This window comes from Pavona decussata, unplaced genomic scaffold (assembly GCF_977016875.1).
Source record: "Pavona decussata unplaced genomic scaffold, jaPavDecu1.1 SCAFFOLD_95, whole genome shotgun sequence".
Lineage (NCBI taxonomy): Eukaryota > Metazoa > Cnidaria > Anthozoa > Scleractinia > Agariciidae > Pavona > Pavona decussata.
The window spans coordinates 1,663,545-1,735,050 of record NW_028145512.1 but is presented as its reverse complement, the minus strand read 5'-3'; the positions used below and the strand labels follow the sequence as shown (position 1 = coordinate 1,735,050).

Genomic DNA, 71,506 nt, shown 5'->3' with positions numbered 1-71,506 from the left:
TCGTGTAAAAGATTCCAATCCATCTTTTGAGACTGTTTCCGAAGTTAAAGAACTCTAACACCTTCTTGATATACCGGCAGCCATTCGTGTGTATCAAAGGCCTTTTTAAAATCTAAAGACAACAGAATACCAGGTAAATTTCCTGTTCTTGTATAGTCCATTATATATCAAATCAGTCTTATGTTCTCGCCAATGTAACGGCCTTTGATAAATCCCGTTTGATCAGAGTTAATAATTTCTGAAAAACTTTTTTAATTCCTTTAGCCACAGCGTTCGCTGAAATTTTATAATCGTTGTTGAGTAATGTAATGGGCCTCTAATTTTATAGGTCCAATAAATCCGAATCTTGATCTGGAATGAGTGTAATGACACCCCTTCTTTGAGAAATCTGAGAAAGAAAGTCTGTTCTCCAAATTCATGTGCATAATTTAAACTTTCTACCAAACAGAGCCAATTGAAAAAGCCAAATTAAAAAAGAATTACTTGTAAAATTCACAGTAAAACTATCCTCGCCAGGTGACGTATTATAATTTAGACTTTCTCAAGCCTTTTTGCACTCTTCGAAAGAAAGTAGACCTTCCACTATTTCCTGCTCGTCATCCGGAATTTTTAGAAGATTTAGGTCGCTAGTGACCTGATAGAATTCGTCGTGAGATGGGGTTCCCTTTGACCTATATAGGTCGTCATAAAAGTCTTCTAGTAATTTAAAAAAATTTTCTTTTCATCACACATTATTTTATCACCCTCTGTTCGAAGTTCGGTATTGGTTTTCCTTTTATAATTCTGTTTCTCTAAATTAAAAAAAAGCTAGTCGGCTGTTCTCCATCCTCCAGCCAACGACATTTCGAGCGAAACATTTCTGCCTTTCCTTTCTGTACATAAAATGATTGAATTTTGGATTTAAGAGCGTCGTACTCTTTGAGGGTATCCTCGATATTTTGCAAATCATTGCTATTACAGATTATTTGATCTAAAATTTTCTTCCTCTTATTTATATTTCTTCTTCTCGAAGGAAATTCACCTCTGGATTTTCTTTTAGCATGGGAAATAGCATTTTGTCTTATTTTCATTTTTTTTAAATTCCCACACAAGTCTCTTATCTTCCAATCGACTGTACTTTTCCCGTAACCGAGGAATCAGCTGAAGGATCTTTTCAATGTGTACTCCTTATCATTTTGTAAAAAGTTGTTAAATTTCCAGAACCCTGGTCCTCTCTTACTGTTTTGAGGTAGCAACAGATCAAGATAGATCGCTTTATTATCTGGCGCGATCGAGGGGTAACATCCAACTTTTTTAACATGTTGCGAAAATCTTTTAGCAATCAGAAAAAAGTGTAATCTTAACTTGACTTTTAAAGCTTTAGAAACGTAAGAATGAATATTCAAATTTGGTTGGCGCCTTCTTTGTATATCTATTAAGTCGAATGTTTCCATGGTAATCAAAAGCATATACTGAAATTCTGTACTTTTCCGATGGTAGTTTGCCCTTTTTATCTTTATTTGAGAGTGTGCAGTTCCAATCACCGTCTATAATTTGACAAGATGCTTCAGATTTGTCAATGAGGCAGTTGTTCAACTCTTGAGTAAATTCCAGTTGCTCTAAGTGGTTGTTAGGTACGTAAATATTGCAAAAGGAAATTTTCGATCCTTTAGGCAAAACTGTAATACTATTCTTCCTGATTTGTTTTTGCATAAATCTATCAAAATACAAACGTCTTTACTATGATGGGTTCCGTGAGAGAAAAAAAATTTCCACCCCATTCATTTTGCCAAGTTCCTTCATCATTAACCTCTGAATATGTTTCTTACAGGAAACATATTTTTGCCTCCTGGTCTTTAGATAAGCAAAGGTGCTTCCTCTTTTTGTCTCATCCCTGATACCATCTTACATTAAGTGAAATAATCTTAAACCCGTTTTGCATTTGAACAATTTCTACGAATCAAAAACTGGTAAGGTAATAAACAGTGTGTCAACAAACAAACAAACAAACAAACAGAGTGAGAACATAGAAAGTAAACAAACACACAGAATAAGGACACAAGCACGACAAAATAAGGAAAAAAAATATTTTGGAGTAAAGACCGTTTGCTTCGACTCTTGTCTCCGAGTTTGAAACCTCCCCGTCACACGGATAATTTACTGTATTCCCACCTACCAGCAGTTTACTTAGCATTAGAGGTCATTTAGGCCGGCGTCGTAGTTAATTCGGAAAGGTCTTCCATTCGGCGATGTTTTGACAAAGATTTTTCCATCAATAGTCCAATCTCCCTGTACTAAGTCTTCATTCTTTTTATCACTTTTACTAGTCACTATACAAGAATGTAATTATAATAATCTTTCTAATTAATCATGAGGAAAATAAAGGTTTTTGTTGTTGTTGTTGTTGTTGTTCGGCGAAATGCAGTTAAGTTTTCGTTGACGAAAATCGTTCTGAAGCAACTCTGGCTTTCTAGTGAATCTTGCTATAATAAGGTTCGAATTTTTCCTTTTGACTCGATAACAAATATCGATGTCTTCCTCCTTAACATTTACATTTAAAGCCCCGCAATTTTTAGCACTGCCTTTTCGTTCTCATATACGTTTTCTGGAATACCCACAATTTCGATATAATTTTCCCTTGAATATTGCTCTAGTGCATCGATGCTGTCGTATAGCTCGTCAATTTGTTGTTTTTGCTCCTTCGCGGGCTCTTTAGTCGCTTTCAATTCCATCCTGAGTTTCTTGTTGTTCTCAAGTGCGATTTTCAACGCCTCTTTTGCATTTTGTAATTAAGTTTCTTGTTTCTTGATGGAGGATTTAAGTTCTCTAAACTCCCTCGAAAGGTTGTTCTTTGAATTTTGTATTTTCTGTATATTTTGTGAATATCCGTGAGAGTGGGAGTACGATGAACCTCAGTCAATTCACTAAGTTCTTGGACTTCTTGTGACTCGGATGCGGAGGCCGCCATGTTTACGTTAGGACGTTTGGAAGCTGTTAATTCATCATCTGTGTAGCCTCTTCCTCCTCGTTTGTTCTTTTGGCTCTGTCTAACCATATTTACAATTAGAAGACAGCTTTTCTGCTGGTAACGGCTCTATACAAACGTTTATGGCTATTAGACTGGGAAGAAGTCTCGGCACCTTCAAAAAACGCGGCCGCCTTCGGCCAACCCACGCATGCTCTCTATAACATAATAATACTGAATGTAATGTAAGATAAGGTGGTTGACAGCTTTTCCAATTAATTTTTACGGCAAATTGGATCGCCGGGAATCAAAATGCAATCACACATCAGCCCTTTTTTTCTCGATTATTAAGATGTACGCTGCATATATGTGATTGTCGCAATGCCCTGAAAAAATTTGTTTTAGCTGTCTGAGTAAGTGATTGAGGTTCACAGAAGTACTGCAGTTTTACCTAATAAACCAGCTGCTGGGAGTTTCCGTGTTTCCGAGGAGTGCAAAAGAATTCTTTTGTTACTGCGGTCATTGGGAGTTTGCGTGGATGGGTTTGCTTTCGGCTGGCCAGTTGAGGACTACACTGATCTCAGCAAAACTGTTTAAACAGTATGTGATGCAGAAGTTAATATTTCGGGATCTAGTGATCTTACTAGTAGATTTTCTTTTACAGTTTTTTGGTGCGTTCAGTAAGAGGGAGGCCTTAGTTGTTGAGCCTTTGGGCGAGCACAACGCAGTTGAACGCTGGCACTTTTAAGGATGAAGGTTAGAACAACTTGCCTCGTTACCATTAACCTTAACTAGCTCTTAGCTACAAACTGCTTAGTGGAATTATTTCGGATGTAGGCTGTATAGGCTGTAAGGTTAATGAACTAAGTGGAGAAACGAAGACAGACGATGATTAGTTTACAATTCGCTTCATGAAGGTTACCGCGGAAAAGGCGCGTTCAGACGTACAGATCGATACATCAACTTTTAGAGCATACGAATTGAACGATAACTTCTTGTAGTCTTGTAAATTAAATCCTTTTAGGAAAATGTGTTCGAATATGAATAACACTTTTTAATTTAACTACTATAAATTTTAGTACGGTAGTGTAATAGCCCCTTTAAAATTTGTCCAGCCAGTCGGTCTCCATCTGATTATCGTGTAGCAATAACATTGACGCTATGAAATCTCTGATTTGAAATGCCAACTGAAAAAGGTACTGGTTCTCATCCGGATTGAATACTTGCTCGTAATTTTACGATTTTTTTTAAACGAACGCACCTTTTCAAGTTTTGGGGTATGTATTAACACATGTACCTGCAAATGCCGTTGTAAGAGTAGTCATTTCTGTTTTTTTTGTAAGGATTGTTGTAAATGTCATCGGAATAATTGTCGTGTTGTTTTTTTCTGGGTGAACTGTAGTAGCAGTCGTTGGAGTTATTACGTCTGAGTCGGCTTCTGGCGTATCTGTTGTTGTGGCAGTTGTTGAACTTACTGTAGCTGGGGCACTTGAGGTTGTTTTGCCAGATGTTGTTGAAGCAGCTGTACTTGCCGAGGTTGTTGAGGCAGAGGCAGGTGTTGTAATTGATTCATTTGCAGTTGTTTTTGGTTTTGGTTCTGAAGTAACGTTTGCCGTAGGATATGTTGTTGACGTCAATTCCGGTATAGCTGTAGATGCAATCGTAGCCGGTGAAGTTAGATCTGGATTAATGGGAGCTACAGTTGTAGAGTTGGTAAGGGGTACTGCGTTAATTGTTGTAATCATTTCCTTTTCATTTATATATAGTAGTCAGCATTGTGATTATGGCCTCTGTCGGCATAGGTGACGGTGCTGTTAGTTGTGGGTTTACAGTCATTTTTATAGTACACTGTAAAAGGGATTCTTGTTTAGGCTTATATTATCTCTCTCGCCACTTTAGATTTAGATAATAAACCACATCTCAGTTTTAAAATTATGAGGATGACAAACGCAAGAATCGTGCAAGAGAAATTGTTATCTCACCTGAACTTAACATTTCAGCCATGGCTATCCATTCGGGACATACAAAGTGTTCTCAAAGTGTTCGGTATCAGTTTGTTGTTGGTTAGTGGCTATTTCCTGTTATTGAAATTGTCTTTTAGCAATTAACATTTTGTCAGTAGCGTTTCCCAATCCTTAGTTGTTTACAATTAAAGTAACATGGAAGATTCTTTTACTTTTACGTTTTCAATTACTGTGCTTCCATCTACATATATCTTTCAAATAAACTCACTGTGAGGCGAAAAATTGTACTTTGTTACAACTAGAATTCAATTAATACGTTTTAAAGCCCTATATCTCAAATTCGACTTACTGATCTGGCTAAATAACCTTTTTGCCCTGCCAATCTATTTGTGAAGCGACTAGCCGCCTAATCAAAATCCATCCATAAAAGGGTCGATTAAGCAAACGCTCACAAAATGCTTTATATAAAAAATATGCTGTACCTTGTGTTTGTGTATTACAGCTACTTCAAAAATTAACAAGTTATACGGTCAAAGGACGTTAAATGCGAAGATTTCAGATCATTAAAACAAGTTGTTATTACTATGACAATTTTTAGTGAAACACACTCTACCTAACTGAAGTGGAAGAAACAAATATATGCTGTCAGTTCATGTTAAAACCCGGCTCTGACGTACGTTCAGCTTTCAAAATATCTGAGTTTTATTTCTTTTATTTCTATTAAATGTTAGCGTAACCTTGAACCAAGGGTGTAATGAGATCTTACAATGATCAGAAAATTCTTGTTTGTTAGTCATGCTGTTACCTGGTGTCCCTGGTGGTGCAGCTGGTCCTTTCGGAACAGGAACTGGGGGAAAAGCTACAGAATACATTTGAGTCAGTCAATATCATTAACACAACCTCGGTGAGAACTCCAGAGAGACAAGGAAGTTGGATATATAGATGTGCCTGCAGTATTTAGCCGCGCACCCTGTTACGGTACGCCTGTACTTTTTTTGTACTACTGTATTATTTACCCGCCCATGTTTATTCTAGTTTTTACTTCTATTCGCTTTATTTAAATTTATTTCTATTTTCAGGGTTGTCCCTGTGAACCGCATAAAGTAGAATTAAAAATGAATAAATAAAAATAATCGTTATGCGAATCCCCTCGCTTGAAGTGTAAACTAGTTCGTTAGCAGTAACGGCATGGAAAGTCCGACGTTCAAACTTTGAAAGTTTCGTGGCCAGGGGTATGAGGTTTAATACTCACGGCTCGATTTACTGACGGAGAAAGGTTTGTATCCAAGTCCTTTATAACTTTTTAATCCCTTGATCTGGCAAAAAAACCTTTTTGTCCCGCCAATCTATTTGTGGAATGACTAGCCGCCTAATCAAAACCCATCCATGAAAGGGTTGAGTAAGCAAGCGGTCAAAGGACGTTAAAAGCGAAGATTTCAGATAATTAAAATACGTTGTTATTACGGTGTCAACTTTTGGAAAAACACACTCTACCTAACTGAAGTGGAAGAAACAAATAAATGCTGTCAGTTCGTGTTAAAACCCGTCTCTGATCTACGTTCAGCTTTCAAAATGTTCGAGTTTTATTTCCTTTAAATGTTAGAGTAACATTGAACCAAGGGTGTAATGAGATCTTACAATGATCAGAAAATTCTTGTTTGTTAGTCATGCTGTTACCTGGTGTCCCTGATGGTGCAGCAGGTCCTTTCGGAATAGGAACTGGGGGAAAAGCTACAGAATACATTTGAGTCAGTCCATATTATTAACACAACCTCGCTGTATGTCATTTATATCTCCAACAGCAATTTTTTTGGAGCAGTTTAGGAATAGACAGATTCAAGAAACACTTTAAGGATATTTTAGCTTCTGGTGGGATATCTATGCAATTTCTCTGTCTGTTATGGATCTTATTATTTGCAAACCTGAGCAAAGTTTTGAAACCATAGTATGATGCTTATCACATACAATGGCTTCAACTGCATTTAAATTTTGATTTATTTTTTTCTGTTAGGTCTCGAATTTTAACACTGGCAGACTCAGGCTATCAGTAGCGGCATGCGGGACTAACAAAATTATTGTCATACTGAAAGGAAAATTTTCAATCTAAATGACTTTTCTTACGTAAAAAGTTATTCGCTTCTAGTCGTTTTTTATTATTTTTATTTCCCTTTAGGTTGCTTCAATTGTTTATTTTAAATCCTGGCTTAAAACTCTTGCTTAAAGTTAATGTTATTGAGATCAGCATACCGTTACCTGGGAAATTCGGCGGTTTTACGATCGTCGTTACCTTCCCTGAAAATAAAACAAAACATCAAAAAAGGAATAATAAAAAGTTATAAGCTTTTTGTTGTTCTTTCTTTAGTTTTATCTTTTCTTTCACTAGCTTCATTGGTATTGTAAGGCTTCAATATCCTGGATAAAGTATTAAATGATTCTTATACTTATTATTATTGATATTAGCATACCGCCGCTGACCTGGCAAACTTGGTTTTCCAGTCGTCGTTGTATATCGTGTTGAAATGTAGCATTACGCCTGAATCATTTGCATGTAATAAACAGTCTTATTTTTTATTTCCAAACTATAAACTCGTGTCTTCAGGTCTAAAAGTTAATGAATGAATGCTTACCCTTGGTACATTACATATCCTTACCTTGTGGAATGAAAGTGACGTTAGGTTTTCCAGCGCATTCTGAAAGACAAAAGGTTTTCATTTCAGCTATTCCGATAACTTCCCGCCATGGAGTTGTTATTGGCTAGCAATATTTAAAGTAGTCGTGTCCGATTGGCGCTTTCCACTGAAATATTGGGGAAAGAATCATTCGCGGTACCACTGTTTCGAAGACTTGAATGAGTTAGAGAGAACTGTAAGAAATTCAGCAAGTTTGCCCGTTTTTATGAAGTGACTTTTTTCTGCTTTTTATATATAAACAATAGCCTCCATTTGGCGCGAAAATATGCTCAGATATTTGTCCGCGGACATTATCTGTTCCGAGTAGCGAACAGTTTTCCGAGAGCGAAGCTCGAGGAAAACTGTGAGCTTCGAGGAGCAGATAATGTCCAAGGACAAATATCTGAGCATATTTTTAAAGTCAAATGGAGGCTATTGTGTTTATTATCCTTCAAATATTTTTCGCAACATGCGGGAATCTCGCGGGAATCGGCAGTATCTGCCATTCTGTCATATGTCAATCACGTCAAAGTTTGTCAGTTGGCTTCAAAATCTCCACTTCAGATTTCGCTTCAGGTCGAAAGCGTTTGTTTGGGGAAAAGGTAAAACGTTTGAAAGGAAAGTAAACTTGTTTAATTCCGTGAAAGACAAAAGCAAGATACAAGTGGCGGATAAGGTTACAGGGAATCTAACTACATCTCGAGAACAAGCTAAAGATCACTGAAAGCGAAAAACTGTAAAGTATCGCATTCCGTAAAAAGTGTAAACTGCCGTCAACGAACCAGCCGGCGCTTTGTCGTTCTCTTCCTTTATCTCGCGTTCAATTGGAGCAGCACTTTATATCGAAAATACAATTGTGGAATTTGCTAGCCGAAAACGACCTGTGAAGAAATCGAAGCTGAACCTGCAGTCGAATACGACGCCACCGGTTGTTTTTGCTGGATTCCATCAAAGCGCTTTCTTTGCTAACTTGACATTGAATGGAGCCAGCAACGAAGTCGTTCACAATCACTGAGGATTAAACTTGTTGCTCGAGAGTAGGACAAGCTGCTTCTCTTCGTAAAGAATTTCGACATCTCGGGGTATCATGGCTGTTTTTGTTTCGTGAACGAGATTTTATGTTCGCGAGCGATCTCGACCAGGTGAGCATTAATAGCATCATTTACCGGCTGGAACTCTGTCAGTAATGGTAGTGAAATTTTTGTTTTCGTTATTTAAATTCCTTATATCCAGGCCAGCACGAATTGCTCTCATTGAATTATAACTGTAATATTTGCCGTCGTGTGAGCGAGCTTCGAGCTTATTAATTAAACTCGTTTACTAGCTCAGTGTTGATGGCTTTTTCATTTCGCCAGACTGAAAGAAAACCATAAATACTCTTAAATGAGAAGGGCTAAAACTTTTCGCCTTTCATATTTTTCAGTTTTACCACATTTTGAATTCAAGGACTGTTAAACAGAGTGCAAACCAAGAGAAAATGTCGCAAATACGAGCTTGAGTATTTCAACATTTCGTTTACGAACAGCTTACCGTCAAAAACGTTTAGAGCGTATGTTGTTTTCTGGTACTGGTTTATCGACCAGCAGGTTTATCTCTTCTTCTGTCACAAAAGCAAACCGTTCCCCCATCTTGACATTCATTTTAATTGCAAACTTGACGCTCCTTGAAGTTTTTGAAATTGGGGAATATCACTTGGGGAATATCCTCGGATATTCCCCAGTTTTAGCTGGGGTATATTTGGTCACGTGAGGCGTTTAGACCAATCGCGCGCGAGCGAAAATATTTGATGGATTATAATTATGTTTATATATACTTCGATTTTATTATTTCTAGTTGTATCATTATACAATATATATCTAGTTTTAGGACCTCCATGTAAACCACTTTTAGTGATGGAGCTTCCTAATAAAAGATTATTATTATTATTATTATTATTATTAAATATTGCACTAATACAATTTGTTTGACAGTACGCTGATTCGTTGAAATGCTGACATTAAGAAGAACAAAAATTTTACTGAATTCTGCTTGCTTTCATATTTTGTATTATATTTCATATTTTATATAAAGGATCTAAATTTCAACATTGAAAAGCGAAATGTCGATGGCTCTAACTCATATACTTCTTACTTTCTTACTTACTTTAGTGCTTACTTGTTTTTGTATTTTTAATTTCTCCACTCCAGTTTACAGTTTACAAATAGGTTAATCTAACTTACTTGCTTTTAAATAGACATGCTAATAATCATTCAGAGGAATTTGAGCCATCAAATTAGAGGGAGCTGAGTTAGTAAGACTGGCGGGCGGGCGGAGAGATGCAGTCATAATCAAGTGTTACAAGGTAGTAAAGGGGTTACTTTTGCTCAAATAATGCTGACACATAAGCTTGTAACACGTGAAAACAGACCAAATTTCCCTGTGATCCGTTAATAGGTGAATAGGTCGCGTAACGTGATGAAAAAAAAAATAACAACAAAAACAAAGCAAAAACAAACAAACAAACACAAAACAAACTAGCATTAAAAAGCCATGAAGGTTAAATAAGAAATAAGAACTGAAATTTGTAAACATCAATTAATTCGTACAACCCAAGGGTAAGATGATAGGCACTTATCGACTTACCTATCACAAATATGGCGTTTTACGAACAATAATCTTTACCAGCTCTTACTAGCAGATCATCAGGAGATATTCCCGTGACCAATCAGTATCGCTGCAGCTTCTAATCTCAATGGCTAACTTTTTAGGGGTTTAAACCTTTTCTGTACCAATTAATCAATGTAAAGTTCCTTACTTTGAATGATGGTGTAGTTAGAAGTCGTACTGTAGACCACAAAGTAATGACACTTTGACTTGTCACTTTTTGAAGGACCTGTAGGTTAGAAAAAGTGGTTGTTAACTACTTACCGTAATGATTCGACAGGGCGTTTATTTCTTTTTTACCTCGGGTTGTCAAAACAACCCTGAGGTTTTTCTACGGCTTTTATGGTGCAACGTCAACACATTCCTGTGGTTTGTTCCATTATCTTTCCCGAGCTTTCGTTGGTCTTCAACAGATCTTCGACATTCTCACGGGAGAAAAGTCGGTATGATCTCGGATCTTTGGTGGGATGGGGTGGGTAATTCTTCAAATTTTAATGTTGAGAACTTCTGGCTTTCTTATTGCAACCAGTGAGCGATTTGTGTGTTTTACAGCATTCAGAGAACTTTTCATTCGTTAATGATTTCACCACCGGCAATGTTGTATACTTTATAGCGAAAGTAAAGGGAAATAGTGTTTGATTAGGCCTAAGTGAATTATAGTGTAGTACTGAAACAAGTTTCATTGTTGTAGTATGTTACCTTTTTTGTTCAAGCTAGCTGTTTTGTAATCGAACTAACTTGCTGACATGCTGCTTTTTTGTATTAAGGAAGAATGTTGTTGTTATGTTATAGAACAATTAACACCAGTTGACAGAATTTACTTGGAGAGGTCAAACTTGATAGGATATAATTTTGGCATTGTTGTAACGCTGCAGATTGCAATATTTTGAGTTCGGTTTTGCTGTTGCCTGTTTCGTGTAGGAAGTGTGCGGCATTTCGCATTTCCAGGACCTGTAACAGTATGGGCGTCACTTAGCCGGTATCTTTTTTTTTAGGGGGGTCGCGTGAAACTTGTACTAAAATTAAGCCATGAAAAAGAAAACAAAACACTGTAAAACCACGAGGTGTAACGCGTAGCACGGGTAGTTGGCATAAACATACCAGAACCACTATTAACAACAGTAAAGATACGATGCACGAAGGACAGAATAACATTTGCTGGTCCATTCCAAGCCAACATCCCACATCCTGGATATCACCTTTAGTTCATGCTGTGCTGGATGGAGCGCTTATTATTGGAACAGGGGCACTTATGCGATATGGCGCTTATTTAAAGGGGACGCTTATTAATAACATCGCAGTCATGATGGGGAATGTATTGGAAGGAGGGTGGTAAATCGAATCATATTTAGTATCACAGGTCTCTCAGGCTGTATTATTTCTCAAGCATAAATAAACCTATTCACCTTTAACGATTTGTAGCGCTAGCTATAGTATTGATACTTCCTTTTCTTTCTTTGGAATTCAGTTCTCTTTCATTCTTTATCTAAAGAGCAATACGCTGAATGCCATATTCAGTCAAACCCACAACAGTTTGAGTCTGCGTAGTAGCAGCCTCAGAAGCCCAATCAAATGTGTGTGTTAGTGCTCGATAACGCAAGTGGTAGAAGTACTCCTCATACGGGCGGTCGATTGCCTGTCGCACTTAGTTGTCAATTACTTCTTGAGCTCATTTATTCTTGCCTATGCAACGCAGAGTTACGGAATGTAGGTAAATTATATTTAATTTAAGTTAGTAGATTTTTATTTGTCTTTTTGTGAATGGCCGATGGTATCAGAAGTTATGCTTGTGCAAAATATTGGAGCACGTTGAAAGGGGCACTGTCACGACAATTTTGCTGTATTTTGGTCAAATCTTCTCAAATATTTGACAAAACCTTTTTGCTAACATGAAATTGCTCTTATAACACTGGAATAAAACATTAAGAGATTTCCGCAAGGAAGAACTGAACTACACTGAACTACACAATCAGTTTTTATATGGCTCTAAAATACACATGACGGTATTTAAAAAAAAAAAAATGGCCAATTTTTTCAAGTCGCAGTCCATTTCCATCTTAGCCATCCGCAGCCAGACATAATTAATACTAGTTTCTTGTGCTAGTAGGGTTTTTGTTAACAAACCTGAACCATTCATCCACCGATTCAAACGTTTTTTAGCCATTCAAAGTGACACTAAGGGCGCGTTTTTTTATTCACAATTTTGGAATGAGAATGGACAGAATGTAAAATGCGCGCGTTTTTCTATTCTGCATTCCTATTCTGGAATGGACAGAATGCATCCCATCCATTCTGCTTCCAGGGGCAGAATAAACAGAATGTTGCGAATGAAAATCCAAGATGGCTGACGGCGAGATGAGCGCTGCGGATTCAAATACGTCTCTACCAGAAAAAATCAGGTTACACTTTTGGACAAAATGAAACATTGTTTCTAATTTCATTGTACCAAAAGTACAAGGAAAATTGCTGCGATAACGGCTTTAATGGCAGCCTCTTCGTCGGCCGCCATATTTGTGACGCAATGTTTACACGGCCAGGACAGATGGGGGTTTTTTATGCAGACAATCCGAATTATTCCTAGCATTCCGTACCAACCATTCGTATTCCAGAATTGTGGATAAAAAAACGAACCCTAAGTAGGTGACACTGCCCCCTTTAAAATTTGCATATTCCTCGCGAAAGAAGAGTAAAACACGAAAAATACGCATGCTAATTAGATCACCCCATAATTCCATCAGGTCCATCATTCACACTTTGCAAGGAACAACGTTTTTAAAATCGAGTGGACATACGTGTAACCTACGTACGCTAATGAAATTCTTGTCTTAAAGAAGTGATCTGTCTGTTTGGAACCTTTGACACATTCACTTATCTCTATGAACGGTAATTGACGTATTCGATTAAAAACCAACTGTTGTACCTGCAAAAGGAGGTACCACCACCCTAGTTGGTGCTGAGGTGGGCCCAGTGACGTTGTTCACTGTAATATCTATTGAAATGTTTTTAGTCGCTGGAAAACCGGACGTGGTGGGTGTTGGAGGTCCACTTGTGGGAGGTGCAGTAGATGAAGCGTTAGAGGGTGTTGGAGGTCCACTTGTGGGGGGTACAGTAGATGAAGCGTTAGAGAGTGTTGGAGGTCCACTTGTGGGGGGTACAGTAGATGAAGCGTTAGAGAGTGTTGGAGGTCCACTTGTGGGGGATACAGCAGATGAAGCGGTAGATGGTGTGGGGTCAGACATGGTCCCTAATAACAAATTCAGTATATTGTTAGAAGTGAGTCAATATACGTCATCCGACCGGTGATAGTAGACGACCACTCTGGTTTGATTTTAAACTCAATATATTATCTTGTACTTACTGTAGTACTATTTATTTCTTGTACTATTTATGTCATTATAATTAATTATGTGACAATGTTACATCAACAATAACTGGAACATAGATATTATAAATATAAATGTAACAATGAAAAAGCATTCATGAATGAATAGCGTCATTTACTTCATTAGTCGTTCATTGCCTAACGATAAAATCGGAGTGTTTACTTAAGATATCGACTTGTCCTTCTGAGTTACGTTTGCAGACAAATATTCAGTACTTTCAAGCATTGCTTTGGTGATTGTTGTCGTTTTGCTCTCAGCTGTCGTCGCAGTTTCAGCTCTTCAAGTTTGGTTTTAAGTCAACAGAACAATTTGCTAATGCTAACATTTGCCATGAAATAGCCCAATTTTGATGAATTAAAATTCAGCCTCCGGGGATTAAACCCATTTATTATATGGCTGGCTCCGTGAGCGGGCAAGTTGAGTCAAATCCTGCGCTGTGATTGGCTACCCGAGCGGGCAAGATGGAGCTATCTTGCCCGCTCGGGATTACCCGTTGCCCGTCCGCTTGGCATCGAAAGTTTAATCCCGACCAACAATGCAATCATTTCTTCGATTTTCTCGTTGTTCTGAGGCTCGCTAAAATGTTCGGTAAACTCTCAACATTGACCTAAAGGAAAGGAAAGAAAATGGAATCATCCTGGTGTAGTGAGAATTTTGTTTCAGCTATAATGAATGAGTTGAATCGTTGAGTAATAATTGCTCTGCGTGTAGATAGATTGATTTTGTAAAACTTATTGTCTCAAGTCAAGCACTAAATTGATTAGTCCTTTATGTTTGCAATGACTGTTTTTAAATTATAGCGTAGTGAAAGTTGCGTTAAGTGTTTAGAGCAGTTCAGAAAAGTGTTTTTCTCAAGTTCGCCGAAGAAGCTCACGTTTTTGATTTAGCCGCATCTTGCTTGTTGTAAACAACAAAATCTCATCAAAATTTTACCCAGTTTTCTGATTTACCCGCTCTATTTTTCGGCTTATCTCTACATATAATTTCAAAATGTATTGTTTCATTCAAGAATTATTGATTGGAGGCCGAAAACTGTGTTAAAATGTTTATTATTTACGCCACCGCGCGATCGGCTGAAAATGGCGAGTTTGCCGGATTCTATTATAATCTTCCCGCACTTGCGAAAATCTAGTACTCAATAATTGTATACTCCCTTTAAGCCATTATAAAGTTAGAGCCTTAAAATAATTTAGGATTCCTTGTTTTCCATGATTACATGCTATAAATCCAAAAATGCGCTGAAAATAAATCTTATACCGACCAGCTATGAAGAATTTTTTTACGAGCAGAACAATTTCATGTTGTGTTTTGTTTTGTTGTTGTAGTTTTAACTTGAAGATAAAGCCATATAATAAATCCTTTTGATGACCAAGCTTGTTCGATCAATATGGCTTGATATTGGCCTCGTTCTTGGATAAAACTTGGCCAATATCCAGCCATCTTGACCTCAAGCTTGGTCAATAACGCATATATAAACTCTACAATTTGTTGCTCGGAGCCTAGATGTGATGTTATTGTTTCAGGGTGAATTTTAATATATCGAAAATTGGGCTATTCTCCTGCACAAACTTACTCAGTTTTAATTATCCAGATTACAGATACAGACATTTTAACATTTTTGCCTGATCTGATATTTGAAAGCCACCAACTGATGCCTTTTCAGCACAACAACCGTGCTCTTACGTAGCAACGTACCAGGTGGAAACACATTATCTTTGAAGATCGCAGGCCCGCCTCTATTTCCTCGGGGACTGTATCGTGCCACTAATATGAAGCCGTATTTCGGGCTTCTTGCTGTCCCGATTCCAAACTGACGAGAATTCCTCCACACTTCCTGTTTTAGATGAATGCATTTTCGGCAAAAATAATATGTATTATAGACACGTATATTAATGCTTCATAATTGGATGATGAGGAATAAAATTAATTACCGAAATATCTAAGTCGTCGAGACCGGCCAGATTGTGGCTGTTCGCAGCGTTCAATCAAAAATGTATTTCTTATTAATATCTGTCTAAAATTCCAGGGTACATCTGAATTCCATCAATAAACTATTTCTAAGAACTGGCCGAATGTTGGAGGTAATATAGATGAATCAATAAAGATGGAAATCAAAACTTTTTATTCAGTTAAAAGTGTCAACAAAACTTTATAACGACTTTTCAGGCTTAGCCCTTCATGAGATCGGTTCTAATAACCTGCGATAAGAACAGACTTCCTTTCGTAAAGCGTAAAAATTGTGTTAGCAGTATTGTTGTATAGATGAGCTGCTTAAATTCAGTTCATTTTTTTTGTGATTGGGAGCATCTGTAATTTACAAAGGAATTCTAATAATCTACTCTATTAATCTATGTCAAAGTGGCACGTAAATCTGGCCATTTTGACATGGAGACACGAGCGAGTCATAAAAAAAATGCACGACTTCGGACTAAAACGAAACGACCGCAACAACAGGGTGGCTTCGTTAAAAGAGTGTTCATAGGGTGTGGTTACTATTTCTTTCAAACAGGTACCTGTGTAAAGTGCATGACTACACCACCAGGTGTTTTGGGTTTGCCCATTCCAAAGTCATAATTCTTGACTTCACCGTACCAATCATCGATAATCTCTCTACACTGAACACAATCTTCTCTCTTCATTCCCTGACATTTATCCTTGTAAGGTTTGAAGTAGGCCAGGTTTTCTCCTTGATTCTTTCCTTGCATGCTGCTGTAGTCATGTTCAAACGTGTTTGTCGTAGATAGTGAATTCGCCCAAGTTCGAGCATCAGCCGCGAGAGACTCGGACCAAGTGAGGTCTGGAACGCCGTGTCTTCTTCTTAACTGGTTGGTTGCTTGTAAACAGTTTTTCTCAAAGCCGTCCAATGACAGTCCTATAAAAATAATGTTGTATTTTGGGGAGTATTTCATTAAAATATAAGAACAAGGAAAGGTTTAATATCGTAGACATCGCACGTTTAGTTAACTGATAACTTTGATATATAAAATTAAATCACTACCGTTGTTTCATATTTTTGTTAATTTAAAAAGCAAGGTTTTTATGAAAAGTTGGAAAACAAATTTGATTTTAAGACTTTTACAAGTATCTGGACTTAAACTAAGGACTGAGCATAGTGAAGGATTAAAATGTGACTTTAATGATTAAATTGTATTTATAACAGATACTTTAGTACAACTAAATAGAGTTTGTTTTGGTTACGAATAACAAATTTTTTAAGCCAAGTATTGTGTAAGGCTCTTTTGTTCATCTCACTAAATTCAAATTGAGATTTACACTGCAAGCGACTAATCTAAAGGCCAAATTTGTTGAGTCGTTTAAAGAATGATCCACTTTCACGCAAAGGTGAAGAAAACGAGTTAACCAAGTTTCCAGTTTAAGCAATACAATAAACAACTTACAGATAAAAATAACAATAAATAAAAGGTGTTTGCATACGATACCTAATGAAAACAAGACTTGAAAACAAAGAACAAATCCAAGCATGGCGTCTGGTAGGGATCCACTTCACGTTTTGTGATTAGTTCAAGGAGAGCGTAAAATAAACTAAACTGATACAGAATGGACAATTTAAAATAAACTTTCTCAAGTTATAATTCCTTAATTGATATATTAGTTATAATTCCTTAATTGATATAATTATATTGCACACTGTTTATTACACTATTAATAACGTTTCACAATGACACGCAGTTAATTCCTTTAAAATAACAGAAAGGAAGAGTGACCGAATCAAGGTGGTAAAGTTCAATACAACGTTCATCCGCATTAAAAACCAGCAATTAACATCTGTGAAAGCCTGAATTTCATGGTGGAACATATACAAGATGTAACTTCTTTTAAAAGAATGGTATATTTATATTGTTTCATTCGGTTAAATCAAAAATAAAATTTTTGTTTTTCACCCGTCTTGTACGTTGTGAGAGCTGTATACAGTTGGTATTAGAAATGAACTACGTACTTTAAAGGTGTGAATGAGTAAAGAACGTACATTATAAATCAACAAATAGCACACATGAATAACAGCACAATATCGCCGATCGAGCAAGTGTCATGGAGTATGCTTCGAGAAATAGTGCAACTGAACATAACGAAATAAAATATCTGTTGCGTTAGTCTAACGATTGAACTTAAATCAACACTTCAGAGGAGATAGTCGCTTACCAGGAAATTGCAGATTCGGTTTTTTTACCAATTAACGCTAGCAAAACATTCCATTAAGCGGCTTTCTTATATATCAGATTACACGTTCACTTCAACAAATTTAAGAGATTGTTTTAGATCTGGGGTTATTTATTATTGAAAATACGAGTTTCGTCTGGTGCCACAAGCTGAATACAGTGTCACAGGTGGGGACATCAGTCTCTTCACACGCTTGTTGAACGTTTCCTGTTAAGACTTCAGTTAGCGGATAAAAGAGGCGTGATATAATCTGCCAATTTGTTTTTACGAATCTCCACATGTAAAATTTAGCGGTTATCCTGCTACCTTTTTTTTTTCTACACGGTCTTCTCCATGCACGGAAATAACACCATACATAAAGATGCTGTAACCTTGCTGATTAGAGATTACAAATGACACTAGACGTTGACAGTGGCGTGACGGGTGTGTTCGTGTACCATAACAAAAGATCAAACACTCTGTCAGCGATCTCGTGAATTGAACAGGTGAACGAAATGATATTTTTATATCCAAAGTCATTTGGTTCTTTGATTTTCATACCTAGAGTATAATCAGCAGTTGTTCGCTAATGTAGCAAAGAAACACCGCTGTGGCCGTTCTAAACAGCGGTTCAACAGATCCGCGTCGTCAATTTACCGCGTTTGCCGTTATAAAAAAAAAAGAATTAACTGTAATGTATCCTTCGCCATTACAGTATTTTAAAAATATCCATGTGACGGTCCGCACTTTGGCGTAATCGTTCGAGAGCTTGTACTTTTCATCTAATTAGGGATCCTGCATCCTCGTTCCCAGAGCCTACGATCTTCTGGTCAGCGGTTGGATTGTAGGTCCTGGTAACAGCCGTTACCGGATGTCGTGAATTTCACGACATCCGGTAGCGCACGCTCAGTGTGATAAATTACCATTGCGCTTGCTCAGTATTATTATTGCTCAGTACTGCTCAGTATTAGGAAGAAAAGACAAATGAGCAGAAGCGTAGCATTTTTACCTTATAGCGCATCAGGTTTTCGACAGCCAATGAAAAAAGAGATATTTTTGGATGGACCCAGAGCCACTCGTTCAACAATTTAAAAAAAAAAACGTTGGGGCTCTGGGGACGAGAATGGGGCTCCTGATCTAATTGAAATTCCTCATTTTCGGCGGTCGAGTATTCTTTAGATCATTTCTTTTAATTTCGAACTCTAAAATTCGTGTATAGAAATTTAAGCGAGACGTGGGAGTACATTGTTAAAAGTTTACAGCACATCGAGCGACCAATGGAGCGATGGAAGGTCCGAGCGAGTGATATTTTTGTTCTGGATTTACAATAACTCGCTCATTGCTCATGCGCAATTCACGAGCTCAAAATAAGGAGAAACCTTTTGTTAATGGTACAGGAAAATGGCGGCGATGATGTTACGCGGATACTGTCTATACTAAAGGGCGACAACAGTGCGATGGCAGTGTGATTGGCCCATTCTCAGACAAACCAGTAGATGCAAATCGAAAGTCGGAGGCCAATCAAAAAAATGAATAATAATACAATTAATTTATTGATATTAATAGCGGATAACGTTCAAAAATTGAAACTCACAACTAGAGAGCCTTTCCATGTCTTTGATTGTGTTGAGGGATATCATCTTTTTATCACTTAAATAACTTGCTTTAAACATGCGTACAATGACTAGCCACTGTTAAATCGGTAATTCTTTACAGGTAGTCTCTACCCTATGTAAAATGGGGTATTTGGTCCTTTTTACTCTGCTAGAGATGCAGGCACTCAGAAGACGACAGAGCATTGCCGATATATTCCATCCCAATTGTATTTAATTTCTGCAGCATTTGCCACCGCTGTCGTATTATTTTGAATTTTTAAAAACAATTTTGATTGTGTTGGTTTAGCTGTTGTTATCAAACCCCTTTTCTCCTTTTGCCACGACCCAGAAATATGGGCACCTTGGAGTGAACGTCGGGCGCAGAACCGCCGGCCACGCGGGCTGGAGAGTTGGTCTGATATCCATCAAGTAACGTTCAACGACGTTCAAAATAAAGAACAACAGCAATAATCGCTATTGAACATGATTTTACTGACTTCCTGTGTATGTAGCACTGCCAGTCTTAAACTATGTGTTTTAGTTCTTTTAGCACACACAGGTCTACTGGACTTTATTTCAAAACTCGAATGCAAGTTCCCTCTATCTGTCAGCGGAGTACCTTGTTCTCAAGGTTCTCCGCTGAGAGTACTCCGCACTCCTCTGGATGTGCGCTTGCTTTGATGACTGAGAAGTTTTTTTCAAGTTTTTCCAACAAAAGGCCAAACTGATTCAGGAACGACAAAAGAGGTAAAGAGCTATCGAATGAGTGCAAATATTAAGGTTTTGATGGCGCTGAGTATTTTAAAGCGGTCATCGCGAAACCAGCATCACGGCCTCAAAATGGTCATATTTTGTCGTTGTCGGTACAATAGCAATCCAAGTCCGTGAACAGTGAGTAAACTAAGTTTTTTAGACCATTCCAACTATGTTTTAATGTTTAGTATTAGAGGTAGAAGTAGAAGAACATCTATTCTTTTTATAGTCCGAGATCGAGCGGAACACTCTTACTGATATGGCTTCTTTATCAGCAGCTGCTAAAACTGTTAGTTAGTACAAACTACTCATTCCCTTTATTCAGACTGTTGAGCTGTCTTATTGAGACGCGAGTATAGCTCCATTCATTTTCATTCACACTATTTTCCACCCACTGAACCTTAGTGCACACACCATACGCATTAGGCTGCGCGTACCCAACTCTCCCAACTCACAATTCCCGCCAGGTTCCAGCGCCCCTCATACAAACACTTCAGCGGTCCACTACTGTCTCCTTGGCACGCGTCGATCCCTCCTTTGGGGAAACCTCACAGATCATACGCTCTGTTAACTTGCTCCCGTAAGCCTTCTTCGAGATTGTGTTTTCGTTAGTACGCAGTCACTGTTTATCACCATACCACAGAACGCAGGTTATTAATGTGGGCATCTAAGTCCGGTCTTGACTAACAGTTTTAATAAGGCCGGACTCCTGCGTCATGCTTCATGCGATTACCTGACAGGTTAAAGTAATGGAAAAATATGGATTATACGCTGATACGAATTCGGCAAGGCTGTTATTTTTAGCTTTTAAATCGACTATGAAAGTGTCAAACATATCTAGATAGTTGACGCAACCCCTTTGATGCTTTCTCTTTCTCTTTCACCGAAACTTTCGTTACTTGCCCTCGATAATGCCTTGAGATATTTACGGGAGAAGTTAGCTTTTGATCAAGCATAGGTTCAATTTACTCGGTACAGGCGATTGCAGTTACGGGTGGCCATACTTTGTTTGTTGAAAGTACCACCATGGACACGGTCTATGAGACCAGCTGTGAATGCGGTCAAATATGGCGGCACGTATGTTACGGAATCAGTGATATAAACAAAGAAAATTTACCGTTCTTCAGGTAAAAGTACGCGATAAGACTGTATTTATAGGACGTTTTCTTTCAATAAGTAGCTGTGGTTTAGGCCCATTTATGTCATACCTGTTTTTCCATATAACTTCCGTAAAGATGATGTGTTAAAAGTCAACTAACTAAAATTAGTCACGTTGATATAAAAGTTATTGTTGTATTTTGTTGAGTTTTGGTAAAAAATAATGTGATGGAAACTACCAAACATCCTCCAACGCAACTGAGGCATTTGAAAAATTGAAAAAGGTATTGACACTCAAAAAGTGTAATCAGACTTGTCATTCGTAATCTTGAGAAAATTATCTCAAGATATTTTCCTCAAATGTAACAGATGGTGGAGTTCATAAGTAATGTAAGTTTAAAACATTTTAGATTTTAAAACAGAACCAGACAGGATGGCTCACAGTAACGATTCTTTTTATTTAGTTGAAGATGTGAATGGCAGGGAAACAAATCAATGGAACTTGACTTTCTCCAGCTACTTTTTGTCTGCTGCCTGGTATTATCGACAGGTGATTGCAATTTCGTTAAATAATATAAGTAGTATTAACACACAAGCAAGGACAATCCTAACTTGTTATAAAACCAAGGTTTCCCGCTACACATGTGAAGTCGTTCTCAATTTTTGTGTCAAAACAAACTGTCTCCCCTGGAGTTTAAGTTTTACAGTATTGTTGTTTTCAGTCCTAAAGCTTTGATTGGAATCCTTGCTCATCTTTTTTCGCATAAGTTATCATATAACGTATTTAAAATCTTAGTTTTTGTTCCTGTTACTCATTATTTCTGCGTTTCTTCGATTGGTTTGTTTACACCAAATAGCTTGTCAGAGATGGCCGTCCCCTAAACCTGAACACGAATCCGTACTACGATTCGGTCTGCTGAACCCAGAAGATTCTATTCAGAACTTTAGCAGCTTGATTAATATTCGCTAATTTTCAAGGTATCATTACTGAATTGCTTGTATATCGCGTTGAACACTTACGTTTAATACTCTTCTCTCGTTTTTGGAAAGTATTTTTCTCCAAGTTGTGATGCATTAATTTTCCTCTACTTAGGCCGCACTTACGACTTGTTCGATCGTAACTGTGTGACTGAACACAACAAGTTGAGAAAGCTCCATGGCGCGCAGCCACTCATCTGGTCCGAAGCACTTGCCGAGGATGCACAGAAATGGGCAGAGTATCTTGCAATAAACGATAAGATCGAACACGATGGAGAAACAATGGCTGAGAGGGACGAAGGGGAGAACATAGCTTGGTTTGTTCCACCTCAACCTAAATGCCAGGGAGCTTGGTCATCTAACTGCGTGACATGTGGTGAAGTGGTACAAAACTGGTATGATGAAGCACAGAATTATAACTACCAACAAGGAACTGCCAAACAGCCTGGTCTACCGGTCAAGCATTTTGCACAGGTCGGCAGTTTCGCATCACATTTCCCCAACTAGCACGGCGCAGCTTAGATCAATTGGAAGTTTTAACTTAAAAGCTCTTTTTTATCCACCGTAGGTTGTATGGAATGGATCAATGGAGATAGGTGTTGGTAGTGCGATCTCAAAGACTTATGGATTCATTTCAGTGGCTCGGTATTCACCTAAAGGATCCGTTGGTGGGCCACAAGCTTTCAAGAAAAACGTTTTCTCTAAAGGTAATTTACACTTAATGTTACTATGTACAGGATTTATGTTACTGTGAACCTGCATTCACTGTAAAGTTGTGTTTTGAAACGACTGGAGAACATTTTAGAATAAAAATTAGGCTGAATGTATTTCAATAATTAATTCGAACTTTTAGTTCTGGTTCTTATGTGCCGCAGACATATCTATCCCAGGTAGTATTGCAGTCTTTGTCGAACTGTTCGACGTATGAGAACATCAGCCTTCGGCATCAGAAGACCTCCCAGGTCTTTATCGCCGACATGCCTGCAAAGTTGGCTCGAGTTCAACTTCGCAGGTACGTTGGCGATTCTTCCGGCATGCTTGTCATAAATGCATCTAATGAAAACGTATTGGCCGATACCGAAAATATTAAGATCTATCCCAGAATTCATTAAATTTCAAAATGATGGAGGTCAGCGAGCACTCATACGAAGTTGTGAAGAAATGCTTTCTAATTCATTGGCGGTATGTTGCAGACATACCTGTGGCTTCACTAGAACTCCCAGCAAATATTTCTGGCAGTTATGTAGCAGGTACTTCAGTGGCATATGAAAACCAGGCTTTAGTTCGCCTGAATCAAAAGTAGTTTACAAAGCTTCATTCCAATGAAACCTCACATCAACGATCTAAATTGTCATAGTATAATGATTGCCTAAGATAATATACAATCAAATAATAGCAAAATCAAGTAGAAAACTTTGTAACGGAATAAATTCGAAAACAAGTTTTTCAGTTTCTTTTACCTGTTCTCATTATGTTCTCGAAAGAATGTAACGAATTTTGGAATATACCAAAACGGTGTAAAGTGTTTTAATAGAGCTCCACCAGATGGTGTTTGCTATTCATCCGGATTGCGAGCGCTAGTTGTTCGAAATGGTCTTAAATAAAGGGCTTCACGGGGCTGGCTTAATTCACCGGTTTGATATATACTAAAAGGATTATTCACCTCAGTGTTGGTAGATATCTCGGTAAGTAGCCACCACTATCCCCACCCATATCAGTTAATAACCATTAATTTACTTAGGCTATGTCTACACTATACTGGATAGCATTGTATGCCGTTGTGAAAAATACTCCGGCCTGGTGAGAACCCTGGTGAAGTGGCCCCAAACCGCCGTCATCTTTCAACTAGAATCCAATCCTCGTTGTTGACTTCCGTTTCGGTTCGATTCTCTGTTCACACTACTCAAGAAAGTGTCACGAAAACCTACCCGGTATGTGACGATTCACTTTCAAGAACGAAACAGCACAGCATCGCTCCGGTACAAAAATCGAAATCGGCGTTTTGTGTGCGAACGATTGCCCTATCCGATATGTTTTTGGTGCCGATACAAGAGCTCTCCGGTATAGTGTAGACAGCCTTAATTAGTGCCCAAATGGCTACTACTACTACTAAGCACTACTACTTTTTTATATTGCTTTTCGCAGGTGCACTGCAGTTACCATTTGTTGTACTAAATGCATCGTCCCCGAACACATCAGGTGTACTTTGAAATCTGCTTCCATTTATTTATTCCTAACTTATATATCGAATTTGGATCGAATTTTAGTTGTCCAGTTCAATTCAAAGTATAAACAAGAATCTAATCTACAATCTGTTCGACATAAATGCTATTTAGTAATAGTAACAGTAGCAGAATTGTAGCTGTGATAGAAACAACAGTAGCAACAGCAGCACTCATTACTACTATTAGTATCAGTGTGACCATAACTATGATTATGATTATCATTATGATTGACCATGAGGATGGCCAGAGGCATTATCTTTCGCGTCCAGTCTTATTTACCGTGGGCAAATTAAATTCTTCCTGTTTTAACTACAATATTAACACCATTTCTATAGTCTTCAAATCCAAACTCTCTAGTTTTTTTCATTACTAAACTGCCCTCTTACGAGCCACCCTGACTAACGTTTTTGTCTTCTTCTTCTTCTTCTTCTTCTTCTTCTTCTTCTTCTTCCTCTTCTTCTTCTTCTTCCTCTTCTTCTTCTTCTTCTTCTTCTTCTTCTTCTTCTTCTTCTTCTTCTTCTTCTTCTTCTTCTTCTTCTTCCTATTGTTATTCATGTTCTCTACGACTTCTTCAGTTCTGTTTCTCTTCCTTATAGTTAAAGGTGAAGTTGTCAATTGGGCTCTGCTCTATTACTGCCCCCCCGTCACGCCCTTCCCCTTCCTTTGTACTTACCTTGCATCTGTTGTTTTTTGTTACATTCTGTGACGACTCAATAAATAAATAAAATATATAAATAGATAAATACTAAATAAATAAATAAATAAAATCATCACTGAGAAATATGAAAAACGTGCCTTTCCGTAAGATGCCCGGCTTAAATCACACACATGTTCACATTTTGTCCCAAACATGGCACTACAGCCTTCCATGAAAGCTTGCACTGGTTATCCGAAAATAGTCTTTTCAACCCACCACTCAGGCACGAATTTTTCCTCCGGTTAAGATTTATTAGCATTGTAATCAATTGCCTGCGAATCGTTTACAAAAGCGTTGACTGTTACTGGCCATGGGTTAATGTTTTGAGCCGCGGCATTTACACCAAATAAATCAACATGTTTCAGATTTTTTTCAAAACAATGTTAGCCCGCTAATCTGGTGTTCGTCACTTTTATTTTCACATGGTTAAAGAAGACGCGAAAAGCTCATCATCTATTACTGTAGGTTCACCTATGAATACGGTAACCGATGAAGGTAAGAAAAAATTGCTGCACCATCTTCTGGAACTGGAATTTCTATTTTTTTTTTTTTCAATTTCACATGTAAACACTTTATTGCTTCTTTCACTTTTGGCAGGAAATGATTCAAGATCATTTTTCAACAAGCTTCGTTCAAAGTTAGTCAGTAAAATCATGCCGTATCTACAGTTTTTCGCGTAGTACCGCTAGTTGAAAATTCAAGTAGACTTTTTGCTATTTTTTGCAAAAGCGTTACTTGGATTGGCCAGGTAACGCTTTAACCCTGTGCAACACCTAGGCAACATGATTACTGTTGTAGCTAGCATCCGCATTTCATGAAGTTGTAAGTGGAAACAGACAGTACGTTAATTATCCAAAAAGGAAGTTCTGATGGTATATTAACACGAAATATGTTGGGTTTAAACGTTTACGATAAACACTTGCAGAAATGACAAATCAAGAGCTGGAACAACAGCCCATGGAAGACATCACCTGCGGAATAGTCAAAAGAGGAGGACCAACTGGTACTGAACCGGTGAAACCTGGCGAATTTCCTTGGGAAGTGGGTTTCAGATATCAAAACCAGTTGGGAAAGTCAAACTTATTTTGTCGTGGATCCTTACTGGACCGGGAATGGATATTAACAGCTGCCCACTGTTTTGTGGTTCGAGTGAATCCTAAGTTTAAACTTAAAGTAATCTTGGGTGAATTCGATGATCAAAACGAAGATGGCCAAGAGGTGGTAGCCGAGGCAGTCAAAGTGATAAGACATCCTCTACATAGAAAAAATACCAAAGACTACAACATCGCTCTAGTGAAGCTTAAGACACCGCTGAAGGAGTACAACGACTACATGAGACCAATTTGCCTACCTGATCAATCGGTCTCGTTTTCAGGTGGAGAAATTTGCACAGTAACCGGCTTTGGAGTTGATTACTTAGCAGGAAAACAAGGGAAGATACTACGCAGTATCGATGTTCCCATACTTCCCCCCGGGGAATGTCGTAGAAACGTCCGTTGGTTGACTGACAGTATGTTATGTTCTGGATATACTGAGAGAATCCTTGACACTTGCAAAGGTGATAGCGGAGGACCCCTAGCATGCTACAATAAAGGGAAGTTTTATTTGGGGGGAATTGTAAGCCACGGAAAGAGATGTTCAAGAGTTCGATCACCTAATATTTACACAAATGTAAAATATTTGAAACCTTGGATTATTCATGTTATTAAAAACAACTAATAAGAATATTAAAACTTTAACTTTTGATTTATTCAGGACCATCGCAAAGGGGTTGAGACATTAAAACTGATCAGTGTATTGAAACGTGGTGTTACAGTCGCGTTTGGTTCAGTATATGACAGGTGTTGATTGTAACAAGCTTGCAAGGTTTGATCAAACATGGAAACTCAAACTGTCGACTTGTTTTTTATCCATCTTCTCTGATTGCTTGCCTAAGTTTGATTGTCGACACAACGTCTCAGACGTTAAAACGCTACCTTTGTTAGGCTTATTTGAACAATAAAGTACGTAATACAAGTGGAAGGTTAACCCATCGTTTCCAGGGCTATCGTCATTTTTTTTTCTTGCTGTCCCAAGAGCAAAGATCATGTTTACAAGGAACAAGGCAGCCCCTACTGCCCCCACGCCTCTCTCCTCCGTAGAGGCTCCTTCACAATAAAGAAGCGAAAGGAATGGGAAGAAAAAGGAAAATTGGGTACTAAGGGGGCGCGGGGTGACAGGGAGAGCATCCTTTCTCTTTTCTTTGTTCTCATCGGCTGACCTCTGCAATTGAGGAGGAGTTAAGTTCACTTTTACGCTGAGTTGATCGATCATGTTGGCCTTGAGGGCGTTCCAATCAGCTACAGTTTTCTTTATTAAGCTGACCTTGTAGGTGTTGCTTCTAGGTTTGCACAATATTGCTCAAAAAGTCTTTCATTTCGACTTATTTGCCTCCCTTTAAAGGTTCCAATTTAATCGGTGTAATTAAAATTTGGTCAATATTTTTCCATTCTTCGCGCATGTTTTCAAGAAAACTTAATTCGACAAAGTGGTGGTGGCATTAATTCCAATGCCGAAAAGCATTTGAATTTGACATTAGTCCTTATGAGGTTCAGCGCATTGATAGGATAGGAGTGCATGAGCGCCATTTTAGCACTCGATTACGACAAACGGAAATTGTGTGGACCGTCCTCATTTGGTGAGGGTTCTACAACGAGGGTTGCAACGGGCTATTAATCGAGTACTTGACACAGGCATGACTGACGAGGACCGATTTTTTTTTCTATCGGTTCCGATCGACTATTCCACCAATACAAAGGATTGGGATTGTAACGCTTGACTGATGCATTGAACAACATCGAAATGGATGATAGCAGTTTTCAACTCTATCACGGAAGTGTGTCAAGTTTCACGTGGAAGTGATAATTAACGAAATGTGAAACCAGGACACTAACATCCCCAAGCGTTCAAACTTATTAATACAAAGTATCATTCGCATGCAGAACGACAACGAACTGTGTTGTGCTGGGGCCCTGGTAACTGCCAAATGGGAGTCTTTCAAACATGGAAGAAAGATTAGAAAAGAACTAGCCCTCCTGCTACACCACGAAGCCACTGCGCCTTTCAATCCCTGCAGCTTTTACGGTTACGAGTTGACCCATTTTGACTTAGCTCCCTCTCTTTTTACCAGATCGTATTGGCGGATGCCGACAGAGTCTATCTCATTCAAGCCTTCAGGCCTCCCGGGGACAAATAACTGGTCCTTCTCCACAAGAAAGGTCATTACGATGTGATCACCAGTTACGTGCAGTTACGTCACCATGATTATTACTTTCACCTATTTCAAAATCCTGAGCTTTCAGTTTGAAACCAGTTGTGATAAAGTACCTCAAACACCCAAACAAGTAGTTTGGGAGAAAATAGAGTCCTTTCGGTTTTGTGCTTTAATAATACGTACTCTTCTATTCTATTCTGGTCAGATATATTACACAATGAGTTATTTTCATATTATAGTTGACCATTTGTATTTGTTTTTTCCTATGATGTCGCACAGGCAGTGTTTTGGTTAGTTAACAATTTAAATTTGCTTTAATATATGTTACTTCGCATTTGACGACAATGAAATCATTCAGTGGTCAGCACACATGGCGAATGTGATAAGGCCTGCGAGAAAGTTCACAACAAGTTGAGAAATCTTCATGGTTCCCAGCCTCTTGTCTGGTCGGAAGAGTTGGGAGACGAAGCTCAAAAATGGTGCGATTATCTGGCTTTAAGTGACGAACTCGAACACGACAACAAAACCATGGACAAGAACAACCAGGGGCAAAATTTTGGTGCTGTTTCTGGGGTTGGTAAGCAAACAAAGGTCCTTCTCCAGACCTGTGCGTCAAGGTTGTTGAGCAATGGTACAGCGAGGAAAAGAACTACGACTACCAGACAGGGTTACCCAAAGCTTTCGGACTGCCAATCAATCACTTTGCACAGGTCAGTTTTGTTAGTTTATGTATGTTATGTGTGCAACTGAAATGGACAGGCACATCCATGGTGGAATATATTATCCTTTACCGGCTACGGAGCTTATTAGAGCAATTTGCCGTGCTGCTGAACTCAGTTTGTGGAGCAGACAATCAGTACTACTGAGTAAACTTGATATAGTGATAAATTTTCTTTTATTATAAAGGAAATACAGGGAGATGTATTTGGCCTTTATACTATGCCGATAAAGGTGGGAGTCTTAAAGAAACCTGAATAAATAGAGGTGAAGGAAACAAGCGGTACGTACAGGAAGGAAGAGGGTCTGCCCAGAAATTTACACCCTGATCGAAGGCGTTACAACCACACAGAAAAATGAACCAAACATTGCGGTTAGTTTACTAAAGACCTATCAATAATAAGAAGGCGCCCCCGCGACTGACGGATAACGCTAAAATGCACTCAATTAAAATTGATGATAAACAAGGAATCACAGGGCCCTGGCTTCTGCTCAATTCCACTCGAAGTGAAGTTAACGAGATTACAAGTAATACGTTCAAACTTAACAGAATTATGGACGGTTATGCCAGAGGATGCCCTTATTGCTTTCCATGCGCCAATACAACAAGAATACTCAACTGGGTAAGAAAATCTAGCAAGTACGCGTATACCGTATAGTGTTCCTAATGCTGTCTGAAAAACGGGCAAAACCATATTTGTATTTGGCCGGTCTTAAAAGCCATAGTGCTGAATGGCAGTCGATAGTTTTTAATAAAGAATGCAAATTGGAAGACGATAATAGTAGCCTAAGGGTATGTGTGAGAAGAGGTGAAAGAGGAATATTGTTTGCACAGCATCCATTCCATCAGGCATGTAGATTTTGAAGGTGGTTGCAGACACAATATATCGCACCAGTAAGGATATTAAATCTGACGACAGCCCGGTTGGAGATGCCTGATATCTGGACCCTTTAAGCATGACAAAGAGTCGGCCGGTTAATTGCTTACTTCTTGGAAATGTTTAGCACGAAAGTTAATATCGTATTTTGGACAGGTAAAAACAAGTTGGCCTACAAAGGAATGGCGGCTTTGTTAATACAACGAACCAGTGCTTTACAGTCAGGAATAAGAAAAGAGAATCCGTACATTATGCACCCGCGCAGCCTACAGCAGACTTCTTAAGGACGGTGCCTCCTAATACAGAAGTATTTTTGCACAGTTTATGACCATGTTGGAAAAGCAGACCTTAGTATCGGCCGACTGGAAACCAGAAAGAAAATTTGGGGGTAGCGGGGCATTTTTTAGAGACAATTAAGCAACAATTATTCTAAAAGATAGTAAAATACAAAGCAACGAATCGCGTTTTTTTTTTTGAAATTGAAGCTTTATTAGGGGTATCAAATGGTCTCATTCAATTTAAAAGTGCTCGCAAAATTTGGCCTCTGCTCAAATAGCTCGCAAAAATTACACGAGTGCTCGCTTGCTCGTGCTCGCAAAATTTTTTCAACTGCTCGCATGCTCGCATTCTCGTTAACATGTGCTCGATTGCTCGAAATTTCGTTAATCTTCCTTTGTAGTTATTTTTTATACATATATAAACGAAAAATCAGTTATGATATGGTTAAAACAAAAAGATTGAAACATCCTTACCTCTGGCTTCAGTCTTTCTTCAACTGAGTTCAGCCTGTAACTACCATTCTGTTTTTCAGGTGTCGGCCAAATTATTAGCTATTACTTGGCGCAAAACAACGTATCCTATTTTAAATAAAAGATAGATTCCGGCTACCGGAAAATTTACTAACTGTACTCGAAGTGTTCGCTGCTCGCCATCTGTATTTTTCTAAAGACGCTCGCAAGAAAAATTTGTCAACTGCTCGTGCTCGCAAAAATAAACACACTGCTCGCATGCTCGCAAATGCTCGCAAAGACCATTCGATACCCCTTTTATTATTACTCCCAATTTTTCTTTTGGATACCAAGAGCACTTGATAACTCTTTCTATCCCTGTATTAGAAGGGACCACCCATAGGAAACCCGAGTATCTCGAGATGCACAGAAAGTATGCACAGTAACAAAAATAGGCAAACTCCAGAATTTTGGAAATCCTAAAATGGATTTTAGATCTGAGAAATCCGTCTTTGGAAAGGATATTGTTCATTAATCCAAATTCTGATTACTTGATATCTGTTTTTTTTTTCTGTAGAGGGGGGGGGGGGGGGGGGAGACCCCAAAATTAATCAGGAAAATAGCTCTAATAAACAGATGTTTGAATCGAAACTTTTAGCATTCGCATCTGTTTAGTGTCTGTGTTTCCTGGAGACCCCATTTTCCGCGCAGTTGTTCGAGTGCAGTAAGTAAAACACTCACTACTCTTTTAACTTTGATCAAAGTTAACAAGGATTAAAACATAATGAGTCGAAATTTGCTAACTAGTCTGGTTATCTACGATAACCAGATCTATTCAAGTAAAACGCTCGGTATAAATGGTTGATTTCTTTTTGGTTTGTGTTCGGCAACTTTCCTTGCCCGTGCTCCCAGGTCAGTCGTTCAAAAATTTAAACCACCCTTCTGTAGCCAATCACATTGGCAATGCGAGTTTCCCTAATACTTTGTCACTGACTAAAGGTTGCGCTAATATGTAATGTCTGATCTCAAGATCTTAAGAAAGGTAAATCATACAACAACTATAAGAAATTAATTAAACCAAGATTCGAGAAGTGATTGATGTAGGTTAGACAACTATAAAGAGAAAAAAAAAACAACAAAAAGGGAGTGTACTCCTTTTGCCGAGCTGTTCGAAGCACGATTAGCACTGATCTAGGTTTACTACGTGGTACCATGGCAACTCAGGTCATTTTTCCAGTAATCTCAGGATTTGTGCTAATCGGACTTCCAACCACCCGGCCCTATTTTTCTAGTTTAGTTGATCTGCTAGGAAATGTCTAAGTTTCATTTCATTATGTTAACTTTACTACATGGTTTTATAATATAAGTTTTACATGATGTGGGGATCTTCTCGAAAAGCTTATAGGCTTACTAAGCTCTACTGCCATTAGTTACAATAAGTTGATTTTGTGAAAGCGGATGGTTTAATTTTCAATGTTTTAATGATAGCAATTATTAATTGAAGTATTGAAATGACGCAAAGCCGACGAAATGGATGAGGCCTGAATAGACAAGAACTTTTCGCGTGCCGAAGCTAACACAAACTTATGAAATAAAATAGCCTTCGTTCACTGACATTTGGTTCGGTACATGTAAGGTTCGACTTTTGAAGCGGGCCTAATTAGGGACAAATTTACTCCGAGGAAAATGTTTGAACGGATTCACAACTCCCAATGAGGCTTAAGCCAAGGCAAACTTGCTGTCAAATAACGTAAATTGGTAGCAAAATGCCACCGTGAAATAAGGTTTTCTATATGTGAGAAGAGGGTATTTGATGCTATGACTGATATTTTACTTGTTTTTATGTTCTTCGTGTCTAGGTTGTCTGGAACAGCTCATCTGGGATTGGAGTTGGTCTAGCTCATTCCAAATTCCGCGGTGATATCATCCGTGCTCGCTATAGTCCACGAAGAGCTGAAGGCGACCCATCAACATTTTTAGAAAACGTATTTCCCAAACCAGGTGCAAACCTTTAGCAAGTTTAAACGTCAAAGCATTTATCAAAGTGGTTGAATCATATCATTTTCTACCGCAAATAAGAACACTTAAGCTTTCTAATATTCCATTTCAGTTTCAGGCCTTGTTTCAAGCCCCAACGTTAGCCAACCAAATTCTAACATTTCTGCCGGCAAAGGTAAATAGAGCCAACATACTGCGTAAATAATGCAAAGCTTCCCTAGTAAAATGAGACTTTTTACTTCACAAAAGAGGCCCTATACCTAGAGACTTACAAATTAAAAGCAGCAAGGGTAATGATTGTGGCACTGAGGTAAGGGAGAGAACTACAGTGAATCAGGCTTGCTGCGTGTGTCCACCGCTTTGTCTCTGTTTAAAGGCTAATTTACACGGCCGATATTAGTAGGTTACACGTTACAGTTTGTCGGCCGATTTGTCTTCAGTTTTCTGTTAGCGTAGCGTGGATGAAAATCTGCCTGATTAAAAAATCTGTAACACTACCACAGGTTATACAGTACATCGGGACGATTTTCGTCTTCCTGCTCATTTTCTTTGTCAAATTTGGCAAATTCGACTCGTCTCGGTACGTGCAAATTAACTTTTTAATGATTGATCCAGTTACCGAACTCTCCTTCGATGTCCCACTGAAATTGTAAAGCTTGACTTTATATTCTGTTCTTAGCTTTAACCAAAAACTATAATATTTCTATTTCCAAAATAAACGTTGAATATAATCAAAAATCTTCGAAAAACAGTCGCAAATAGCCCCTAATGTTTTAAGATAATATTTTAAACGAGAGTGATGATCGTAAGCATTCAAACATATCAGGGAAAGTAGTTAGAAAATATTCGGTCAAACGTTTTTCGCGGAGTAGAAGCAGTCAATAGGCTCAATAAAATGGATAAATAAATACAAAATAAATAAATTAACACCAATTCTTTCCAATTAAGTAGTTGTCTCACAATCTGAATGTAAAGCCGATACAAGATATAATTATATTACCATGCATGCCATGTTCACCATTGGCACCGTCTGGTTTATAGGCCGATCTTTCAGTGTACATTGACAGTCTGTGCTGTCAGATTGACAAGCAAAAGAAATAAAAAAAAAGCTGAAAGAGGTCTGGATAGCATACGACATGTTAAAAGCTTAGAAAAGGAACAACAGTTTTGATTTTTTAAACTGAAAATGATAGAAGAGCTGTCTGTTTGTGTTTAAAATCAAAACTGTTGTCGTTTTTCTTAAACTGCTATAAAAATTTAAAGAGACAGACACATTTAGCACGTATAGCAAATGATGTATCCAATTATTGCAACTGTGAAATACATTGTATGAAACCAGTTTTCATCTTTATATGTTATGGCACAATGCTGAACGCAGCAAACAGGAGGGAATGTCAAAGTGAAAATTGTCCTATTTACCATTTTCTTTTATACAGTGCAGTCCGCGGCTAGCAGCGACACGGAAGAACTTGGAAAAGGAATCTATCTTCCAAAGACAAACTTACTGGGGGATTTCCCGGATGGCGAGGCAAGCTTCTTTGAGCCTTTGCCTCCAACATGCTTTAGAAGAACACGGTTACATTATTCAGGCAGTAACTTTGAATACTATCCTAGCACCAAAGCCTTTTACAAAACAATGGCTGTCGGTGCAACTTTACAGCCTTCGTTACAGTCGGCCTTTACTCTGGGTGTTACTCTCAGTAGTCTTACACAGAAGGTAGATTCAAAAGAAACCAACTTTAGTGGAATATCTTTAATTGTCCGAGCGTTTACTGAAAAGGTTTTACTGGTAAATGATTGTTTAATAGACGAAACGATATCCACATTAAAGTTAGCCCTTGTCAATGACTTTGAAAAATTACCTTTGATAATCAACATGCCCTGCCTAAAGAACTCCTGGAAAGCTTACGACATCTTCTTGAAAAAATACGGATCCCACGTTATCACTTCCGTAAAGCGTGGATCGAGCATCAGCCAGACGACATTTGCGGAAAGTTCTACATCGCACAGTCAGAGAGATTTTCAGGTGAAAAGCTGTATTACTGTGACAGACCCTAATGATATTGGTAACCTCGGTGTTTCGTCGTGCGCAAATGTCAGCAAAAGTGAAATATCTAGTGTAACTAACAAGGAAACGGAAAATAAACTCATCATCAGAGGAGGGACTAAGGAAACTCGCAATCTTCTGATGAAGAATAGAACACATGAACTGATTAAGAAACTTTTGAATACAGCTGGTGAGCGAGACGCATCTGTCGAACACACCTTCAGCTCGTCGTGGTACATTTTGCAAAGTCGTTTTGATTTCGGCTCAGACAGACAGACAGACAGACAGACAGACAGATTTCGTCAGAGCTGTAAATCTGGAGAACTACTAGCTCGGGTATTTAAATTACGGTTGTTACTTCGAAGAAAGCGGAGGAGTTGAAATACAGAAATTTGACTACGCCAGAGGTTCCTCTAAGCATTCTCCAACGTTCGAGTGCTGTCTGGCCGTAGAAGGCTGTCATAGCAACGACGACTGCCATTACAAGTTTGGAGTTAAGTGTTCCTACTACGGGAAATCGTGCATTCGCTACCAACTTGTGCAGCAAGACACAGGTGTCCATAAAGTTACTGCATACCCAAACACTGAGGATGATTTTGTATGGAAAGGCTGCGACTGGAAAATCACTGGCTCCTGGTGCAATTGCGACAACGACAAAATTGGCTTGCGGGAACGGGTGTGGATTATGCCTGGTGTGGATGCCATACAAAAAGAAGCAATAAATTAATAAGCAATAAATAAATTCTTGGTGATAAGGGGGCGCTCAGTTAAATCGAGGGGGTTCAGTAGTATTATCAGAATAGCAAACGTTACAGTTTACTATTCAGTTACCAGTTACCAGTTCTTGCGAGCATATTGGTTCGTGTTCTTCCTTCTTCAAAATGAAGGAATGAACTTTGATGAGGAGGATGTTGACGTAACAAACGTGACTCTTGCCCAGCAGCACGTGGAGGTGTTGTACACAGTAGTTGGAACTTTAAAGTTAGTATGGGACGCAGCAGATCTCTTTTGTAAGAAGCTATCTCAATAAATTACCTTGTTGCGTGGTTGTATTCTAAACTTCTTAGATAGACGCTAATTAAACTCAGAAATAGACGGTTTTACAGTAATGTTAGCTTAGTGACACTACCTTCATGTGGCAGTGGTGGTGGAGTTAACTTTACTTTGCTGAAAATCGTACTGCTTACCATGTGTAAATGATGTTGTTCTTATGCATTTAAATATGAAGAGCTCTTAGTTTTGTATCGAAACAAGGTCTTCCACTCAAAGGCCAGTTGACTAAACATAATGTAACATGGTAAATGCTTTGACTAGGCATCATGTATGTATTTTTCTCTTCTGGTCTCCCAGATTAAGCTTGCACGTATGCTTATCCTTTCATTATTACTTGTAAAGACTGCTTCACACTTGTAAGTGCTATAAGCACAAGAATATGCTTAAGAAAAATTTGGTGCAAATCGGTGTGAGATATGCACGAGTACAAGCATGAGAAGAAGAACTTGTTTTCTTCTGCAATCCCAAATGAAAAGCTTCACAATGAAGAGAAGATGAGCTTAAGATGGTTAAGCAAGGGGTAAGAACCTGTCAAAACACCAAACAGAACACACATCTTGAAGAGTTTGAGATGGAGACATGGATTCTCTCCTTTGTAAATAAAAAAGGCATAGAAGTTCAAAGCTATCCAGAAAGGTTGAGGGCAATTGAGCAATAAATGATACAATGTTTCTCTGGCAGATTTGCAAACGGTAATTATAAAAGTAATATATAATTGTAGCTTAATTGTAATAAGAACCTTTCCAGAATCCTTTGCACCTGAAAAATCTCGAATGCAAATAATTTCGTCAATTTGAAGCCGAGGAGGATGCCACACCACATGGAAATATACCAAATTTAGTGTGATTACGTCATTAGTGACGTAACCATTTGAACTCATTGCGCGATAACGAGATACCGTGTAGCATGAAAATTTTGCGGGAGTTTTATTTTGCGGATTAGCGATATTTTGTGGTTTACGGGAACAAATTTTTGCGGTTCGAGATGACTGAAATTTCTGATGGCAACTATCTTTTGCGATTCATTGTTTAAGTAGCAGAAAAACACTGCAATTATCGAGAATGGATGTAAAAAATCTGGCGTCGCAAACGTCCTAGCAAATGGTGTTCCTTCAGATGACCCCATTCGTGCCAATCTAATTGCTGTACACTTAACATTTTCTGTTCTTTACACATTGTTTTGTTTGCAATACAGACTACCGTATGTGTCTAAGCTCTGGTTACCTTTTCCAATGGAAAATCATGTTCGTGTTCTTGTTTAAGTCCAATTTATAACGCCCCAGTGGCACAAGTCTATTACAAGCGAACTTTTCAATTTGACTGAAGGGAGTTATTTTTTGCGGCGTTTTGTTTTTTGTTTTCTTTGCTGCGGGAACGAATTTTTTGGGATCGAGGTCAATCCGCAGACTCTGCAAAAATTAGGACCACAAAATTTTCATGCTACAGGTAAGCCAGCACCGAAATGGTCAGCGCCTAAAAAAACACATAGTGGACATGGACTTGTCTTGATACATGAAAGCTTTAATGAAACTCTGCCAGCGTTTTAATTACAATCAAATTGGTAAGAAATGTTTAATCTTGCTTCGTGAAGAAATTTCAAAGCGATAGTTATCCCATTTCTTGGTTTGTTGCTAACATTTGATGATGACATGTTCGACGGAAATATGGCCACGTTGGTCAATTTCACAACTTTCACCTCTCACTTGCCGAGCAGACACTGGTTGCGACCAAATGTTTTCACAGATTTTCATAGACAATGGATGGAACTTTCCACTGCTATGTAGAAAAGCCTGTAAGTAGGCGCCACTTTGCAATTTTTTCCTTTGAACTTGGGCTAAATCGCATGCGCGATAAGTGTTCAAAGTAGATAAACTTTGTGCCCTCAGATTTATTACAGTAATTAAAGCTTATGATTGCAGTTCATCACATTATAACTAGCGAACTAGGAGGTTTTTAATGATCTGTATTCTCCTGAACTAACAGCTGCAAGTCTTGCAAACAGTGGGTTTCGAGCACAGGCCGGGTTGCGAAAAGTTCGAATCACAAAAGTTTAACAAAATTAAAATTATCCGTTCGTATTTCATATTTGTTACCTACTTGCCAGGTGACGTTGATGAAAGAGTTATCAGCGAAATATATTTTTTAGATAAAAATTGAATATGAGTTTCTTGGGGATAGTTGCCTTGTCACTCTCCCTTTTTTGGTTTTCCGTTCTAAATTTAGTCTTCTCTCCAATACAAATTTCATTATGCCACCCACCCTTGGTTGTAAAATTGTGTTTGGACGATAGCGAAAACACCATGGTAACTGTTCAATGAATGTTGACTTGTGATTTCTCCGAGCTGTTAAGAGGGGCAGCTCAGATCATTGGAGCCATGCAGCTTCTAAATTGGCTCGCTCCCAAACCATTTGGATGCAACACGGTAGTTTGAGCGAAAAAAAAAAAAAAAGATGCACGAGCTAATTTTTTTGCATGCCTTGCCTATACAGACAATTAAATCTAGAAAAATACCACATTTTGTACGTTTTAGCTCAATAACAGGCAGAGGCAAAAGTAAAAAAATGTTCATTTTTTGCCACTCTGTAGTTGTTTTATAAGAGGAAGAATAGAAAAAAACATAACAGGAGCGGTGGTCAAATAATAAGCATAATCATCATGATAGACACTTTTGAACGCCACAAACTTGAAAGCAACTTAGTGATGTTCAGTTCAAAGACTAGAAACCTGTCTACAGTACGATATGGTCCCACTATGTTTTGTTAAGTGTCGTTCAGTTTTTTTTTTTTTGGTTGGAAAAAGTATGGAGAATTAAGGTTAGATTATTCATTTGTTTACAGTATAAATTGTAAGCGGGGTGAGACGAGCTCATACTTTTCACTCTCCCGTGTTAGCGGCTGCCTCAACTAACAGCTTCAGGTCCAAGCTTTATCTTCCTGTTTTTGCGTTTTAAAGTTATCATGCTAAGTGAAATTTTTGCCGCGCTCTTTCAACTACAATTTGTCGTTTTTAAAGCCATTCACGATGTTACAGAGATCTTCATTTTCTTGTGTCTCACCTAATATATAGAAATCATTGATAGGCGCTATTGGCTTACTGTCTATATCTATTGAGTGAAATGTGAACGTTAAATAAGACCGTTAATTAAGTTTACAGCAATTAAATATTTTTCCGTTAATCTTCTTCTTTCTTAATTGGCAGCTTAAAATAAAATAAAAATGTAAGGTGGGAATTTTTCATAATTTATAATTTGTAAGCACAACAACAAAATGAAAAGGACCGAGCCGCTAAGGTTAATTGTAACATTTTTTTCTAATTCTCGACAATTGCGTTGTATAAAACAACTAAGTTTACAGAGATTATAGATTTCTTAAACCAATTTTCTCTTTTCCTATTTGTCAGTACAACAAAATGAAAAGGTTCTTGGTTTGATTAATGGACATGTTTTTTGTTTCTCTGTTAATTCTAACTCGCCTTAATTATGAACATTACCGATAAGTGAAGAATTGCCAACAAATTTACTTCCGTGTGTACAGTTTAGGTAAGCCTAAAACTATTCCTTTTTTACCCGAGGTATTAGATAGAAAGCAGCTGTAAAAACATAAATATTGTCACAAATTAACCTTAGATGTACCAAAAGTGCATAACTAATTTGTTTTGTTGACACCTTTCTGTAGTCTCGCGTAACAAAACCGGAAAAATATTCAAGAACTCATTCAGTCCACCCAGGCAACCGACCACACTGTAGGGGAATATTCTGCTTAAAGCAAGGTACAGTATCGGACGGCGTATTTTGCTAATTTATGCTCGATGTTCGTTACTTTAGTTCAAAACTGCCAACTGTTGGTAAAAAGGCATTGCTTTGTTAATTCAGAAGAGGTCAGCAACATACTCGATCGGAGGAACTTATTTTGATAATTTTAGTTTTTGTTTAGGGAACCGCTAGAAGCGAAACGCGTAAAATAGAAAAGAAGAATTGTCCGTATTTTTCTCTTAAGATGCGTCTGTAGCATTTAAAGTCTGGCTATTAAGTGAGACTATTGTAAACACCACGACAAACTTGGACGATGGAAAATCAAATGCGCTGCTTTGTTGTGCCGCGGGTAGTGGCTTCGTTGAGTCGCATATTGAAAAAGTCGCGTGAACCTTTATGCATTTGCTGAGCATACGCTGAGTGGGTTCAGTAGATATTTTTAATGCCAGAAAGGTTTCGTGGATACGTTGACCACTTTGGCAAAGAATTAGTTCTATTACGAGGAAATTCGACTCCATTTAATGAGGGAACCTTTAACAAGACGAATTTCGCAGCTCTGTTTTCAGCTTTGCGGTCTTTCGCTTTTCGTGTGTCCGAAAGCGGAGAGAAATTCGACTTCTAAGTCGTATTGAGTAGCAACGTAAGTGATTAAAACTGAATTGTGAGCCTTAGTTTTAAGCTTTGTTTTCATGGTTTTGCTGCTTTTTGTCAGGCTGATGATAAGCACTAAATAAATTATAGTTTCAGGTAAAATCCAAGTTTGATATGTTTTATCACAGACAATTCTCAGTTGTCAAATACATGTGAAATGATCGTGGCTTAAGTCTGACGCGGCGTTTTGTCTAGGCCAAGAGACTCTTCTTCTGAAGAGTCTCTTGGCCGAGACGAAATGCCGCGTCAGACTAGCCACGAACATTTCACAAGTATTTGACAATTTTTCAATTCTTTAATGTATAAATTTCAGTTGGTTCAGTTTATACACAATCATATGCATTGAATTAAAGGGAGAGTTTCACGGTTCGGCGCATGTGCGAGCGATAACCTAAGCGCTGTCAAGCTAATTGTTTTTGAACCAATTAGAAGCGAGTACACAACACAGGCGGGATACGGCGGGCAAGTCTTATAACTTGCTGGCATAAAAATAAACTGACCGGCCAGTGAAACAAAAAGGCTGTCCATGTAAAACACATGGGCTTTTTGCAGCGCTTCGTGCAAATGTCCCACGACATTCAAGAAATGCCAGAACTTATGAACTTATGCGAACGTATACGGTTTTATTTTAGTACAATGTAAATATCTCGCGGCATCGACCTTTTTTATTATGCGCGGTTCGAAAAGCCGGGAAGCTCCCTCAGACTTACGTACTTAAATCCAGTATTTCATCAACATTCAGTGATAAACTTACGATAGTGTGTTGGTTTGATAGCCTGATTTTATTAGACCAGCGAGAAGGCGAAGAACGAGAAATCCGCAAGCTTCAAGAAGCGATGCGACCGTTTAGTAACAACAACACTGAGCGTCCTTCCGAGATGCTGGAATGCATTTGAGAAACCTCTGCCATGGTGTCAAATCAAAACAGCGTTTGCCATTCGCAATTACCATAATTCTAAAGATAAACGAATACCTTACAATAGATTCTGTAGTTTGCCGCAAAACTTTTGGGTTTTTTTTCTACAGGCCGCTATTCCAGCCCGCTAATAAACGACTACAACAAACTCGCACATTTGATCACATATTTATTCGTTTCGCGTCTCGGTGTTGTACATTTTTTTTCCATTCAAAGCAAAACACTGATGTTTGATGCTGTTAGTCCGTCGAATTCTCCGTTTTGGACAGTTGACTTCCATATGAACAAACAGTACGATTGAAATCTAGTTCGAGTTCATCCAAAGCCAGGTGGTGACCTTTGCCATTTCCAGCAGATGTGCCGCGAAATCGTTGTCTATTTTAAACTGACTTATCCCTTTACCAATTTTTCCACTGTTGGTGGACTTATCTTGTTAACCACACAGGAATTCTACATCCATTCCACTCTGTCCGCTTTAACTTCTGTGCTTCCAGCAAGTCCACAGAACGTCCCGTCGCCGGTCGGCCGCGACGTCTCCTTTGACGATCCATCGACAAAAATGTCGTTTTCAGATGCTAAAACACTTTTAACCTTACAAAAATCGAACTTATATTTACAACAGGAAACAAAGATAATAAAAAGTGAAGAACGAAGAGCGGATGATCCAAATTCGGGCGCGATTTCAACAGATTGTTCCACGACAAGCTCGCATCGAATTTAGTGTCGACCCGTACAATTTATTCTTGCGCCGGTCTGCTCGCGCATGCGCCGAACCGTGAAACTCTCCCTTTAAAGTACAGTATCACTTTATAAAAAACCGGTTTATTAACATATAGCTGAACTCCTGAAAAGTGAGAACCATGAAATGCTGCCCGCGTATTGAAACTTAAAAATTAACATCTTTGAATTGATCTAGCCTCGTGGTCGTATGATTACAATTGCGAATTGTTACTAGGTCTTACTAACTGCAAGAAAGTTTAAAACATCTTTGTCAAAGATATATTTTTATTTACTTTGCACGCTTTTTCCCCTCTAAGGTTAGAACTGATGAGGGTCCATTTAAAATTCCTACTTAATTTGTCAAGCTGACGCTGTTGTCCTAAACGACCCAGTATTTATGTTTTTTGACACAGTCAAAACTCAGCAGAAATGTTAATCAACCAAATTGGATCTTTCGTGATTTTTGGCCCCATTTGATTCTAAGAAAGTTTGTCAAAGATCTGAGCCCAAAAACGAAAACCAGTCCAATCTTTAGTTTATGGAAAAAATGATCTCTGTTTGGGGGGTTTTGGCTTCAAATATATTTCCCAGGTCCAACGTGTAACGGTCTTTTCAGTGTAATAGAGGAAAACGTCGACAAAAAGAGCAAAGTAAACACTTGTATATGGCATTTGCCTCCATTCGGAACCAAAGAAAAGAAAAAAATAATAATTAATTTTACTTCAACAGTTTTCCCTTTCCCAAGATTGCTGGATGGATAGAATGGCGTGGTTGGTCAATGTGGCTCTTTTATTGGTTGGACAGCGCTTGAATATAGCAGCCTCCAAGTGCGACAGAGAAAACGACGATTATTGCCGCACGGACCAATCGATTCCAACTAAAGCACTGCTTGGATTCACACACAGGACTCTTCAAAATAAGAAACCTCACGAGTGTTATCAGGCGTGCAATGCAGACTTGATTTGCCAAAGCTTTAACTACGTTATGTCCAACGAAACGTGTGAACTGAATAACAGGACAATAGACGCCAGGCCTGGGAATTTCATCACAAATCTAAACAGGTTTTATGTGACAGTGAACCTTAACAGAGGTAATGGAAAAATCAACAACTTATCTTGCCATATACTCTGTCGCGTTGCGAACGTTGCTGCGTAGTTATTAATGTGTATTCTAGGATTAAGCATATTAGGTGGATTCACATATACGGCACCTCAAGTTCACTCGAAGTCTACTTGAGTATAAACAGCTACTGTTCCACTTGGCAGGCCGTACTTAGAGGGCCCTGAAGGGTTAAGACGGGAACTGGGATTTGCCTTCTTTTTTTACTGGGAAAATGGTAGTAGACGCAGGGGAAATCGGATTGGATCGGTCATTAAATCTGAGAATGGGATCTGAAGCAATACTTGGGTTGAAGGCGAGAACTTTGCTTAAAAGCAACATAGGGATGGAAAAAGGGATTTGTAGAAACGTCGAAAATTTAAAGGGCCAAAATGCGGCCTCAAGTAAGGGTGAAACCTTCCTTACTAGCGTATTTGTCTAATCAAATAGGTGTAAGCTGATAGGCCATTTACATTTCATTACAACTATTAGAATGCGTTTCATTTTCTCTTCTTATTTAAACTGTATAGTCTTAATGAGGTTCCATCTATATGTCGAGTCTTCTAAAATCCTAGATTATCCGACAGCCGAGGTCAGCTTGCTTTAAAAGCGTATGCGCGAGAAAGGAAATTTCATGCACCAAACTGAGTCGAATAGTCTATAAGGTCAGACGATCCGAGCCACTGCAAGTAAGGTCGTGTGTAAGTGCGCAAGAGGGCCATAAAATTTTGAGGCACCCGATCGTTGATCCGACACAGCCAAAGTCAGGTCGCATGAGACTAAAATATATGAAAATAAACCTTCCTCAGTCGAATCATCTTTAAGCGCAGATCTGATCGAGTAGACTCGATCCGTCTTCCCACTTACTGGAAATCAGGTCGCGTGACAGTTGGGTGGCGTCGTTTTCAAGAAAATTTATAACCATGTGACTTCTGGTGAGTCGGATTATCAACTACCTTAGAAGACTCAACTCAGAATGGATATAACTGGACAGCCCTCATGACGCCATCGTGAAAATAGCCTATTAGTTTAGTGTCCGTCATGAAATGGATGAGTTGTTGCCGCGGTTGAAATACTGTTTCGTGATTTTAGCGTTCATAACTGTCCGTCATTTCGTGGCTATAGTGGTTGTTTATTCGGCTGTTTTTATGACTGATACCTCATTCAATCGAAATTTCAAAGTATACTTATGGAATAAAAACAAACCCGTATAGTGTACGCTTCTCATCGGACAAAGTACCAGCATTCTCCGATAGGACGAATTGAACATGGATGGATTCCCGCCTGAACTTTATAATTTAGAGAAGACAGCAGTCTGTTTTTTTTTTTTCGGTACCCGTTTGGGAGTTAACCAGCAACCACTGAAATCTGCTTCACTCAACTTACTTGAGCAAACCTCTCATCTAACAAAAATACTACAATCGGCAGGGTCAGTTATCGAAGGATCTAGAGTGCGCACAACAGGCAAGCCTCTACAGGCTTAACTATAAACCATGGGGAATTGAAATCCCAAATACATCTTACAAGAGCTGGCGAAAAAGTAGCTCATTTGTGAACGAGAATTTCCCTTCAATTTTAAAGTGTTCTTGAGTGCTTAGGATGAACCCACCTATTGGTGGAGTGTTTCAACCTATGTGAGCAGTGGGTTTTATTGAAGATAATCAAAATATCGGCGTGTTGGAAAGAGTCGACTAACATGCACTAAACGCTTCAGTAACGGTACTGAAAATTTGGTGCAATTGAAACCAATGCAACTCATAGCTTGAATCACACAAATATCATTATATCGGTGAACAATTCTTTCCATTTTTCAGTAAAACTGGGATCTGTTCCAGAGTTGCCGGCAGTCTCGTGCCATGAAATCAAAGCGAGTGAAGGCGATGAAGCTGTTAGCGGTTACTACTGGCTGAATCCTTCTCACCCTGTGTCTTCCCCATCTTCTCTAACCTACTGTGGCATGACAGGTGGTAAGTTGCAAGGCATTCACAAGTTTTGTTTAAAGTTGGATTTCACTTTCCAATAAATAGCCGACTGTTTGTTTTCCTTTGTTTGCATGCTTACTTAGATATAGATAACTACAAACGAGGCAACAACATTTGCGCTAACAAAAATAACATATTTGCTGAGCCAAAAACGTTAACTTTAGTAATAATTACTTACGCTGCTAACAAATTTCAAATCAGAAAACATAATGTTATTTTTAAGTTAAAGCCCTACCATTTTCCGATAGCGAGTTTCAAGCTGTAGAGGCCGAGTAGGACACTGACCTGAGGCCGTACGTTATAGTGTTAACCCTATGAATAGTACGTTTATTTATTCTTCTTAAATTCTTTGTGTTAACCCTAAGAGTGTATAATTACTTCAGGCGCATGATCATTCAAAGATTTGAATATGGTCATGATGACAAGAATATCCTGAATTGTCTGATCCGTTACATGATAGCCTCCATTATCTGGGGGGCTATATGAGACTTCCTGAGTCATTAATTATAAAAACATCTAACTACTCTCTCATGAAGCCTGTCCGATTTTCCTACTATCGGACTTAAGACCGTAATGATATATCGATGAGCAACAGTGAATTACATTAGGGTATTATAAAAAATCACAAAAACTTGAATTTTTTCTTCACTTAGGAGTAATTATCAACGCTTTTCTTGATCAAATGGCTAGACGTAAGAGTAGCATTTACCCCACTACAGTACGTTGAGTTACAAAAATAGCAACCTTGTCTCCTCAAGTTTCTTTCTCTGAACCTTCCGTTTTTGCAGGGAGCAAAGGAAGACTCGGAAATATACAAGATTTTATAGTTCCAAATACTTCTCAGTATCTTATCACGGCGTATGGCGCACGAGGCGGAACACACAGCTACAATTATGGTTATAAACCTGGGACATACTATGGAGGTAAAGGTGCAGAGATGCAAGGATTGTTTTACCTTACCAACGGAACAGTGTTGAAAATAGTAGTGGGGCAAAAAGGAGGAGATTCAGTTGAAATCAAAGGTGGGGCCATGACAACAAAAACAGCTGCAGAATTAGGAACCTCTGTTGAAGACAACGCTGGTACAGGGGGAGGAGGAGGGAGCTTTGTTTACACTTCGGATAATAATCTCCTGATAGCAGCCGGAGGGGGAGGTGGCGCATCAGGTGGTTACCATGGAAGACACGGTGAAGCGAGTACCGCTGGTTCGAGTAGCTGGGGATATTCTTCATCTTCCTCTAGAAGTGGTGGTACTGCTGGTCAACCCGGACAGTGCAATACGGATGGTTCCTATCATGGGGGAGTGGGAGCGGGTTGGTTAGATCAAGGGTGTGAACGGAAAGGAACATCCCATGGTGAACGTGGGGGATCACGCGATCAAGACTGGCTTGGGGGGTTGGCAGGGAGAATGAATAGTGGGCATAACGGAGGCCCCATCCCAGGAGCAGTTGGAGGGTTTGGTGGAGGGGGAGGGGGTGCGGAAGATAACGGAGCTTCCGGTGGAGGAGGCGGATTTTCTGGGGGTGGTAGTGGTAGATACAGCAAACAAGCTGGAGGTGGTGGGGGATCATATTGTGGAGGTCAAGATTGTGTTGGTGTAAAAGGAAACAATCCAGCTGATGATGGCATTGTAATCATCGAAGAAAAACACTAACTTAAGCACAATGTTCTCACCCAAAGTACTGCATCCTCATGTTCCAAGCCAGCGCCTTTCAGTTCGTCAGACCTTGATCGTTATTGAGCGAGATATGTGTTTGGCTTGTACTACTGGTAAACAATAGCCGAAACAAGAGGAATTCCTATGTTACGTAGCCCAAAGGAAAAAAAACATAAAACGACAATAACACGAGATAAAGTAAAAAAAAAAAGAGAACAAGTTCATAGGATTTGTTTTGTAAGTATTCTCTGATTTTGTAATTAAAATCACGGCTCATCACGACCTACAGCCTTTCCGACGACTACTTATGGGTTAGAGACTGTTGTGAGTGTTTTGTTTACAAATACACGCACGCGCTGACCATACAATGAACGAGAAATTTTCAATACTGCACGAGGCCTTCTTAGGCCGAGTGCAGTATTAAAAATTTCGTGTTTATTGTACAGTCAGCAAGTGCATGTATTTGTAAACAAAACACGAACTAACAGTCTCTAACCCTTTTAATATACGATCTGAGTTCACTGCACGCGATACACGTTAAAGGGAAAACATAAAACGATAACAATGACGTAAATGAAAATCACGTGATCGATTTTAACCAATGGGCGCGCGCGTATTTTGATAGAGAACTCAGATTGTATATTAATTATGGGTTAGAGACTGTTGTGAGTGTTTTGTTTACAAATACACGCACGCGCTGACCGTACAATGAACGAGAAATTTTCAATACTGCACGAGGCCTTCTTAGGCCGAGCGCAAGATTAAAAATTTCGTGTTTATTGTACAGTCAGCAAGTACATGTATTTGTAAACAAAACACGAACTAACAGTCTCTAACCCTTTTAATATACGATCTGAGTTCACTGCACGCGATACACGTTAAAGGGAAAACATAAAACGATAACAATTATTATGACAAGACATTTTCAATAAATAAAAAATCCGTAAATAAGTACAGGTGTATTTCAATAATAAGCAAATTACAATTCACAAATACCGGTACCCTTTACATAAGTCACTGATGATTTGAGGGATTTCCTCTTCTCCAACCCGTGCAAACCTCGAAGCCATTTGCAATAACGCACGATTTTCATGAGTTATCACCAACACTGCACTTTCTGAATGTGGTGTCGTGACGTAAATGAAAATCACGTGATCGATTTTAACCAATGGGCAAATGGGCAAATGTCCCACCGCCGGGACAAAATAGTTGTTCAAATGCCCCGGTGTGGTGGCTCAAACATGTCAAAAATGTTTTATTTTCTTCATTTCTCGTCTTACTTTCAGTAAAATCTGAGCTAATTAGGCCAAATTAAGTCTTAGCTGGTCTTGTTTCCCGTAGTAAGTGCAAAAATAGGTCATTCTACAGCTCTAGCGTCCCATTTAATGTCTTATCTAGACATATTCAATAAGAAACTTACTGTATTTGGCGATAAATTTGTCATTAAGGAAGCGACAATGCTGTAGGGTAAAAAAAGTGAGATGGTCAAATGCCCCGGGGTTATTGGGTGGAAGACTAATGCCCGACCCCCGTGATGGACAGTGCGGGAAAATGCCCCACTATTTCCCGGGGGGGATAGGCACAGCTGGAATTGACTGACGCATTATGATTAGCCGTTGTAAAAAGACACGTAACGCGCGACGTAACATTATCGGCGAGAAAATCGATACCTTCTAAGAATAACTTCAGACGGTTTACCATGGGGATAGGGCCTATAAGGGGGATTACCTCTCTTACCTTCATCCTCTCTTGGTGTAAAACATTAAGTACCCGGAATGCTATGTAATAAAGTTGTTGTTCAGAACCGCAAAAGAAACGCCATGCTGCCTGGTGTGTTTTAGACAAGATATTACATTTTAGCGAGGGGAATTGGGATTTTCTCCACATAATTCAATAGTGTTTGGTTTTTAGACAACACTGGGCGTGTTGTGGCGTACAGGATGACCAGCACTAGTGGCGAGTGGACTATTTGGGCGTGTAGGCGAGTTCAACGCCCAGCGCGATACATTCTTTGCTTATGAAGAAAGGATGGAAATGCTCCTTACCGCTAATAACATCCTGGAGACAAAGGGAGAGGAAAGTGCTCAAGCCAATCGAGTGCTAGCAGATAGGAAACTTGCGATCTTCGTCACCGAAGTTGGACCGGAGGTATATTCGACCCTAAATAACTTGTTGGCGCCCGCCAAACCTAAAGACACGCCATTCACTGACATTGTACGAGTCTTGGAAAAACATTACAATCCGAAACCGCTCGCCTGACACACTTTGTTAGCCTATTATCTCCTGATTGATATTGTAGTCGTGTCGGATGTTAACACGTCACGGGAAAAATATTTTGAATTTCGTAAAAGCCTGACAGACTTTGATGCATTAATATCTGATGACCATTTTGGCCAAATTTCGTTGAAATCAGGCAAATCTACATACCCTATTAATTCATTTGAAGATGGGGAATTCGTGCAAAAACAAAAGCCGTGTTTTCGGCCTTGAAACATTTTCAGAGTTTTCGCACCTCATTCAATCATTATGTCCTAGGTATGGGGGTAATTCAGTTAAGTACACGTCGCTAGTATTGAGTTTGCAGGCCTCTGAGCGCTTATATATCCAACAAAATAAAAAAAAATCAATATTTTCGCAAACTTCAATTTATCAGCTTTACAGTGATATATAGTTTTCAATGGTTTTATCGAAAGCAGTGCGCGTACGCTAGATTTCCCTGAAGGCACTCGCGAAACGTGGCAGTAACCTTAAAGTTGATGATACTGTTAGAATTTGTGGAGACTACAAGTCGACTATCAATCAGTCCGTTGAAGATGAGCAATATGTCCTGCCCACCACTCAGGATTTATACACTGCCCTGGTTGGTTCTAAAGTATTTAGTAAGCTGGATTTGTCGCATGCCTATGCTCAGTTGAAAATTGACAAAGAGAGTCAAGAACACTTGACTATTAATAGTCAAAAAGGTCTGTATTCTTATCTTAAATTACCCTACGGTGTCAAGTCATCCCCAAACATATTTCAAGCAAAATGGATCAAATTCTCCAAGGAACTGAAAAATGTGTATGTAAACATGAAGACATTCTAGTAGGGGGAAATGATTGGCAAAAGAATCTTAAAATACTTACAGAAGTATTGGACAGGCTGCACAAATTCAATTTGCATTTGAAATTATCTAGGTGTGAATTTTTGAAACCTGAAGTGGTTTACCTAGGACTGAGAATAAGTGCCGAAGGATTGCAACCAGTGGAAGAGAAGATTAATGCAGTGAAGAGAGTCCCTGCGCCATGAAATGTGAGTGAACTCAGATCTTTCTTAGGGATGGTCCAGTATTATCATTCCTTTTTTCCAGGGCTAGCTACAACATTAGCACCCTTACACTGGCTTTTGCAGAAAAATGTTCAATGGGAATGGACGAAAGAGTGTAAGAAAGCTTTCGAAGCCTGTAAGGAGGCCTTACTAGTGATTCACTGTTGGTCCATTATGACCTGAATCGTGAACTCAGATTAGCTTGTGACGCGTCAAGTTATGGGTTGGGAGCAGTACTTAGTCATGTCATGGACGATGGTCAGGAAAGACCAATAGCTTATGCCTCTCGCACACTAAGCTCAAGGGAGAGAAATTACGCCCAGATTGAACACGAAGCTTTGTCTATTGTATATGGGGTTAAGACATTTCACCAATTCCTATATGGACGAAAGTTCACATAATCCAGCTTACTAAATACTTTAGAACCAACCAGGGCAGTGTATAAATCCTGAGTGGTGGGCAGGACATATTGCTCATCTTCAACGGACTGATTGATACTCGACTTGTAGTCTCCACAAATTCTAACAGTATCATCAGCTTTAAGGTTACTGCCACGTTTCGCGAGTGCCTTCAGGGAAATCTAGCGTACGCGCACCAGCCATTGTTAGCTATTTTAGGTCCAAAAGCCGAAATTCCCACGCTGGCAGCTGCCCGTATGCAGCGTCGGGCCCTCATCCTTTCAGCATATGACTATCAGATTTAATACTGTAAATCTGATGAACATAGTAACTGCGATGCGCGTTCCAGGTTGCCTCATGAAGATTCAAATATAGGTAGCGAAATTGAAATTTACTGTGTGAGCGCCATTGATAAGAATTTCCCTATAACAACAAAGGATATTGGGAAGGCTACATTACTGGACCCTGTACGTAGCAAAGTATTTGATTTAGTCATGAGTGGGTGGCTTGAAAAATGTGATGAGGAACATTTAAAACCCTCTTGAACTCGTAGACATGAGCTCTCTTGCGAGCAAAATTGTGTTCTGTGGGGTTCCAGGGTAATCATTCCCCAAGTTTTTAGAGAAAAAATGCTACAGTAAATACATTGGAAGCATCCTGGCATGTGTGCAATGAAAGCAATAGCTCGCACCTGTGTGTGGTGGCCGAAAATGGATGATGAGATTGAGAGAGAAACAAAATTATACTCAGTTTGTCAGAATGTGAGGAGCTCCCTACCTAGTGCTCCCCTGATACGGTGGAAATGGGCTACGCGACCTTTTCAGTGTATTCACATTGATATTTGTCAAAAGGGCAATGACTGTTTACTGGTGGCGATTGATAGTCGTTCAAAATGGATTGAGGTACAGCACATGACCTCAATCACTGCAGGGCATACCATAAACGAGCTGCGTCTGACATTTTCCCAACATGGCTTGCCAGAGGAAGTAGTATCAGATAATGGACCACAATTCAGTTGAAATGAATTTTCTGAGTTCATGAACTCAAATGGCATTAACACACCCTAGTCCCTCCTTACCACCCACAATCGAATGGGGCAGCTGAAAGGTCAGTCAGGATTGTAAAGGAAGCACTAGTCAAACAGGTTTTAGAGGGTAACAAGGGTAGCTCTTATGAAACACAGACTTGCAGACTTTCTGTTAAGATATCACACTACCCCACACAGTACCACAGGTGCTACTCCTGCTGAGTTGTTGATGAGACGTCTCTTGCGCACGCGCCAAAGTCTAGTGAAACCGGATCTAGTCCAAGTAGTAGAGAGTAAACAGAGTACGCAGAAGGAATATAAGGATTTGAAGTGTCATAAAGACTGACAGTTTTCAGAGAATGACACAGTTCGGGTGAGTAATATACAAGCTAGCAGCAACACCGAGAGGTGGATCCTGGGAAGGGTAGTTAAGGTTTGCGGACCTAAGAACAGGAAATTGCTTGTTAGTCCTGGGCAACAAACTCCAAAAGATTCGCCGACCGTACGATCACCGACTGATGAATCATCGTCAGCGAAGACTTCTTTATCTCCAGCGCCGATTTTAAACGCTTTGAGGCCTAAATTAGATAGCTCTTTAACCTTGTCCTTCATTATTAACACCAACGGCGTGACAATTACAACCGAACATTCAAAGTTCCACCGTACATTTCTTTTAACGCCCAAGGAAGCAACTGGAAGATCAAACTCTCGTCGAAGCCAGTCGGTAAAAATTTCAAAAGCATCTTGCTTCTTATATACACAAAGTAGAAAAATCTTCAGTTCTTTTATAAGCCCAACGATCTGAGGATCTGATTGATTTCGGCTTCTCTAAACTGCAGACCAAAGAAGCTTCACAATTTATGCAAATTTACATGTACACCGTGCGTCATACAAACGATTCAATGTGTCAACATTTTTTTGCAAAGCTGTCAACAATCACCTATCTAACCAATCAGAGAGTAATAAGTAGTATGTCCCGAATGACTAGACCAATTTTATTCATGTATTCAAACAGATTCAGAGGTCACCTAAACCGGTTTTAGCGTTGAATGAGTTGACATGACATAAGGTAGATGTAAGGAAGGGTTTAAAGACATGCAAGCCATCTAGGTGGAAGAGGGGTTTAATGAGATGCAAGTGTGGGTAGAAAATGGAGATTGTTGTTTATTAGTCAAGTGTACTGTGCTCTGGTGGTACGTTTCCGCCCAACTAGCCGGGTGGTATAGCAAATATATAGGGAAAGAAAGAATGAATAAGTTGAGAACCAATGAGAAAGCACTGACGTCATGGTCAAACAAGTTGAATCTAGAAAAACCACACTAAACCAGTTTTGAACACAATTATGTATTCAAATGATCTCCTTAATATCTCAGACTAGACAAACCCGTCAAACCGGTCCCTATAAGTTGACTTTACTGGTTTAAAGTTTTCCTATAAAAGTGAACTCTTTACGTAAAAATTAAAGCGATGGAAAACTTTATGAAACAACAACTGTTTGCATTGGATATGGAAGCGCTCACTTCTCAAATAAGACGTTTACAGTTACAGGACAGAGTTGTGACTTTATTGAATGAACTGTGGGACAATGTTTGTCATAAAATCATCCCTCGGAAAACAATTGAAGCAGCATGGGAGGAAAATGGAATGGAATTTACTATTGGAGAACTGAAAGTGCCTTCATTTTATTTTCTCGACGACAAGAAATTTACGCGTCAACTTAACAAGATTCTGAAATTGAAGGTACGCGATGAGATTTGGATCAAGGCTGTTATTCAACAAACATTTTTACATGACTGGTGTATGGAACCATTTACCCCGTGGTGTATCAAGAAACTTTTTTAACTCTTGATGGAGACAGTGAAGGAGACAACTGATTATGAGAGAAGAATAAACTTTAATATAAAAATGAATATTACAAAATCTGTATACCCATACCTACGATAATTACTTATGAAAAAACTTTACTTGACGTGACTTTGGAAAATGTAATAATAGGAAAAAGGCAATTTTAAATCTATTTACAATGAAAATAAGAAATAAAAATTAGAAAAATTGAAAAATTTGAATTTGAAAACTTTTAACATTTAAAAGGTAATAAGAAAATTAAAACACAATAATTAAACTAGTCTCCTCCCGACGGTAATAAATAATATTTAGTTAGCTTTTTTAATGATTTTACACATTGATTACAGTGGTATTCTTCACAATGACAGTCAACCAATTTTTTAAACAAACTGTATATTTCAACTTTATAAAGCTCCGTTCGCGTTTTGTAAAAATATGTACATAGGGCACAGTTCCATCTAATTTCGTTTTCTGGGTGTAGGGTACCACAAACCTGTAAAGGAAAAATAATTAAAAATAATTTTACTTAGTTTTCAATTGAGTCTCGAAAGTAGAACCCTCATCAATAACTACAATCATCATTCACACGTACACCTCTGAGTACGTATGGATATTTGAGCTCATGTGTTTCAAGATCAGATCAATTCATTGTATCTTCGGCTTAAATACTTTGGAATTACTTTTACCGCGCATAACTAGAAACAAGCTTACATAAGGTATAGCACATAATGTTTTAAAATACTTACCATTCTTCTACACTCCACCATAAACTGGTCCACTTGTTCAATATAGTCATTAGTCCAGGCTGTGGGCGAATTTGTTTGAACTTGCGACCAGCGTCCTGCGCCACCGCCTCTCACACTTTTCGTGGCGACGCTGCCTGCAACAGCCAGATTCTGGTCGGTTCCACCCTTGCAAGTGCTTAATACCTGCAACGTAATTAAGAAATTACTTTGAGTTTCGTAAAATCTCTAGCAATCCAATCGAAGCTATTTAATACATAAAGTTCGAAACAAAGCACGCCATTTTGAATGCCATTAACGAAAAGATTTGAACGTACGCAAACCTATGAGAAACTTTTAACGCGCTTCGAGATATATGATTTAAAGACAAACGCTTTGAAAATAACAAATGCAGAACTCAACGGTGAATCTAAACGAAGAATAAGCACATGGACTTTACAACGCACGCTGCTCGAAACCTCAATGAGAAACAAAGCACACCAATTTGCGCGCGTTCTTTGAAATCGCAACTTAAACGCTGCTCTTTGAAACTGCACAATCCGCTCGAAAGCTCATTGAGAAACAAAGCACAACATTTCACTTGTAAAATCTATAGCAAGCTAATCAAAGCTTTTGAAGGCACAAATTTCTTCGTGAATTTGTAAAGAATTTAACTTATACTAAAGCACAACAGTTCACTCGTAAACCGTAAGAAATAAAACAATCTTACGCGTATTTGAAACTGTCTTTGAAAGCGTGGGAACTACTGTAATTCGAAAAGCATCAAATATACAACGCGAATTTTGTATACTTACCAGTCGAAGCACAATCATTGTTATTTCAATATCTTTCTTTTCCATCTTCGTATTCTCTATCTCTTTCTTCTTCTACTTTCTCCTTCGTGTTCTCTCTTGTTGTTTCTTGTTCTCGACTTTGTGTGAATACACGCTTACTTTCGCTTGGGTAGCAATTTTTTAAGAATTAAACGCTAACGTGATTGGTTATTTTATTTTGCTTCCCATTTGTCGAAATAACCAAAAACCGATTAACCATAATCGCCAATCAAAGACGAGTATCTGTTCTTGCATACAAATGTGATCCGATTTCTACTTAAGGTCAAACGTCTTTACCGGACCGCCGAGGGAACAACTTTTTACACTGGCACGGTAAGTGAAATGGTGAGCACCAATCAGACGCAAGTATCTGTTCTTGCATACAAATGTGATCCGATTTCTAACAAAGCTCGTACGTTTTGCTGACTCGCCATGTTTTTCTCGAAAGAAAACGCTGAAGGCGCAATAAAAAGAATCCAGTGTTACAAGCTAAATAAGAATAAAACAGCTGATAGTGCAAAATATGATTGGTGGATTTTGATCCTACTTCTTTTCTCTCACACGTCCGCAACCTGTTAATAAAAGGAGAGACTCATGCACTGTGTCTTAAAGTGAAACCTGAGAGCCGAGACAAGATGTCAAAGCAAGTACGATTCAAGGATAACGTTTCCCCGTAATGCTGTGTTTAACCCGACGAAAGGGACTAAGCGTTGTATTGAAGAGGTGGAACCATGTCCGTGAACTGAAAAGAGCGAAGTCACCAGACGCGCTTCGGAATTTCAAATAATCCAACGACAACAAAAGCAAGCCTTGCATGAATATCATATCAATAAAAGAAAGAGAAGTAAACTTTTCATGCGTGATGACATTCTTGAACTCTTCTGGTCTACGTATGAAGACGAAGCGTGGACGAGACTGATTGACATCGCTGACAATCCTGTTACCACTGAAGATGTCGATACATATGCAGTGCAAGCCATCACCTCAGTGAACAAGAATTAAATAACTGAGAGATGGCGGGAACAATTGATGACTTTATTTCCCATTGTGGCACAGCATCACATGTTACCATTTCACGACCGATTTTTAAACTTACTGTTTAAGGAGGAAGAAAATATTCAAAAAATGAAAGAACGATTGATTGCACGACCTTGCGTTTCCAATCATTGGTTCAACGAGCTTGTATAGGAATGAACAAGCTAATACTGAACTCTTAGACGATTTACAACTATCCCCTGATCATACTACCACACCGCAACTTCAGTTTGATGTGGTTTCAGAGGCCTTGGTAGAACTGTAATCCGCACATCCCGAACTTTTTGAAAATTTGCCGTTACCTGAAAATGTAGCGCAAGATGGCATCTCAACCCTGGACAATGAATTGACGGATGACGAAATGGTAGAATCTATGGAACAGTGCGAGCAAGAAATGAATGACGCTTTCAATTCCTACGACTATTTACTGGAAAATGAAGTAAGCACATTTCCTTAACGTTAACACAGGTACTTGCTGCTTTATTTTTATGCAAGTAACACTGCTGATTATTATGCCATAAAGTTACTACTCTATTTTTTCTGCAAGTAACACTTTCAATTAGTATGCCATGACGTTACCGCTCTATTTTTCTGCAAGTAACACTTTTGATTAGTATGCCATGACGTTACTGCTCTATTTTTCTGCAAGTGATATTTCTCATAACAATGCCATAACGTTAATGCACTATTTTTCTGCAAGTAACACTTTTGATTAGTATGCCATGCCGTTTCTGCTCTATTTTTCTGCAAGTAATATTTCTCATAATTATGCCATAACGTTACTGCACTATTTTCCTGCAAGTAACACTTTTAATTAGTATGCAATTTGAGTTTTCTGATATAACTTATGGTTAAATTTCTTTCGTTGACAGTTGGAGGATGCAGAATGTTTGTTGGCTGAGGAACAGCTCGGAGCTGGCAGCAATCTGTGGACCTCTGAACAATACTATACCCTGCGTGAAGTCGCCTCCCGAAACGTACGGAAATTTAATACCACTGCTACTGACTATCTCCTTACCTTGAATCCTCAATCCGTAAAACATCCGTTACTTGACCAGCTTGGCAACATTTTTGATTCCCTTCTAGACGAGATGACGTCAGGTATGGCCGACATTGACCTTGTACGTTTTGTACTCCAAAGTCGTTCTCTTCAGTATCCCATTTCATTACCGTTTATGCCACGTCATGAATTGACTGCAGAAAAGATTTGGGGCGAAGTACAGCGCCTCTTACAATCCAATGAACAGGTCAACCTTTAGGATGGTATGCAAGTACATGTGGTTCATGTGGGTATGCCACAAGGCGGAGTGGCCTCGCGCAAGAGGAAACACTACGGATTCAAATTGTCCAAGTCCCTAGACAGCAAACAATGTGTCCTGCGCATCAAGAACAAAGATTTTCTGTGCCTCGCCCGTGCTATAGTGACTGATATCGCTCGACAAAAGAAACATCCCGAGTGGAATTCAATTCGTCAAGGACGTAAACAGCAACAACTCCTTGCTTAACGATTACATCAAAAGGCTGGTGTGCGCGAAGGTCTCTGTGGGTTACCAGAAGTGGCCAAATTTCAAAACGTGATTGAAGATTACCAAATCATTGTCCTGTCTGCTAAACATTTCAATGCGATTGTCTACAAAGGACCGCGACGAGAAAAACAAATTTACCTGTATCATCACGAAAATCACTTTGACATCATCACTTCTGTCTCTAGCTTTTTGGGAAGGGGCCACTGATGTTTGGAATACAAGAAAGGTTACGGCAAAAAAGTGGAACACCGTTGCAACAAAGTATGTAAATGTTGCTTCACAGATGGGTGCACGGGTTGATGCAGAAAGTACCTTGGCGAGAGTGTCGGAGGTGAATGTTATGCCAACCACTGCCGACCGAATAGAGAGGGCCAATCTGTCTGTCAAAAATTCTACAAATGTAAAAAATGTAACAAAGTCTTGTCGCATCAAAAAAGGAAGCCAGAAGATCACATATGTGGAGGAAGGATGTGCTGGAATTGAGAAGAGTTTGTTGACCCAAATACGCACCGACGTTATATGAAACCGATCATCAATCAAGAAGAAGAGTCAAGCGAAACACGAGAAGCACACTCAAAATCGAAGAAAAAGAAAAAAGGGCAAACAAAGAGAAGACGGATTTCGGAAGAGATGATAAGCGATGAAGTTGAAGACGAAGACAGAGAAGAAGAGGAAAGGCAAGAGTATTTATTCTTTGACATAGAATCACGCCCAGACGAGGGGAGACATATCGCCAATTGGCTCATCGTGCAAGATGAAACAGGGTTTGAGATGGTCTTTAAAGGGGATGATTGTGTTGACCAATTCGGTAAGTGGTTGTTGGATGGAACCCACCAAGGTGCTATCGTCATTGCACATAATCTAAGGGGGTACGATGGATTTCTACTGTGTGAAAATTTCTACGAACAATGCCTGCTTCCAAGTCTGATCCTGAATGGTGCAAAAATCATGTCTATGGAACTAACAGAAGCTGAAATCAAGTTCAGGGACTCTCTCAATTTCCTGCCCATGCCACTTAAAGCGTTACCAAAAACCTTTGGCCTGACAGAGCTTAAGAAAGGCTACTTTCCTCACTTTTTTAATCGCAAGGAAAATCAGCAGTATGTTGGTCCTCTTCCGCCTATTGAAAACTACGACCGAGATGGCATGAGTACGAAAGAGCGTCAAGAATTCCTGAGGTGGTATGAAGAACGGAGAAACGCAGAATATGTCTTTGATTTTGAAAAAGAAATCGAGGAATATTGTCGTAGTGGTGTGGACATTCTGAGACGGTGTTGTTTACAGCTTAAACAGTTAATGGAGGAAGCGTGCAACCTCGATCCATTCAAGTACTGTGTTACCATTGCAAGTGCCTGTAACCGTGTGTTCAGGCAAGAGTTCCTAGAAAAAGACACCATTGGTCTCATTATTGCACAAGGGTACCAACCCGCCCGAAAATATTGTCATGGCCCTCCAGTGGTTGGCATGGATCCACCATCAGTCAGGTGACCAAATTTTGCATGCTATGAATGGAGGTGAACAAAGGATCGATAACAGCTATGTTGACGGTTATGATCCCACCAAGAAGATCATTTATGAATTCATGGGGTGCCTGTGGCATGGTTGTCGTAAGTGTTACCTACCCGACACAGTGAACCCAGTGAATGACACAAGTATGGAAGATCTCCTGGAAGGTACCATTCGCAACGTTGAGCGTTTCAAGAAGCTTGGATTCCGAGTAGAAGTAAAATGGGAATGTGATTTCAAGCAAGAACTTGGGATGAAATCTTTTGTTGAAAGCCTCAAATTTGATACGCCCTTAGAACCCCGGCATGCGTTTTTCGGTGGACGGACAAATGCTATCTGTCTCCACAAGAAAGTAAATGAGAACGAGAAGATTCATTACGTGGACTTGACATCATTGTACACTTGAACAAATAAGTATTGCGAAATTCCGATCCAGCATCCTGAAATTTTAACAAGTGAAGCCCCTTAATCAACCGTTCACCCCGTGAGTTCTTGGGCTGATCAAGTGTGACATCCTTCCACCCACCTTTCTGTTCCACCCTGTGTTCCCTACCGTGCCAATGGAAAACTGATGTTCCCTCTCTGCAGAACATGTGCTGAGAGCCTACAACAGACACCCTGCGAACATGCAGATGAAAAACGTATGCTGTCTGGAACCTGGTGTTCCATTGATATTGATAAAGCGTTGGAGCTGGGATACCGCGTGGTTCGAATGATAGAGGTGTGGCATTTCCCTCAGAAATCGTCCGAGCTTTTCACAGGGTACATCGATACCTTCCTTAAAATCAAGCAAGAGGCGAGTGGGTGGCCCTCTTGGTGTGAGACAGAGAACAACAGCACATCAAAGACTATGAAAGGAAAGAAGGTATCAAGTTGGACTATGGAAAGGTTAAGAAGAACCCTGGATTACGTTCATTGGCCAAGCTGATGTTGAATTCGTTTTGTAAGTATCATCTCTTACAGTTCGAAAATGATAATAATGATTACTTTACTTTGCTTCAATAAACTAATTATGGTTATTTTTCTTCTTTCAAGGGGGAAAATTTGGTGAACCTGATAACATGCCTCAAGTGGAGCTCGTCAAGGATCCAGAACGGTACTTTCGACTCCTCACATGCCGGTCAACTCAAGTGAACAACATTCAGTTTGTAAATGATGAGTGCGTAGAAGTTTACTACACGCATGGGGAAGGGTTCGTATCAGGATCACACAAGACGAATATTGTCATTGCTGCTTTCACGACAGCCCATGCAAAACTCAAACTATATTCTGTCCTTGAACGTCTACAAACAAGGGTCCTTTACTTTGACACAGATTCTGTTATCTTTACTAGCCAACCAGATGATTGGATGCCAGCCCTTGGAGATTATCTCGGAGAGCTAACGAATGAACTGGACGATGATGACTACATCACAACCTTTGTGTCCGGGGGTCCAAAGAATTATGCCTACCAAACCAAGAATGGTAAAACCACACGCAAAGTGAGAGGATTCACGCTAAACCTCAGAGGATCACAGAAATTGAATTTTTTAACCATGTGTGCATATGTCTGCAACCCTAATGAACAGCCTACCTTCCTGGAGAACCCACACTTCATCAAACGAGATGCAAAAACAAAAACAATACATACAGTTAACTTAAAGAAGAGGTACAAACTTGTGTATGACAAACGAGTTATTCACGGTTTCACAACATTGCCATATGGTTATCGCTGACTTTACCGTTCCATACTGGAGCCTACAATCTGAAATGGTGACGCTGTGGCGGATAGGTATGGCTATAAGGGGAGGTTTGGAGGCCATCTACAGCTCATTACACATTGGACAGTGAACATGAACAGACTGTATTTTTTCCTGGTGCGTGACTGCGCTCAAACACTTGTACAACGTACCTCTTTGCCAATCATTTCCTCTCACCATTGGCTGGATGTTTTGAAAGAAATAGGCACAATGCATTGGGGTAGACTGCTGAGCTTTTATGCTTATATGGCTCGAAGCAACGCACCTCTAAAAGAACAATATGTATTTCACCTAATGTTATGTGATACGTATCCATCGTATTATCCTACTCCCTGGTGGATGATTCGAGAAATAATAAAGGCTCCTTGGCTTATGTTAAGGAAAGGATAAAAGGCGGACTTAACAAGTTGTATTGGTCATTCGTAAGACAACCATGGGCAGTGCTACAAGTCGTCTTTGTGCAAGTGCAACTCCTACCCTGGCTTTAAATGATATTTGTCAGAGGATGCGCTGTTTAGTTGCATGTTGCGGTGGTCAAGTACACGTCGATTTAAGAGATGCGACAGAAGAACATGAAGAGGGGAACGAAGAAGAAGAATACTATCCGTCACACGAATCGTTTACTAGAGAAACTGTATTATGAATTTGATCGCCCTTCCGCATTAGGTGGAGTACAAAAGTTGTATCGAGCCGTACGTCAGTATGGACTAACCCGCTTACAAGTTGTTCAGTGGTTGCAGCAACAACCTGGCTACACTCTCTACAAACCAGCACGAAAACGATTTCGTCGCAATAGAGTATTTGTCAACGGTTTGGATGAACAGTGGCAAGCGGAGCTGGCAGATCTTCAGAATTTGAGTCGGTGGAATCATGGTCACAAATACTTGTTAACTTGCATTGATGTCCTATCCAAGTATGCATGGGTGGTTCCATTGAAATCTAAGTCTGCTTCGGCTTTGGTAGCAGCCTTTACAAGCATATTTAAGCAAGGACGTAAGCCGGAAAGGTTGCAGACAGATGCAGGGCACGGAATTCATGAGCCGTAGCTTTCAAACATTTCTCAAGAATCATTATGTTCGTCATTTTGTCACATACAACGAGACGAAGGCGCTATTGTATACGCATTGCGTGCCTATAGTGTTGTGTGCATGACTGAGAAAAGCATGTGCTCGCCCACCTTGGAGGACAGTTGAAATACATAGCTGTGTTCTGCCACTTGTTTTTGTTTATTGCTTTGTGTTACAATAGGCGCAAATAGTTGAACGATTCAACAGGACCTTGAAACATCTTCTATGACGGTTATTTACTATGAGCAGCTCGTATCATTACCTGGACAAGTTAGACAATTTGGTGAATGAGAACAACAATCAGAGCAAACATCGTAGTATAAAAATGAAACTCACAGATGTGACAGTTTTTAATGCTCAAGACGTGTGGAGAACCTTGTATGGTAAACAGGCCTCGATCATAAAATAAAAATTAAAGGTGGGAGACCAAGTCAAGATCAGTAAGTACAAACGTGTCTTTCAGAAAGGATATCTTCCGTCTTGGACAGAGGAATCATTTACGGTCGCACAGAGACTGCCACGAAACCCACCCGTGTATCATTTGAAGGAGGAAGACGGTGAGCGGATAAGAGGAACATTTTACGAGGCTGAGTTACAGAAAGTGACCGAAATTTCAGATCATCTGTTTCGCATTGAGAGAATTTTGAAACGTCGAGGAAAAGGCGCCAACAAAGAAGTGTTGGTGCATTGGAAAGGTTGGCCAAAGAAATACGACAGTTGGATTCCATATAAACAGTTGGTTTCTCTGCAGCAAAAATGATTCCAGATGATGATTTTTAGGTGATGCTTCCTAGCAATGCCAATACGAATTTGTTCCCAACCAACTCAACGTCATACTGTCGTGTAGCATTACCTCGACAAATCCGTTTAAAAGATGAAGAGGATTGGGAAGTTGGACTTCATAATGTAATCTACCCATTCTCGTGGTTTGAAGTTCCCCACGAATGCAATCATCCACATTTCATGCTCCGACGATCTGGTACCCAAGAAGTAAAGAGAATAACTCTACCTGTTGGAAGATATCGTTCAGCACTGGACGTGATAGAAGGTATACTGCAATGTGTGCAAAGACAAACCCTTCACATTGCCGTGGATAATGAATGGAACATTACCTTCACAACTCAAGAGGAATGGATGTTTGTGGCCAAGCCTGTGGCGCAAGCTCTTGGCTGGATGACCCAAGAAAACAAAGTCCGAGAAAGCACCATGTTTGCATTGAAGATTCATTCTACCCTTGGACAGATTCCTACTTATGGTTATGAATGGTGTGCGTTACCGCTTCGTTACTCATTCACATTTCCCCGGACATTCTTAATTCCTTTAACCGTTTCTTAATGTCAATGCACACACAGAGTAGTGCAAGTGCAAACCAATCTCATAGAGCCACATCAAGCGGGTGAAAAACAGTTGCATTTGCTATATGAAATGGTACCACACGGTAGATTTGGCGACACGTTAATGGAAGAAGCGACGCACATCAGTTATTTTCCTTTACGAACCAAAACATTTCAGACCGTTGAAATCTACTTAACAAGTAGTTGTGGAAAGCTGCTTTCATTCCAAGGTGGTATCGTATAAACGTAAACGTGACACTTCATTTTAGACGGCGTACAAGATGAGTAACAGTTTTTACATCGTTGTAACCACTGACGCAAGCACAGCTCAGTACCCTGAAAACAAACCTGCCAAGTTTAAGATGCAACTTCTAAATCAACAGCACTTAAGTGAAGACTGGGAAGTGGCAATGACACACATCACTTACCCACATACTTGGCAAAATGGGCAAAGTCAGCAACTGTCTTACCTGTTAAGCTGTAACAGCGATTCACCATGGACCCTACCCATCTATCAACCAAGTGGCATTTATCGAACAGTTGATGACTTGGTCAATGGTATGGTGACAGGACTCCAGAGTGCATTTCCAGATATTTATCTGAAAAGTGGAAAAAGGATCAAGCGCATCGGTGGAAGTGACTGCTTCTACATTTACTCCAAAGCTCAACATTACTACGAATTCAAGTTACCTCCAACATTTCAAGTAACGTTGCCCAAGAATTTAGCTCAGGCATTAGGATACTTGAACCATCATGGTCGGGTACCGGCTCTATATCAGATCAGTCTTCCCACTATTGTCCAACTGAATAAGAATCAGAGTGTGACAGTTACCGCTACTACGACCACTGTGCGGCGAGACGATGAATTGGTCTGGAGTATGTTAAGCAGTTCAGACGATGTACATCTACTCTGACCTAATAGAGTCCCTTGTAGTGGGGGATGTACAAGCGAATATACTTCGAACCATAGTACCTCGTGGTCAACCTGGGGAGGTGGTAGCAAAGGAAATAAAGACTCCTACTTACCATCGACTTCGTACATATGTATTTTCTTCCGTGGAGATCAATATAAGAAGTGACACTGGCCATCTGGTACCATTTGCGTTTGGCACTGTACGAGTAACACTTCATTTTCGGCGTCGTGCAATTCTCTAAGATGTTTCTACCTATGAATCATCAATTTTACCCTTACCAACAACAAGTAATCCCCTTTTTCCAACGAGGGAAAGGAGACATAAGTATTTTTGGAGGGACACATCCTTACGGCCAAAGAGGTAATGAATTAGGAGGAATGTTTCGTTCCCTATTCCGTACAGCCACACCCTTTCTCAAGACAGCTGCCAAGAAAGTAGGAAAACGTTTACTCAATACAGGAGTGGATACAGGAATGCAAATTGCAAAAGATGTCATCAATGGTCAGTCTTTGAAGAAAGCAGCGAAAGCGAGGGCAAAGACTGCCAGTAAACAGTTTCTGACGGGTGCTTTCAAGGACCTTACGCAACAAGGTCGTGGGGGGAGACTACTTAAGCGCAGACGGAAAGCAACTCCTGCCAGTTCAAGACAGATGAAGAAATGGAGAACATCACCTTCAAAGTTCAAGAACATTTTCGACTAAAGATGGCCTCAGCTCACTTTCTCTCGGCCCCCGGTGAAAATTCGAGCTTACAGCTATTTCAAGTACCGGTCACGGATGTTTACATTCTCAAACGTAAATGGGTGGATTATGAACCAGTTCAAAGTGGAACCAACCCTATCGAGTTTGTCATCAAGCCTCTATCTGATTACATTGACATCAACAAAACAGAACTGCGATTGGTGGTGAAGATTACCAAAAGGAATGGCGGGGATACAGGAGGTGGAAAGAAATATACTTTGATCAACAACGCGCTTCATTCGCTCATCAAACAGTTTACCATCAAGTTGAACGAAACACTTGCCACAGAACAGTCCGACACACAGGCGTACAATGCCTACATCAAGACCTTGCTTAATTTTACTGAACAGGTAAAGAAATCTTACCTAACCAAAGCATTGTACTACAAAGACACAGCAGGATATATGGATGTGGCAGAGAACACTTCTGACAATAACTGGGGACTCAAGAAGAGGAGTGTATTTACCAATGCTGGTGCTGAAGTAGGGTTGGTTGGCGTCCCCCTGTGTGATCTGTTCAACACCAGTAAGCTGCTGCTGGACAATATAGAAATCAAAATCAAGATTGATCTGAACAGCGATGAATTTGTTCTCATGGGCGGAGAAGAGGCCAACGATTGCAAGATAAGCATAATTTCAAGCACTCTCGGAGTCCGCACAGTACGCGTAGCTGACGGTACCAAACTAGAGCATGTTAGTATCATGCAAGGACGGTCAGGACAAAAGGCCCTACCTGCTATCTACACGCTGACAAGGACCCCAACACACGCTAGAATTATCCCCTGGGGTGTGCTGAATCATACCGAGACGGATCTCTTCAACGGACTTATTCCTTAAAGCATCATATTTGGAATGGTACGAAATGATGCCTACAATGGTAGCTTGGCAAGAAATCCTTTCAATTTTCAGCTGTTTGATGTGAATGCAGTACGACTGACAGTCAATGGTGAAGAAATCCCTTATTCAGTGATAGATTTGACAGGTGGAAAGAGAATCGATGGGTACAATACACTCTTCTCAGGCAGTGGTGATATGAACTGTGGCAATGGTATTGATATTGACAGAGAGGATTGGGAAGGTGGATACGGCTTATTCCGCTTGGATACCACTCCTGCGGGTAGTGGCCATTCAGACCACTCGATTCCCCATCGCAGCGGTAACGTCAATTTGTATCTGAAATTTGGAGTACCGACACCAGAAGTTTTAAATTTAATCGTATACGCAGAATTCCAAAATCATTTGGAGGTTGACCGCAATAGATGCGTGGTATACGATCTTTCTCAACGTGCTTGAAGATGCATACAACTCAAGAATTACGGCAAGCGTCAATGCACGATCCTGTCCTAGCACCTATCATGAAAGAAGTATTTCCAAGTGACAAGTCACCAATCGTCGATACGCATCCTACAGCAATGATTGCAAATACAGATCCTCATAATCAACCTGGAACGTATTGGATTGCGATGTACTTTGTATGCCTCAAGAGAGCGAATTCTTTGACAGCTATGGATTTCCTCCTGAGAGCTATGGTATGGGTGGATACGTACTGAGGGGAACAACATTTTACAATGACAAACCGACGCAAGGCTTAACCTCAGATGTGTGTGGAGACTATTGCCTGTTTTACTTACTTCATCCTGCACGAAATGTGGATTTAAACACTATTCAAAACAAATTTCTGCGATATGATTCCAATGGAACGATCCACAAGTAGCACAATTTGTACACACCTAAATACAGTTGTTAACGAATGTTAGGAATGAAAACGTCTCACAATTTGAGGAGCAAGCTTGTAAATCCTTCAAATGTTGGCGTAATCAATAAAATTTTGTTGATGCTAAAATGAATGATGTGTGCGCGTCTTTGATACATCACTTTAAAAAGGAACATCGATCAACAAGTTATCATAACGTTGCTGCTTTTCATTGCGATAAGATGTCCCAATTTAAATGTCCAAGCAGTATTATGATAGTAGGGCCAAGTCAGTGTGGAAAGACGACGTTTACGAAACAGTTACTTGAACAAGCGGATTCTTTATTTGAACGGCCTATTCGTAAAATTGTATATTGCTGTGGACAATGGCAAGAATGTTTTAGGAACATGACAGCTCAAGTGACATATGTGGAGGGTATTCCCGAAGATATTCCTAGTTTATTTCCTGCAAACTGCCGACCAAGAATACTCGAACTGGATGATTTAATGAGAAATTGCAACGATGACAAACGTATTCTCGATCTGTTTACTAAGGTGTCTCATCACTGTGATGTAACCTGTATTTATTTGACCCAGAACCTTTTTCCACCTGGAAAGTTTTCGCGGAGTATCTCTCTGAATGCACACTACATCATTGCTTTTAACAGCCCTCGCGATACGCTGGGTTTTCGAACGTTGGCTCAGCAGGCATTCGCAGGAAATGTACCTTACGTATGAGAAAGCTTTCAAGATGCGACGTCAAACCCATTCGGTTATCTTGTCTTGGATTTACATCCTCGTACACGAAATATTCAACGGTTACGGACAAGGATATTACCAACATCACATTCTTATCCCGTGATTTACGTAGACAAGAAATGTCATAAAACAGAGGAACCACTACCGGTGGATTTCAGTTAACGTGATGACTTGCTGCAGGTCACGTCGCACAGCAAAAGGGACAAGAAAAAATCAACGTGGTGGCAATATGGTGTTACGCCATGGTACCACCACCCAATCTAACGGGGTTAATAGAAATCGCGTGAGAGTATCCAAACAGTCAAGAGTCCTACAACATTTACCCTTTCTTTGTACTTGTTTCAAGAGTAATGGAAAACAGCGGAAAGACATGAAAGCACATGCGAACAAAGGGCAAATGGAAGCCATTGGTGAAATCGCTCTAAACCTCCTTAAAGGCAACATTGTGATACCGAATTCATCATTTAAACGGTTGAAGCCACACAAGTCAAAGCTCCTCTATTTGACTCGCAAGAAACCAAGTCTTGAGCGGAAAAAGGAAGTGTTGAATCAAAAGGGAGGATTCTTGTCTACCCTTGCTAGTTTGATTGCTCCTCTTGCTACCGAGTTGTTAGGAGAGGTGTTCAAGTGAAGCACGCGCAAAAGATGGTGATGGTACCTGAACATTTATTGCAAAGTATGGAAACAGAACACCGGTTGAATGCACCAGCTCAGCTTCCCACTTTGACACGTTTAGATCAAGACATGAAACAGATCATGGACTCGTCTTTACCTGAAGATCAAAAAGTGCTATTGTTGGATCAACTTTTGCAAAGGTATCAAGGGTTGGCAAAACAGATGAAAACTGAAGCGATTGTGAAACCAACAGTGGTGATGCCTAAGTCAGAGCCATTACCTGCTAAGGAGTCTACCCCCAAACCAGAGACAAAATCTACCAAAGTCTCTAAACCATTGAGGGGTACTCCTCTCAGTACTAAAGGGTCAAAAATTCCCATCCGAATCGAAACATCGCCTTCCATTTCAACTGAAGAATCAGCGCATGCACTCATGATAGATACACCACCAGATTCCAGGCGTAAAACAGGAAAACGTCTTTACAAGGCAAGAACACCCTTGATGTCGAGATTACGAAGCAATGCAAAATGGGAACCGTACTAAACTGGAAAAACCTGTTTACCTAAAGAGAAAGATATAAAACAGAAGGATATGCTTGCTATGGTTATTGAGTCCAGATCATGGCACCAAACATCGCTGAAAATAAAAGCAACTATTGTGACGAGGAAAGAATAAAGGAAGCGTACTGGATCTGTTTTGCGTTCTTGGTGTATGAGGACATTTTTAAAAAGGAACAACTTTCATTGCATGATCATCGAAACGTGACGTCATTTTTGAAGGAAGCAGCTTTGGATAAATATCGCAGCGATGTTTATTGGTTGTGGCACGATTTATTAGATGTGTTGGATGCAGTGGCGCCGTATGAACAAGACTGGATCGATAACACACAACCACATGAAGAGCGGAAACACATTGAGAAAGCGCTTCTGCAACCTGACCAGTTTTGCAAAACCTGTTGGTACTGGTTAGACTTGATCATTAACGACACTGATGAGGCTGACAGGTGATAAACTGGTTTTTAAAAACTGTATAAAGTGACCATGACTTTGATCATCACACATCACTTTCAACTGACTGCTCCCAAGAAACACTTCCAAGATGAGTTACTCAAAATGTGGACTCTGCCTCCAAGACCTCGAAGTGATCAAACCCGCCTCTGGTATAGCATACATTCGGTGTTCAAATTGGAAAGAATGTCCGTTCTTCTGCCCTGAAGAGAGTATCCATGTTTATCAACAATGCGTGTGTGACCGTGTGATCCCTGAGTACAAAGTATGTGAAGGTGGTAAGTCGCTACTGAGCAAGAGCGTTTACCCAAAACACACAATCTTTATTCGTGCCCAGAAATTATACAGTGTTACATTAATACAAGAAAGAAAAATTACTAAAGAAGAGGGCTCAGCCACTTAGAAAGAGCAAGCTAGTAAGTAAGTAAGTAATTTATTTAGTGTCAAATACACAGGGGGTGGTCTCCCAGTCCCCCGAGCCACAGGCTCATGATATAAGTGTTTGACAGTAATCGAGCTAATCGAGCTAAGTGGCTGGGCCAAGCGGAAAAATTTGCAAATATCCTACATTAAAATAGAACTAAGGACATGATTTACCATTCACACACACACGCACACACACAAAAATAACAATAAACAAGGGGAAGTGCAAACGCAAAAACCGGAAAATAAAGTACATCAATGAGCCAGTCAGTAGTTGGAGATAAGCGATTCTTTTAAGAGGACTTTGAAACAGGTACGACTCTTGAATTTTAATGACGAACAAATGGACACGCCCACGTTAAGGGTTTCAAGATCAGCAAAGAATCCATTCAGGCCTTACTTTACATGTAGAAGAAAGGAAATGTGCAGACACTTTCAATGGGGGTGATGAAATGCCTGCGGACGCATATTATCAAAGGGAACCTCCGGTGTACAAACCAAGAGAAACTGAGGTGGACATGACGACAACATATGGGAAACAACTGCAAAGACCCAAGCTTCAGAGACAATTTGCCAGAATCGATAAAGTGACTGATTTCATGTAAAATTCAGGACCATCATTCTCTTTGGAATTTGATTGTAATATCTTATCATATTTATTCAGTAAAATTAATGGTGTTCATACAAAATATTGTCCCGTGTCCGTTTTTGGGTGCTGCTAATTTGAACAGTGACAGGGAAAAAAACCGGTTTGACGAGTTTGTCTAGTCTGAGATATTAAGGAGATCATTTGAATACTTAATTGTGCCAACTTGTTTGACCATGACGTCAGTGCTTTCTCATTGATTCTCAACTTATCCATTCTTTCTTTCCCTATATATTTGCTATACTACCCGGCTGGTTGGGCGGAAACGTAACCACCAGAGCACAGTACACTTGACTAATAAACAACAATCTCCATTTTCTACCCACACTTGCATCTCATTAAACCCCTCTTCCACCTAGATGGCTTGTATCTCATTAAACCCTTTCCTATATCTACTTTATGTCATGTCAACTTATTCAACGCTTAAAACCGGTTTAGGTGACCCCTGAATCTGTTTGAATACATGAATAAACTTGGTCTAGTATTCGGGACATACTACTGTGATACCAGAATCTGGTATCACAAGACAGCGGCATTCAAAGAAATTCCACAGGCTCCCTTTCTTTCTTCCTCGCCCCCATGCTATACCGCGCTCCGCTCGCCCGGCTCGCCGATTTTTCTTTTCGTCCTATACCCCACTTGGGAGCCTGCTCACAGGCTAGTTAAGTTTGTTTACGCCTACAGGACCAACCTTGAACCACTCTTTCGCTTGAAGCGACTCTGCCTTTAAGTTGTTGATGGCAGCAAAATAAAAGGCAGAATCGTCTTCATTCATTTTCTCAGGTCTCTTCTGGGCGTAGAGCTTGTAGACCAATACAGGAACTTTTTCTGATCCATCGGTGGCAAACATTTTAGGCGGCATTGCCCTGACATCGCGGAAGTCTGAACCGATCCTTGTTTTGGTTTGTCTTTCATTAAACTTCAAATATTCCTCGCCATCTGCTGTTTTCTTCTAACTTCAACTTTACATCGCCCCAGCACATGTCTCTATGTTCTTTGCAGCCTCTGAGCCCAAAATGCATGTTGTTTTATCAGAGTGTGTTTAAAATCGTTTCGGGATTTCGTGTACCGAGGAGGCCTTTTTCGTAGAGTGTATTCCAGATCAATCAATCAACCAATCAATCAATCAATCAATCTTTATTTGTACTCACACTTGCTCAAAAATAAAATTACAACAACGAAAATATTAAAAGTAATAATTAGAGTACTGGCTGCCTGGAATGACCATAGAGGCTAGCGGAGCCAGGCAGCCAGTTGACATCAGTACTAAATAGAAATAAAATACAGGTCAGCAAGAAAGCTGAAGCAAAAATGCACACATAAGTCTAGAATAGTTAAATTTAAATATGAATACAAAACAGTAATATAAGAAGAGTACACAATAGCTATGGCAACTAATAACAAGCTATATATGAAACTATAGCAGAAAAAAAAAATTCATTCAATTCAATTCATCACTGTTTAAAGCTATCGAAGCTTTTCGCTTGTTTCCTTTTCCTTTTTTCTTTAACTCTTTCTGTTTGGACAGGAGGACTTTCCTTGTTTTCTCAAATACGGGGTCATTCATGATACTGGCAGAGTAACTGTTTTTCTCTAGATGTCGTTCAAAACTTGCCAATAGACTTCGGAGCGAACAAGGCTCATAGTCTTTGCCATCTTTGGTTCTGACCGAAATAATAAACTAGCATATGTATTCGTTCAACTCCAATGCTGGAATTTCTTCAATTTTTTTAGTTCATTCATGGTTCCTGAAAGGGTTTGCAAAATTTTTACATCTGTTGTGTTTTTTGTAACGTGCCTTTGTTTTCTTGTTCTGC

General features: G+C 39.5%; 4 protein-coding genes and 4 pseudogenes across 9 annotated transcripts in view; 6 read left to right on the top strand and 2 right to left on the bottom strand.

The window, feature by feature from the left end:
- LOC146473058 (uncharacterized) overlaps positions 1-17,888 on the bottom strand; it is a 24,144-nt gene extending 6,256 nt beyond the window's left edge. The window contains exons 1-11 of one of the 3 annotated variants that reach the window (XM_085118928.1): positions 17,765-17,888; positions 17,044-17,151; positions 16,117-16,475; positions 15,299-15,437; positions 13,141-13,464; positions 10,372-10,449; positions 7,560-7,598; positions 7,162-7,200; positions 6,586-6,639; positions 5,714-5,767; positions 4,242-4,592 (exon numbers count right to left, since the gene is read on the bottom strand). In XM_085118928.1, the coding sequence (XP_084975054.1) occupies positions 4,242-4,592; positions 5,714-5,767; positions 6,586-6,639; positions 7,162-7,200; positions 7,560-7,598; positions 10,372-10,449; positions 13,141-13,464; positions 15,299-15,437; positions 16,117-16,475; positions 17,044-17,086 (1,480 nt within the window). In that variant the 5' untranslated portion in view covers positions 17,087-17,151; positions 17,765-17,888. The remainder of the gene's footprint in view (positions 1-4,241; positions 4,593-5,713; positions 5,768-6,585; positions 6,640-7,161; positions 7,201-7,559; positions 7,599-10,371; positions 10,450-13,140; positions 13,465-15,298; positions 15,438-16,116; positions 16,476-17,043; positions 17,152-17,764) is intronic. The other 2 variants (XM_085118930.1, XM_085118929.1) reach the window with 2 other exon arrangements.
- A 2,130-nt stretch (positions 17,889-20,018) lies between these two features.
- LOC146473057 (prostasin-like) lies at positions 20,019-26,862 on the top strand. 4 transcript variants are annotated; one of them, XM_085118925.1, is made up of 8 exons: positions 20,019-20,103; positions 21,088-21,236; positions 21,672-21,757; positions 22,301-22,659; positions 22,754-22,892; positions 24,331-24,384; positions 25,543-25,602; positions 26,033-26,862. In XM_085118925.1, exons 3-8 carry the CDS (start codon positions 21,703-21,705, stop codon positions 26,824-26,826), a joined length of 1,461 nt encoding a protein of 486 aa, XP_084975051.1. In that variant the 5' UTR covers positions 20,019-20,103; positions 21,088-21,236; positions 21,672-21,702; the 3' UTR covers positions 26,827-26,862. The 4 variants fall into 4 exon arrangements, with proteins under 4 accessions (XP_084975051.1, XP_084975050.1, XP_084975053.1 ...); XM_085118924.1 differs by having other exon boundaries at positions 25,540-25,602; XM_085118927.1 differs by lacking the exon at positions 24,331-24,384.
- Positions 26,863-31,698: 4,836 nt separating this feature from the next.
- On the top strand, positions 31,699-35,796 carry LOC146473056 (DELTA-alicitoxin-Pse2b-like; annotated as a pseudogene).
- A 6,785-nt stretch (positions 35,797-42,581) lies between these two features.
- LOC146473055 (uncharacterized) lies at positions 42,582-46,635 on the top strand. The gene is made up of 3 exons (XM_085118890.1): positions 42,582-42,909; positions 44,732-44,884; positions 45,688-46,635. Exons 1-3 carry the CDS (start codon positions 42,582-42,584, stop codon positions 46,551-46,553), a joined length of 1,347 nt encoding a protein of 448 aa, XP_084975016.1. The 3' UTR covers positions 46,554-46,635.
- Positions 46,636-58,752: 12,117 nt separating this feature from the next.
- Positions 58,753-60,469, top strand: LOC146473054 (uncharacterized). Its single transcript, XM_085118889.1, has 3 exons — positions 58,753-59,150; positions 59,343-59,626; positions 59,790-60,469. The coding sequence occupies exons 1-3, from the start codon at positions 58,753-58,755 to the stop codon at positions 60,467-60,469; spliced, it is 1,362 nt and encodes a 453-aa protein (XP_084975015.1).
- Positions 60,470-63,175: 2,706 nt separating this feature from the next.
- LOC146473053 (uncharacterized) lies at positions 63,176-64,085 on the top strand (annotated as a pseudogene).
- Positions 64,086-64,505: 420 nt separating this feature from the next.
- Positions 64,506-65,840, top strand: LOC146473052 (uncharacterized protein F54H12.2-like; annotated as a pseudogene).
- Positions 65,841-70,347: 4,507 nt separating this feature from the next.
- LOC146473051 (uncharacterized protein KIAA1958-like) overlaps positions 70,348-71,506 on the bottom strand; it is a 1,204-nt pseudogene continuing 45 nt past the window's right edge.

Coding starts and splice junctions, on each gene's coding strand:
- LOC146473057 (XM_085118924.1), top strand. CDS start 21,703: ATGGAACTTGACTTTCTCCAGCTACTTTTTGTCTGCTGCCTGGTATTA. Junction 21,758..22,300: donor CTGCCTGGTATTATCGACAG/GTGATTGCAATT, acceptor TCCTCTACTTAG/GCCGCACTTACGACTTGTTC. Junction 24,385..25,539: donor ATCGTCCCCGAACACATCAG/GTGTACTTTGAA, acceptor ACATGGTTAAAG/AAGACGCGAAAAGCTCATCA.
- LOC146473055 (XM_085118890.1), top strand. CDS start 42,582: ATGGCGTGGTTGGTCAATGTGGCTCTTTTATTGGTTGGACAGCGCTTG. Junction 42,910..44,731: donor GACAGTGAACCTTAACAGAG/GTAATGGAAAAA, acceptor TCCATTTTTCAG/TAAAACTGGGATCTGTTCCA. Junction 44,885..45,687: donor CTACTGTGGCATGACAGGTG/GTAAGTTGCAAG, acceptor CCGTTTTTGCAG/GGAGCAAAGGAAGACTCGGA.
- LOC146473054 (XM_085118889.1), top strand. CDS start 58,753: ATGAATGGAGGTGAACAAAGGATCGATAACAGCTATGTTGACGGTTAT. Junction 59,151..59,342: donor TACGTGGACTTGACATCATT/GTACACTTGAAC, acceptor CCCTCTCTGCAG/AACATGTGCTGAGAGCCTAC. Junction 59,627..59,789: donor GAAAGGAAAGAAGGTATCAA/GTTGGACTATGG, acceptor TCTTCTTTCAAG/GGGGAAAATTTGGTGAACCT.